At 43.0% G+C, this 60,667-nt stretch overlaps 1 protein-coding gene across 1 annotated transcript; it reads right to left on the bottom strand.

Moving 5' to 3' along the window:
• Window positions 1-14,216: 14,216 nt before the first annotated feature.
• GRAP2 (GRB2 related adaptor protein 2) lies at window positions 14,217-57,258 on the bottom strand. The gene is made up of 9 exons (XM_090041064.1): window positions 57,242-57,258; window positions 57,084-57,161; window positions 27,559-27,661; window positions 24,362-24,453; window positions 22,286-22,405; window positions 21,500-21,668; window positions 18,283-18,420; window positions 16,231-16,341; window positions 14,217-15,736 (listed from the first exon to the last, which is right to left on the bottom strand). Exons 3-9 carry the CDS (start codon window positions 27,634-27,636, stop codon window positions 15,557-15,559), a joined length of 888 nt encoding a protein of 295 aa, XP_089897190.1. The 5' UTR covers window positions 27,637-27,661; window positions 57,084-57,161; window positions 57,242-57,258; the 3' UTR covers window positions 14,217-15,556.
• Window positions 57,259-60,667: the final 3,409 nt, after the last annotated feature.

Here is a 60,667-nt window from a genome sequence, read left to right on the forward strand (position 1 = left end):
GATTAAAAACTTGGCTGATAAGCAGGAGGCTGATGTTGTTGCAAACAACAGAGAAAAAGGGAGAAGGGAGGGCTTGCTAGGAAAGGTAGGTGCTATTTTAGACAGATCGGGCTAATTTCAGCCCTGATGTAACTCCTTTTACGTCAATTTAAGTCAGTAGAGTTATTCAATGGATTAATTTAGGTCACTGAATTGAGGTGAAGGTGAGTCAGCTAGGAGGAGATTTTGGAGAGTAAAGTGATGTGGAATGGGCACAGAGTGAAAGGCAGAGGATGTGGGGGTAGATGTAAGGGTCATCAGCATTTAGAAACTACAAAAGCCGGCACCATCACTCAGAAGAGATGGTAAGAAGAAAAGTGACAGGAGTGGAAGCAGCCTCAGCAGAAATCAGGAGGGGGAAGCCCAAAAAGAAATGCTAAAAGCAAAATAAAAAATTAGAAAGAGTATCTCTGTTAGCCTCATTCTAGTAAAGAAAAAACAGCTTCCATCTGGCAATGTTGCTAAAGGCTATGGAAAAGCAGCCCTGAAGGACGAGGGGAGGAATGAATAATCAACAACAGTGTAAGAGACAGCAGCTATATCAGGGAGATCAGTGACAGTCCAGAGGCCCCTAGCCTGTACTGTCCAGGAAGAGATCGTAAGAGACTTCAGTGAGGGCACTCCGTGAAGTAGAGAAGTCAGACTGTGCGGAGCTGAAGAAAACAGAAAGAAACAAATTCAAGGTGAATAAATCTGGAGAACAAAGAGAGAGGGAAAATGTTAACAGAATGTTTTTAAGAACAGAGGATATAGGGCCTTGAGTGTGGGAAGATGGCCTGTAAGAAGAGAGACTGAGGATGTGGGGAAAGGTATGAAAGAATAAAGAGGGAAGAGAAAGCAGGAGCTTTCAGGCAAAAGGCTGGGGAGACACAGGAGAAGCTTTAGAGATGAGATAAAGGACAAAATGGTACAGGGGACAAAGAAAAGGAGGAAGAAGGGAGAGGGGTGGGAATGCAATGATGTTGCTGCCGGGTGGTAGATACAAATCTTCACTTGCCTGGAATGTGGCTATGCAAGCAGGGCCAGAACAACTCACAGACAGTTTGGGCCCAACACTGCAAAGTCAAATCATTATCCAGCACTTCACTCTTTCTGTGTAAACTCCTCTAGGCTGCTCACACAGACTATAGACTATATTTATTAGGTGAGTGGGAATCTAAGCCTTGATTTTTATTCTGGATATTTATTTATTCATAATGTGTTCTGGGTCCAATCTGAAACAGCTTTGGATCAGGCTTTTTTTGCACATTGGTTATTGCTGATTCTACTTAACAAGAATAATGGGCTTGAATCATTCCTGAAACAAGTCACTGAATATGACTTTGTCCCATTAACTTTCCAGAGTCATGTGAAGACCAAATAAAACCAGACAGGGCCTGGTGTCAGACTGACAGAAGCATCCATGCATAGCTCTTACGACCTTAACCAGGAAGCAGGAGACAATGTACAGAGGAAAATGTCTAAAATATCTGATATAATCTCTTCAAGGTATATGGAAATATGAAATAAAATAATTACTTGATCTCAGTCAGTAAGATGGGAAAAATGCAACCTAACCATGTCTCCTGTTTTTGCTCTCTTCCATTCTACTCCTTTTTCCTTTTCTTTCCATACAAATTCTTTTAAAAAGCTGTTTACTTTTGTTTGTAATTCAATTTACATAATTTTAAACTTAGGGTTTTGTCTTCTTTCTTTTTTAATTCACCCTACTGTTTTTGTTTCCTTTTCCAATTTATTTTTTTATTTTTTATACTTTTGGTCTTTCAGTTTTCAATCCTTATCAGACATTCTTATTTTAGTTTCTTTACTCTCTAGTTCTGCTCCTATTTCTACGTTCTCTTCCTCTTTGCTCCTATTCTGGATCAGTTTCAGTTAGGAATATTTGGAAGTCAGAAGGAAAGGTTACAAATTAAATGTTAACCCTCCATCTGTTTTGATGACATACTGCCTTCTTCCTAGCTACCACCCACCAAAACATTTCCCCAAACTTACATGCAAGCACAAAAATGAATTACCTACAAACCATGCATGGAGGCCAGATCCTAGGCACAAGCATCAAAATAACCACCTCTCTTTTACTACATTAAATAATTACATTTAGCCCCAATAGAACACATTTAATCTTTAAATGCCTGTGCAACCCTTCATTAATTTGTCCTCACAATATAATTAAATATTATTATCCCCATTTAACAGACAGGGAACATGAAACGAAGAGAAGTTATGTAACCCATAACAAATGCATGCATTCATGCTACCCACAAACTTAAACAAATTGACTCTTATCTCTGAGACACCTTCAACTCACACAGATACCAATCTGCAATCAGATTATTCGCTGTCCATTGTTCAACAGCTTGCTTTAAGTCAAGGAAGTTGCACAGTCATCTTCCCTCACTGGGCAGCTTTTCAGAAGATGAAAGGAGAGTAAACTGTAGAGACAATGAGCAGAAAACAAACACTAGCACACACAGTCGCATTCCAACACTGTCAGGTTGTTTGATAACTTTCTTTGCTTACTGATGATTGCAAATACAGGTTCTTCCTGGTTCTAGTACCTGTGGATCAGTACCTAGGTTATTACAAGGAAAATCACCTTGGACATGTGCATGGAAAGCATAATATCTTGGATGATTACAAAAGCTGGCATGATTGAAGGATATGCTAGAAGACGTGGAGGCTGTGAGAATGGGAAAGCAGGTAATAAATATGGATTATAGGGCCTGAGGGAAGGGAGTCAGAGATGTGTATGGCAGAGCTGTGGAGTCATGGGACAAAGATGGAGCAGAGAGAGTTACAGTGTAGGAAGAGAAGTGTCACAAAATGGTCCTTATTTTTCCTGCAGTACCTATGATTTTGCATTTGTAGCATTGTCGCAGGTGATCTCCCTTGCCAAGAAAGCTGGAAGAAATTCTATCACATGCACACAAAAGTGAAAAAACTGCTGACCTATTTTAATACTAATTACTTTTTAACTGTTCTGACTAGTTCTACTGGTACCAAAGTGTCACTAGGGGAGGATAATAGGCCTCTAGGACCTCAGGCAGTAGCATAAACAAAGCCATCAAAGAGCATGGCAAAAATATTAATGAGGAGGGAAAGGGAAGACATGGTAAACGCATGTCATCTAGAAAGTATGACCATTCCTTATGCAGAAAGCACTCACAAAGGGGATGGTAAGTTCTATTCTTCCTAGTCACAGTTTTCACCTAAGAACAAGTAGGAGATCAGCGTCCAAATGTGAGACTCTTTAAAGAGCTAGGCAGATTTTGCAGGGCAGGAGAAGCCCCATCAAGGCTTTCCTCCAGTAGTATTTAGATGCTTCAAGTGTATAAAGAAGTTGCTTTTTTGCCATTTAAAGCACTTTATTGTGGTAACTTAACAGCAGCGCATGTCTTTACAGCACTTTAAAAACAGGCACAGCGCTTTAAATTAACTTGTGTTAAACACAGTATTAAATTTTGAAGCACTGTATTTTGCAGCCTTTTAGCAACTTACAGTGTTTTAAATAACTTTTGTACTCCGGCAAACTTCTGACCAGTGAAGAAGCCCCAAGACGCTGCGGAGCATCACCTGCCTCCTAGCCAGGGAAGTGCTGAAAGGATCACAGCCCTGTCCCGGCCAGAAAAAAACACTCCACTTCTGTCATGTTTAAGAGTGCTGTAAATTTATAGTACAATAAAAAGTGCTCTAAATTAAGTCCTGTAAAACATGCATAGTGCATTTCTGTACACACCCTTAATTCCTGTATAGGTGCCTAAGCTCCAATTCAATCAGTGTCTAACTTCCTAAGGGAGCTAAATACCTTTGAAGTCTTTCAGCTTCCACAGTGCTTTCTGGCCCTCCAATGCCACCATGGTAACAAAGCTTTCAGCAAGAATCAAGCTTTCAAGAGTGTTCCCTATTTCCGACCTGGACCTGGACCTACCTCTTCCTCTCTCAGAAAAGGTAAGTTGACACTAACTAGGCTCCCATTGTTTTACTTTTTCTGGGGGTTCCTGCAAGCGAGGGCAAGGGCTGCAGGGCACTAAGCTTTCCCATCCCAGAATACTTTGTTCTCTTAATAACAAGAAGAAGACTGAGGGGGGATCTTGTGGCTGCCTACAACTTTATCAGGGGCCACCAGCAGGGACTCGGGAAAAGTCTGTTCACCAGGGCCCCCCTTGGGGTCACCAGGAACAATGGCCACAAGCTGAGGGAGGAGAAGTTCAGGTTAGATATTAGGAAGAACTACTTCATGGTAAGGGTGGCCAGAGCCTGGAATAGGCTGCCCAGAGAGGTGCTGCTCTCACCTCCCCTGGAAATCTTCAAGAGAAGACTGGATAGGCACCTGGCTGGGGTCTTATGACCCCCAGTGCTCCTTCCTGCCCATGGCAGGGGGTCGGACTAGATGATCTGTCTAGGTCCCTTCCCACTCATTGATTCTATGATTCTATGATAAAAGGTACAGATTAATGTGAGGCTTAACCTCTGCCAAACCTGCAGACTCTGGACACTCAAGCTCATAGAGGCTCCAACTCATGACAGTCATCATTAATTAATATTAATTCATTATATTAATATAGTGCCCAAAGGTTTCAGTCAGGATTGGAGCCTGATTTTGCTGGATGATGTACAAAGATTAAAGGACCAGCCTACAGTGTATGGACACTACTCTGGATGCTCGCATACTTTGCTGGCTGGGACACATGAAGTGCATGCCTGAAGGTTGTCTACTGAAGGCTGTGCTCTATGGCCAACTCAAGAACTGCCCATGATGTAGAGGAAGGCCAAAGCTTTGATACAGTGACATGGTCAAGCAGGGTCTCAAGAGATTCAGCATTCCCACGGTCAACTGGGAGAACCCTGCCCACAACAGCTGAGTCTGGAGAAGCCGGGTCAGGGCTGGTGCAGTCACCATAGAGAGCCATCAGAGAGCCCAGGCTGAGGCCTGCAGGTGAGCCAGGAAGCAGAGTGTGCTTCAATCTCCATCTGATGAGTGGCTCTGTAGCCACTGTGGGAAGGTTTGCCACTTGTGCATTGGGCCCTTCTCCCACACCACTGCCAAGCACCACTGACTGACTTTGTTGCATTTCCTTTCATCTGTCAAGATGTTGGATGGCCGTATATACAAAGATGAAAGCACAGTTCCTGCCACATATTCCAAAAGACACTAAAACAGACAAAGTGTGAGGCCAAGGAGTATAGATAGATAGGAATCATGAAAAGGCAGATGACTGGTATAGATTTGTTAGTTGTTTAGTTAGGGACTGGAAGTAGTATAGGGAAGGGGGGCAGGGGGAGTTAGGAAGAGTAAGGGTGTAAGGAAAGGAAGATAGAGGAGGGGCTTCTCATCTAGCCAGGCAAAACTGACATGGCTTTATAGGCACTGAAGCAGTTGGTGTGGCTTTGTAGGAACCGAAGCATGGGCAAAGTTTAAAGAGGAAGGATAAAGTTATGGCTTTATGTATTTGGGGAGGGCAGTGTAAACTTGACAAAGATGGGGCCATGGTACACTGATACTACTCCCTGTCATGCTGTCTTGTTGTTTCTAAATGCTCCCTTCGCTTTCTCATCATAGAGTTTAAGCAATTTGGGGCATGCAATTTGTTTTGTGTTTCTACAGCCCAAGCACACAATGGGGTCCTGGCCATGGACTAGGTTTTCTAAAGGCTATGGTGATACAATTACTAATAAATAATAGTACAACGAAGCACAGGCATGCTTAAGAGAGAAGCTAGGTGGGTGGTAATGGTAAAATAGTGCAAGTTAGAATTGTGATATGAGAGCTAACAGGCTAAAGACTACAATGGAATTAAGCTTCTGTGACCTGGGAGTCCAGAGTCTATACAAGAGGGCTAAATTGTGAAGAGATGTAAATACCTTGACTTTAGCATGAGATTCTCATTAAGAAGCTAAGGAAATACAGATGACAGGAGTACTGCCAGGTGGATACAAAATCAGTTGGATCATTGTGCTCAATGTTTAGTTGGGAGGAGGTATCAAGTGCAGTTGCCCAGGTGTCTGTCCTGGCCTCTGGTATTGCTTAGTATCTTCATTAATTATTTGGATGATGGGATTGAGTGCATGTTTAGCAAATTTATGGATGAAATGAAGTTGGGTGGAATTGCAGGCTCTCTGGTGGGTACAGCTAAAATCCAGAATAATTTGGATAATCTGGTGAAATGGTCTGCAATCAGTCAGATAAGATTCAACACTCTTATGCAGACTCACATCAGTGGATGAGAGAGGGTCATTATCATTTCAAATGAGATCAGCAAAGCACTGCACACACACCTGCTGCTCTGTACATGTAGATCTTACTAAAAAAACAATGATGTCTTTATGGAAGAATGATCTAGGTCCTCACATGGTATCAATTAGCTGAAGTGGAACTACCCAGAATTTCCCTAGCTTGGGATCTGACCCAAGCTCTCTTCAGGATATAAGGGCCACATTTCTCAAAGCTGGAGGTGCTTGCACCTGGACACTCAATGTCATGGTTAGGTACCTAAATGAAAGAGGAATGTTTGTTCAGAAATGACTTCAATCTACAGTTGCAGGTACTTGGCACTTCCGAGAACCAGTCTCCAGATATCTAAATGCATTACAGTAATGGCAATCTCCAGCATTAGTGTTTCATGCTGATAAACAGTATTTGACATCTTATTATTCAGATCTGCAATTCCTAGATCAGAAACGACAATCACGATCATATAGTCTGACCTTCTGTATACCACAAACTATTGTATTTCTCCTTGGGGTTCCTGCATCATACTCCGTAACTTGTAGTTGAATTAGAGCATATCATTTGGGAAGGCACCTGGTCAAGATTTAGCGATTCCAAGAGAGGGCAAAACCACTGCATTTCTTGGAGCCACTGGTTATACTGACCTTCTTTACCTTACCTACCTTGTCTGAGTCTTAGTACCAGTGTCTTTTTATTTCAGTCCTTAAATCAGGAAGAGATGTGGATGACTCATGTCAGCATAACTTTTCAGCTGTATGAAATTTCTGTTCCGTGAAACTTGCACCCATAGGTGACTGGTAGGGGGTGCACAGGAGTGCACATGCACCCCTGACGGCTGACATCGATACTGTCCGCAGGGCTGGTGCTCCCCCTGATAGGGCTGCCACTGTTGGTGGCTTCTGTGGATGCTCCCCCAGATTCAGGAGGCACCAGTGACTCATGCTTGCGCCCATTTCTCCGCATGAGAGATTCTAGCTATAATTTTGATTCCTGATGTTAACAATTGTGTTGTGTAAGCACTTGTGTGCTTCATTGCCTAATACATGTGAATGATAGCTGCACTCAGAAGCAGAATTAAAAGGATGAGCTATTAATTTAGTGGGGTTACAGGGCAGCAAGAAATCTTCAGCTAATTCATTCTTCTGAAAACTTTTGTGGTTCATGGATTCCCCTCCCAGGTGACTTTCCTGAATAATAACTTGATTAGGAAATGTAGAAGTCCAAACATGTCAGAAATATTTTGTTGTATATTAGTTTAAAATTAAATAAAAGACTAGATCTTTCATATTCTTCTGAACAAAAAGACTTTAACAAGAGCCACTGATGAGAGGTTGAGTGAATTTATTTTTTCAGTATTTATAGCAAATCCAAGATCTTCAGTTTAGGGTTTTGCCTAAAAAGAAGCCCACTGGACTTTCTAAATGTTATTATTTATTCATCCTAATGTTTTAAGGCATCCTCTCTATATTTTAGTAGCCTTCTTCATTTCTCTTAGTCACTTGTTAAATCATTTACACAGGCCTGTACTAATTGACCTTCTTCATCAATGACAGGAAAACAGCTGGTGTCAAAACACAGCTATGGTTGGCTGATATAAAACTACAGGAGCCTGATTCTCCATTACTATGAACCTCCTGTGGTCATTTATGTGAAAGCAGAGTGGACATAAAAAGCCATCTGATCAAAATGGCCAGAGGGTGCCCTTCCACCCACTTTACATTGTTAAAAATAATGGCATAAGGTACAGAGCCAGCAAGAATCAAAAAAGATGGAAAAGTTACAGCTTACATTTTTTAATCAAATTTTGCTGTGCACAGATGTTGAACCACGTTCTACTTCTCATGCATCACTTACATGCTGCAGCTCCTAGAACTATTTGATCATAGCAAAGTGCATTTTCAATTTCATTATTATTATTTCTTACTATTTATTGTTATTAATATTGGAGCACTGGCAACATAGGTATTTTATAGCAGAGAGGGAGACATGATCCTACCCCCAAGGAGCTTAATGCAAGTCAGACGTACTCAATGCAGTAAAAGCATAACTGATGTACTGTCTGAACGACTTTTAGACCTGAGGTAAAAATACTTTTATTTTCTTTATCTCAATTATCTCTGCTGGTTATCATTGAAGGGCTTCCCAGAAGTGTCTTTTAAATAGAGAACTGAACTTTCTCATGATTTCAGGAAGTTCTTGCAATTTTACAGCTTTTAGGATTCAAATGTGCAGTAAACTCATCTGTAGTGAATTGCTTTCCTGACAGAGTTATCCTAATTTTCATATGTAGTGGCCGAATTCACCACAGCCACATCCTCACAGGCTGTGATAACAAGCACTTGCTCCTGCTGATGATGAGAGTTTGGCCTACAGTTTCCAGTTAATACATATTTTGATATATTTTGGTCTGGCTTTTTACTTATCTTAATTGTCATCTTTTTCTGCATAAACTTCCTTCCTTTTTTCCTTCTCATTGTATTTGAGCTCGTTTTCTTTTTGCAAATCTTCTGCATTTTCTTACTAGCACATTTGCTTGCTAGCACACTCACCGTTAACTGAGTAGGCTTTATTTCCTCAAGGAAAACATTCAGAGTGCTTTGAATTTCTCTCCTACACTGAGGTCAATGAACACTTTTTACTCATCCACCTATTCTCTGCAATCTTGTACCAGAGGGTGAAGAGCCAGATCTCAAAATGGGTTTAGGTGCCTGAAAATGTAACTTATGTGGAATTTAGGTGCCTGTATCCAGGACTGCAATCTACACACGCCCCGCCACACTACTTTGGCACCTGAGCCTTCACCAGTAAAATTACTTGAGTATCTATAAAGTTCCCCACTCTGAGGCACTGACATCTTGAATGAACTAAGCATTTCAGCACCAGTCTTTTGCCTAGGCCCACTTGTGATTTACAAAGTAGCTGGTCTTTTTGCCTAAGTCCACCAAAGGCTCTGTCTGGGTAGACTTGCTCTGAAAACAAGTAAGCCTGCACCAGCAGCACTAGAATCAGTGCAAAACACAGTAGCTATAGCTGTTTTAATTCAAGAATATGGCTAGTGTTCAGCACTGCCACACCAAAGTCCCTTTGTAGATTCAGGCTAAATCTACAACTTTCCCCTCTGTCAGTTCTGCTTCTATAACAGACTTCTTTTGCATTTCGTGAAATTAAACCATCAGAAATCTGTCACAGTAAAGCAGCCACTAAAAACCTAGAGAAATTGGCAATGCTTTGCCCTTAAAGATTCACTTTCTGCTTCTACTGATGAAATGCAAACCCTTTAGCACTTAGAAGCGGCTTGGGTATCAGTTACTCTTTACTCAATACACATTTTTTCTGCAAATAAATGAAAGCTCTCAAATCATTTGGGAGCATTAACAGTTTAATCGGTCTCTATAGGGTTCCCTTTAAAAGCAATTTAACCACATACACCGAACAGATTGTGATGTCTGAGAAAAACAGAGGCGTGTTCCTCTGTTAGACTAGAGGCAAAATTGTGCCTTGCTGCTCTCAAGAGTGCTGGCGGACAGGAGGTGCTGAGTTGCAGCAGCTGAGAAGTACTGTGAGGCATTTTGGCTGTGCAGAGTAGGGAGAGGCAGCAGGCCACATACAGCACTGGAGGGAACACGCTGCAAGGGACTTCTGGTATGTGATTGGGAACAGTGTGCACACCCCAGCACATAGGGTAGCTAAACCCTGCACAAATGAAGCTGGATCCCGACAGGAGCCCTAGCCCAGCTTGTCACATGCCAAGGCACTGTCAGGTGTACTAGTTGTTTCTATGTAATGATCCCCCATGTTAACTGGCCAGGTTAATGAAATGCAATGCAAGACACCTGTCAACTCCCCACCCAAGCCTATCACTCCCTTTAACTTATCTCTTGGATTATTGCTGCTTTTGCTACTCACGTGCTGGCCCTGCTAACCTGGGTGGCATCAGTGCTGCTCTTCTGGGCCCTATTCTTATTGCTGTGGGGCCCTGAGTACCAATGTACAGCTTTCACTTTTGGCCTTTTCTGGAAGACCTTCCATGGCTGCTCTCTGCAGAAGCTGCTGCCAATGTCTTCCAAGGGCCTGCAACAACATCCTTTGCTGGGAAGAGGCAGAAAAGAGCAATCACTGAGCCTACAACAGAGCAGTTAGGTGCTCAGTTTTAATGGTCTAATATTCTTTGAACCACCATAGCTATACCACTGTGCTAACCCCAGATTTTTAAGGCAGATCACTGAAACACAAGACTGTTCTGGGAAACAGAAAGAGATCTGATTGTTTTACCTCATTGTACTTTCAGAGGTTACCTTGCATGGAGGTACTAAGAATAGCCCTATACACTCTTCTTAGGCAGCAGCCAGAATATAACCAGCCATATTCTAAATGTCTCCAAAACATAGACCCTGATACATGTTTATTTGCAGAGGGATAGTGGTTATGTGATGCAGAATGTTCAGTGAAAGCTTTTGTTAGAGAAGATTTTCACTTAGTGTTTTTACCCATCCTTATTAACCACTGAGATGTAAATAAAACATGGATTTTCACCATGCTGATGGCAAAAAGCTAATTCAGACAAAGTGAACCCAACTGAGCTGTGCTTAACAAACCCGTGCGGAGGTCCTGCAGGCTGCGTTGCTACCTCCGGGGCCCCGGAGCTAGAACCGGGTTGACCTGATGTCAGACGCGGGACTTAGAAAAATTTTGCCGCGCCGCGAGGTGGCGGTTGACCTGGGCCCCCCCAGGCACCGACCCTGGGGCCCCGCACGCCTGCCGGGGCCCTGGCAGCCGCCCCCCGCCTGCCCGGCTCTGGGGCAGGTCAGCGGGACGAAGCCGGAATCGTGCCCGGGCTTCGCAGTGGGACGAAGCCGGTTGTGATTGATGGCAGTCACTCATCATGGTGCCCTGTGACCAGTGGGGTCCCTCAAGGCTCTGTCCTGGGACCCATACTGTTCAACATCTTCATTAACGATGTGGACACTGGAGTCAGGAGTGGACTGGCCAAGTTCGCCGATGACACCAAACTTTGGGGCAAAGCATCCACGCCAGAAGATAGGCGGATGATCCAGGCTGACCTGGACAAGCTCAGCAAATGGGCAGACGAGAACCTCATGGTGTTTAACACCGAAAAATGCAAGGTTCTCCACCTTGGGAGGAAAAACCTGCAGCACCCTTATAGGCTCGGCAGTGCTACGTTGGTTAGCACTACAGAAGAAAAAGACTTGGGGGTCATCATTGACCACAAGATGAACATGAGCCTGCAATGCGATGCTGCGGCTAGTAAAGCGACCAAAATGCTGGCGTGCATCCATAGATGCTTCTCGAGCAAATCCCGGGACGTCATTCTCCCCTTGTACTCAGCCTTGGTGAGGCCGCAGCTGGAGTACTGCGTCCAGTTTTGGGCTTCACAATTCAAAAAGGATGTGGAGAAGCTTGAGAGAGTCCAGAGGAGAGCCACGTGCATGATCAGAGGTCAGGAAAACAGATCTTACGATGACAGGCTGAGAGCCATGGGACTCTTTAGCCTGGAAAAGCGCAGGCTCAGGTGGCTCTGATGGCCACCTATAAGTTTATCAGGGGTGACCACCAGGATCTGGGGGAACGTCTGTTCACCAGAGCGCCCCAAGGGATGACGAGGTCGAACGGTCACAAACTCCTGCAAGACCGTTTCAGGCTGGACATAAGGAAGAATTTCTTTACTGTCCGAGCCCCCAAGGTCTGGAACAGTCTGCCAGCGGAGGTGGTTCAAGCACCTACATTGAACACCTTCAAGAGTAAATTGGATGCTTATCTTGCTGGGATCCTATGACCCCAGCTGACTTCCTGCCCTTTGAGCAGGGGGCTGGACTCGATGATCTCCCGAGGTCCCTTCCAGCCCTAATGTCTATGAAATCTATGAAATCTATGAAACCGTGGTTCTACCTTCCCTCCACATGCACTCCAACTCCTATAGCATTTCCTTCAAAGAAAAGGTCTTTTCTTTCCAGGTACCCTCCTTGTTTTTGTCCCTGTTTGTAATCCCTTTTGTCATAGGCTGTCATTTTTGCTTATGACAAACATGAAGCAAAATACTTAACTGAGTGTCTCCCCCTCACCCCTGTCCCCACCTTTTTAGTGTCATAGTAGGATATCACCCAGACTGTATTCTTGGATTATTTCTTTATAAAATGTTGATGACCACGAGCAAGATGCAGCATATGACAGGCTAATTTTAAAGCCTTGAACCTATGACTAATTAAGCAGACACATAGATCCATTGATTTAACTGCCTCAGATATTAATTCTTGAAATGTTAATTTAAAAAATCATGTGGAAATCTACCCTTACCTCAAGAAACCATCACTTCACATTGGAGTTCTTGCAACTTACTGTCCAGTTTTAATTAAATATTTAATCCTTGCAAAGGAACTTTAAATATGCAAAGAGATAGCTGAACATTAAGCAGATTATCCTCAGTTAATGTTTTGCAACCACATCTTCATTACTGACTGGATCTCTAGAAACTCGGTAAAAGTAAAAGCAATTCTCAGTTTCAACTTATAAAATAAATTTAAACATACCAACAATTAATTGAAACATATTATAAGATGATGAGGGAAAATATGAAAGACTGTTTTGTCCTCTTTGGTCAGCTCCAAGTCTCAAATCGTCAACATTAATATTGCTTTTGTACTTCTGCTGGTCTTTGATTTTTTTTTCCTCTTCTATCTTCCTTTGCCTTGTTCTTCTCTTCCCCTTGATCTAAATTTCCCATCTTCCAAGTCTTGACCTGGTCTTTAAAAAGTTCCCCTTGAAGCTGTGGAATCACTTAGAGCAAGATTCTAATGCCAATCCATTCACTTCACTGGGACTACTCAGAGAACAAGACACTCATAAATACAGGGGTGTTGGAACAGGCCCATATCTAGCCTGTATATAACCAATCACATGCACACTCAGAAAAAACAGGAATAAACCCACTTCTACCACACCTAATTTGTCTCTCTAATGTCACATTCAACTGAATGTATAATTTCCATCTATTTTATGAAACTTATCCTTCTAAACTGGGATAAGCAAATAGATACATAGTTTTGCCTCTATAAACAATGACCAGCTTTATATGTAAAGCTTTTTTTTTTATATACTTTATTTATCAGTAGACTGCTCTTCTTCTAGTCCCCTTCAGCTCTCAACAAAAGCTCCTCCCTGCTCAATGAAACCAAATGTTGCACGTCTTGTGACAGTGGAACAATGTCATCTTCACTGGGCTAGACTCTGACATGAGGGTTTTAGTGTTTTTTTTCAGTTGAGACTACTAAAGGGCAGAAACAATGTTATTGATGCATCTGGTTTGCTTTTCACATACATTGTATTTTCCTTCTGTCCAAAGACCTACAAATCAGAATTTCCTTACTGACTCTGAGGTCCCAGATATGGTACAGTATTATTTATTGTGGCATTTTGTTGAATTTCAACTTGGATGAGCAGCAGTGATCAAGACGTTTCTGTCTTAGGGTTTTAACAAATGTTAATGTGCATTTACTATTTATTTGCATTTCAGTGTGTCATTTATTCATCACTTCCTCTCTCTCCCCTTTTTAAAATCTCAGTCTTGTTGCTACTGTGCTGTGCATTTATCTCATTTTGTCTAAAAAACCAGATATATAGAGGAGCCTGTTCCATGGATCAAACATTATTCACTGCACTCTCACAAGTAAAGTAGTAGCCCTATCTCAAATATAGCATCTCTAATGGACTAAAATATGACAGTGCTAGCAGGAGATTGCTTTTGGCATTGAGCATACAGTCGCATTTTTAACAAGAGATACTGAGAAGAGGCGGGAAAGACATTGGACCGGTGATTCTCAACCAATATGCCTCAGCATCCCAGGGTGCCATGCAATGTTAGCATTGTTACATGTGCAAACAAATTTCAAATGTGAATTCTCAGTATCAAAAACATTATAATATGTTGTAGACTTTCTGAGTTCTTTGCAACAAAAGAAGAATTGCTCTACTATTTTTTGTAGTAAAATAACACATGAAAATTAAGAGCTGGCATTTTTCAAGGGGGCCCTTGAGCCTAAAAAGGTTGAGAACAATTGGACTAGACACATGGAAACTAGAGGCCATAAAAGGCACAGGAAATCAGCTGGGTGAAAACTGTATGGTGGCACCCAATCCTGTATGTTTGTCGTATGCATGGTTTTGGGGGTTTTTTCTCTTTTTTTGGCCTTCTGTCATTCCCCACACTGTGGAATAATCTTATAGGATGGCATGTGCCTGACCACATGTATGGATTTACATAAACACATCCAGGAGGACAGTATATGACACCAAGAACTTATGTTTATAAACACAGGGATACCAGATTCCCTAAAATATATAGAAAGAATTTTGGGGCAGCAATAAACCAGTGAAAAAAGATATAGTCTAACAAAAAACAGCCAGCAGTATCTACTTTTCTCTCAGCTGCTGAATATTGGCTTGGCTGAAAAGCCAGGCCTGCTTATCAGCATGTTCAAGAGAAAGTGCAGGGTTTCTGTGGAAGGCAGCTAGTAAATGGACAAATTGCTATACAGCATGGGCAGGTCTGTTAGAAGCAGCAAAGCTCCTCTTTTTCCCACATATTGGTTCCACACGTGAACTTCTCTGTATAGCAGTTCATGTGGCTCCATCCCTCCCCTTGCTATGTCCCCAAAATGGGATGCCTTAGGAGAACACAAGAGGGATAACTCAGAAAGTGTCTTCTTTGAAAAGCCAGGTTTTCCCTGAATTCCCCTGTCAGAGTTCAAGATCCCTTTACTTTATCTCCCTTCCTCAAGTATACCCACAGACAGTTACTACCACCTGACTAAACCATGGTGCTCTCCCCATTGCTGTATTTGCCTTGAAGAAAAGGGGTAATAAAAGAGAGTTGAGCCCAGAGGGACTCATGCATGTGACAGGTTCCAAAAGGTGGAAGTGAAGTTTCCTACAAACTGACACCTGCCTTGTGAGAGGTTGATTCCTGGATGGCAGAGCTAATTATAGCATGGCCTGCCTAACTTATCAATATTTATCCAAAGAGATGTAGGGAGGACATAGTGAGACCCTATGGACAATCTGGTGTTCTTGCTGCATCCCACACCAGGATGTAAAATGAGGAAAAAAACCTACCCTTTTCCACAGGTCCCTTTAATATAAACTATTTAAAGGTTCAATTGCCAATAAATTACTATTATAATACAAATGCTCTATGTTCCAGGTGCCTGGGAGATGCTCTCTGCCTCCATTACTTTAGAGCAGCTCCATCACCATACGTCCCTGCATGTATTGAATTCATCGGCTGATAGGTGCAACATAGTTGGCAGGGAAGAGCCCAAGTTCACCACGCAGACGACCTTTCCACCAAGAGGGGTTGGAGCTGTCCAGGACTTCTACAATGTCTCCACTGCGGAAGCCAAGTTCATCATACTCCATTGCCTCAAAATCATACAGGGCACGGACCCACAGCGTTTGCTGAAGAGAAGGAGATAGGGACAGATCAACCCCAAAGCTTACAAACATCCCCCCATGACACTCACCCCAGAGAGTAAGAAATTCAACAGCAGAAAATAAAACTATGCTATCAGTATGGAAATCAATGGAACAACCATCAGGATACCAGCAAACCCCCCCGCCCAAACCTGAATAAAAGGGACACTTAGGACTGGGACTTGCATTAGCAGGAGTCCCTGGGATCCTTCTCAATATAGGGATAGTTCCTCCAAGCAGAACTGAAGTGGCTGGGGTGGAGCATGTATCACAAGAACATCCTTTTCAGGTGCTCCAGTCACATCACATCACATCACATCACATCACATCACATCAGATATAATACAAATGTGTGTGCCCCCCCCAGCCCCCAATGTGGGACCTCCATGCTGGTGGGTAAATAGGTTAACTCTTTACCTGTTTTCCTGAATGGAGATCTGGTAGAGGATAGAAAAGGGCATGCTATACACACCACCTACCTGGGGTTGCTGCTGCAGTGGATCTGTATGTCTCCGGTGCACAGATGGTGCACTTACTTGCCCATGGTCTCTTAGAGCATCCTTCCTATCCAGGCTCCCTCCATACCTCTCCTAGAAAGTTAAAGAGCAAAAGAAGAGCCATAAATATACTCAGTCGTGTCATGGGGATGGAGGATTTCAGAGTTACCGGGTGTCACAGTTTCAGGATCCAGCCAGGGTACCCATTTCTTACTTATACTTATCAGGGAGTTTTTTCCCCTGTGTTCACTGGATTCCAGGGCAATGCACCTAACAGGAGTGGGTTTTCCAGTGGGTGTCATTTTGGCTCAGAATCTCAAACTAGATAGGCTCCAGATACATTCCTTCTCTTCTCAGAGGTTGAAATCACTTCCCTAGATCAATCTGTATGAAAGATCCAGTCAACAGTCCACTTTCACAGCAACCATCCACATCCCCCTTTTTTCTGGCAAAGTCCCTGTGCTGAGAGTAGCACAGGATCTGGCTATGTTGGATCTGTACTGGCTAGGCACATGCTTATGCTGGGGAATATCCAGCTGCTTTTCTCTCCCTTGGTGCTGCTTCTCTCTGCAGAGGAAATGGAACAGGCCTTAGAAGCCACTGATCCAGTTAAAACAAGATCAGAGAAAGAAAAATATCAGATGAAAACCAGAGAAGTGGCACGAGAGTGCACTTAGTGTTACAGGCAGCACAGACAAGCCCAAGTAGGGAACACTTTCAGTTAGATGCAGCCAAGACCTACATGTTCAAACAACCCATTCGTCTTCCTCAGATATGATCCTTTTCTGATTTATCAAGTCTTTGGTGTCACATCTGACTTCAGGCCTATTCAGTCCATGACCCATTTTAATGGTAAAGGTGTGGCAGAGTTAGATCTTGTACCAGTCATGCTGGCCCAGGGTTCAGAAGCATTTCAGTGACGCAGTATTTGATCAGCTGTATCAGCTGGGAGTGGGGAGGAAGTGCAGCAGTTTTAGTTCTCTGTACATAGCTATTGGCCTCTATCTCTCCCTACTTGTCTTTGTCAGTACCTGACATTTCAAATGCCCATCTGGTCTTACCTGCAGTTTTGTCAGTCTAAAGGGTAGGCATGACCAGATCTCAGTTTGCATGTCTTGGCCTTCCTCTTGCCTATCCTTTTCCCCTGTTAGAAGCAGTGTTCTTCTTGGATGAGGCCAATATTATTGCAGCATTTCCAACTGCAGTCAAGAGCCAATCCCTTCTCCCTCTAAAGCTGTTTCCTATCCAAATCAATCAGGATGGGCTGCATTATTCATTCTCTCCCGAAAATCCTGAGATAAGAGTATTTTTTATATGCACGTAGAAAATCTGAAGAGGAAAGGACCCCATCGCTGAAGAGGGAATCAAGGATTCACCTCAGGAAAAGGGAGTCTGGGGCAGCACTGAAGGAAATCAAATTCTCTCAGTGTTAACAAACTCATGTCCCATCCTCAATATGCACTGTGATGCTGAATGCTATTAGCACCATAAAGCAAACAAAACTGGCTGCAGGGTTTGATTTGTTTTAGAGAACTGAGAGGAAATCCTAGGCATAGGGGTGGATGTGTGAGGGATATGTGTGTTTGTGAGTGTGTGCACATGTGTATGCCTGCATGCATGCATGTGTGTGTACACACGGTGTTATTTCGCACCTGTTTGAGATGATTTTTGGTCTTGACCCAAGCTCTACTGGACCATAACATTTCCCCATATTTCACCATTTGGTTCCCAGCTCTCCAGTGAGAATGGGTATTGCTGAGTTATGACTTCTGCAGGTATGCTCCATGACAGCTGATGCTCCCAGGACAATAACAAAGTCACATATTTATCTTAGGCCACAAGATGTCACCAGGCTAGCATCACACATTGTTGCTACATCACCCTCAGATACATAACTCTTTCTGTTTCATGAAAAGGAGTCAGGGTAAACCAATCACACAGGTAGATAACTGACAACCCAGCTCCTAGTAAGCAGAGAGTAATGTGTTCTGGAGCCTGGGTTCAGCTCAACCTTCCCCACTTTCCCAGTACTACCTGTTGCTGTTGCTGCTGCATCATGATTGAGGAGTGATCTAAATATCTCTTAGACATTGATGCTCGGACATCTGCAGCTGCTCCACTCAGACGTAACCCTTCTGGTGCTCCCCGTTCCAGGCTTCCACCATGCCTCTCCTGAAGACATATTAATAAGAAAGGTAAGATGAAGTGTAGTACCTTTTTGCTAGTACCCTTATAGTCAGTACCCCAAACTATTTGCTCCCTTGATATTACTCTCCCACTATTCCTCCAAGCCCTAAAGTCTGTGTAAAAGAGAATTCCTGCCCCAGTGAAAAAAGAACAAATTTGCAACCCTGTATTTTGCATCTTCATCACAGTCACTTTCCTTCATTCGGTGCATGTAAGAATTCAAGGCCTCAAGCCCATTTGAAAATACATGAGTGGGTTTTACCTTGCATCCATTCTACTCTGAATAGACAGGATGAGCCAATCCCCAGTGCTTCCTCTAAAAATAACCAAGGGTACTTGAAGTCCATCTCTCCCCTCTCTGAGTCCTTTATTTTTCCTGTGAATAAGGGTAGGTGTAGCCTCATGTGGTTGGCTATCTGACTGGACCCACACTTAGGGATATACTTTCAAGTCCTCAACATGCCCAACAAGCCAGATTTTCAAAAAGGTTTGGCATCTAGCATCCCATAGTGACAGTCCTCAGCAGGTGTTTTAGATGTCCCTGGATCAAAACCCTCCTATGCACTCAACATGTACTCAGTGGGTTGAGTTCTTTCGAAAATCTGAGCATGTGTTAAAACACCTAAATGAGAGAGAAGCTCTCTTGAAAACTCTGGTCTCAGGTTTCAAGCATCTCTGCCTCTGGATTTATGTATCATCATCATCATCATCATCATAACTGTTTACTATTGCAGCACTTAGGAGCAAGACCCAATGTATCAGGTGCTGTATGAGCCTTGACATACGCATCATCACAGCAACTAAGTGAAGTATAGGCCCCACCAACAGTCTTCCCTCCTCCGCCCAATTTTTTAATTTATCTGTTTACATCTTGGAGAAAATGTTATCCCCTCTCTCCTTTTCTTCTGCTCTCTGGAGGCCTTAGCAAATTGTTTTACAGATAAAGCATCTTCCTCTATACACACTTTCTTTCTCCTCCTCCAGACTGTGCTCTGCTATTAGCTGTAACCCTGGAAATGCACTGGAAAAAGCAGAGAAGTGGTCTTGAAGGGGTCAACAAATTGATGCCCCTTTATCAGATTGAAAAGTATATCCTTTCTGTTTTTTGAAGCCCAAAAGAATACCCACTATGTAGCTTATAAAACTTTACTGCCACAGACAGCAAGTCGCATATATTCTGCCTTGCCTCTACCCTGCTCATCCTGGTGATTTAACACCAGAATCTGTTTTCTAGTTAAGCACAGATTCAGGTACTGCAGCTACCACATGTTCCCTCTCTCTCAGCACTGCATTTGCAATGGCTGGCAGCTTCTGCTCTGTCATACCTTTATTCTCCAGGCTGTGAATCAAAAAGGTACTCAATGGACAAGGATTTATCTGTTTCACCAAACATTTTTACTGTATCTTCCTCACAAATCAGACTCATAGATTTCATAGATTTCATAGACATTAGGGCTGGAAGGGACCTCGGGAGATCATCGAGTCCAGCCCCCTGCCCAAAGGGCAGGAAGTCAGCTGGGGTCATAGGATCCCAGCAAGATAAGCATCCAATTTACTCTTGAAGGTGTTCAATGTAGGTGCTTGAATCACCTCCGCTGGCAGACTATTCCAGACCATGGGGGCTCGGACAGTAAAGAAATTCTTCCTTATGTCCAGCCTGAAACGGTCTTGCAGGAGTTTGTGACCGTTCGACCTCGTCATCCCTTGGGGCGCTCTGGTGAACAGACGTTCCCCCAGATCCTGGTGGTCACCCCTGATAAACTTATATCCTGAGCCTGCGCTTTTCCAGGCTAAAGAGTCCCATGGCTCTCAGCCTGTCATCGTAAGATCTGTTTTCCTGACCTCTGGTCATGCGCATGGCTCTCCTCTGGACTCTCTCAAGCTTCTCCACATCCTTTTTGAATTGCGGAGCCCAAAACTGGACACAGTACTCCAGCTGCGGCCTCACCAAGGCCGAGTACAAAGGGAGAACGACGTCCCGGGATTTGCTCGAGAAGCATCTATGGATGCAAGCCAGCGTTTTGGTCGCTTTACTAGCCACAGCATCGCATTGGAGGCTTATGTTCATCTTGTGGTCAATGATGACCCCCAAGTCTCTTTCTTCTGTAGTGCTATCCAATGTAGCACTGCCGAGCCTATAAGGAAGCTGCAGGTTTTTCTTCCCAAGGTGGAGAACCTTGCATTTTTCGGTGTTAAACACCATGAGGTTCTCATCTGCCCATTTGCTGAGCTTGTCCAGGTCAGCCTGGATCACCCGCCTGTCTTTTGGCGTGGATGCTTTGCCCCAAAGTTTGGTGTCATTGGCGAACTTGGCCAGTCCACTCCTGACTCCAATGTCCACATCATTAATGAAGATGTTGAACAGTATGGGTCCAAGGACAGAGCCTTGAGGGACCCCACTGGTCACAGGGCACCACGATGAGTGACTGCCATCAATTACAATTCAGAACTTCTGAATTCTCCTAGTAGGTACCATTCTGCCCCTTTCGCCTCTTCTCCTACATTCTGTCTCCTGTACCTCTATACCTCCCTGCTTTGTGTTGTAAATAAGGGATCAGTGATTCCTTGGTGAGAATTTTCAGCTAAAATGCACACAGTTTATATTCAAGGAGAGAAAGAAACTAAATTAATAGTCTTGTTTTCCCAAACTTGCCACTAGACTAAGTATTCCCCCTCTCTTTTTCTATTTCCCAGCAGTTTTCCTCAAACCTATTTCACAACTCCTCCTTTGGAAAACAAATCCTGCCTTCTCCTGTAACTATGCCAATGTACCTCAGTCCTCCCCTACAGCACTTCCTGCTATTCCAGCCTTGGGGCCCCCACATGGCTCTGCCAAAGCTCCTCAAATCCTGATTTGCTACATACTCTTTGCTGTCCTAAAAGGAGACAGAAAATTATTCTCAGTTACAAAATGTTTTTATGAAGCAATCAACAGGGCTGAGAGGCCCACCACCCTAGTGACCTCGCTGAGAGTCTAAGGAAGGTCTTCTGAAACAACATGCTAGGGCTAGATTCCTTTTCACATAGGATCCTATACGGATTGTTTTGGAAGTCCCAGGGATACCTTCTCTTCTCGGCTATCATCCCTCAGGAAGATCTGCTTCTGTCTGGAGATGGAGTTTGTCTTGTAGTACTCCACCAACTTGTTTAGAGATTGGAATTTCTCTGTCCACAAGTAGTAGTTGTTCTTTGCATCCCTCATCACTTTGAAGTGCTGAACATCATCTTCATGCCTGGGATCAATGGGAATAAAAATATCAGATGCTTACAACTTTGCCTTCCTCAAAACCCTTTTATCCAGAAGGATCTCAAGGCCCCTTGTGGGTTCTGGGCTCAAATTCAGACTTCCAGAAAGTGACATACGTGGAGATAAACCTGCATGTGCTGAATCTGAATGTGGCTTTGTAAAGGAATCAGTCAGCTAACTACAAAAATACAACATCAACAAGGGTCATGTTAATGGTGGAAATCACCTCCTAATTAATATTATGGGGTTCAGCAATCTCAGTCATTCTACAAAGCAAACACCTGGAAGGCACATGTTCTGTATTGGAGAAGCTGTCCCAAAGATGCTCTCCTTTTTGCTACATCAAGCAAAAGGAGGAGGACAGCTGGTGGTACAGCTGTGGCACTGGGCATGTGTTGTGTCACTCTGAAGGAGGAAGAAACAATTGGGAGGCAGATGCCTCATTTATTCCTATTTGACTACAAAGTAGATCTTCCAGTGACCAGTGACTGGCAACACACAAGCTTCCCAAAAGGCAGTGCCATGTTAGGGTTCCTGTCAAGAAGCAGATTGAGGATTGCACTGGCCAGGAAAAGATGGAAAGAAATTGCAAGTAGCAGGTACCTGACAGAGATAGAGAAGTCACCCTGGGAGTTCTGGCTTGCTCGGATGATGAAGGAGCCAATTTCTTTGTTTATGAGTAGGTTCTCTGCCTCATGGCGGGATATCCTCCCATTAAACCAGCTGTCAAATGGAACAGATCACATGAACATGAATAAGAAAGGTGAATTAGAGAAAAAAAAGAGGGAAGAGAAAGAGAATGAGTGAGCAGAGGCAGGGGAAGGAGTGAAGAAAGGGTTGAGAACACAGATGTAAAAAATATGGCCTGCTTTGCTCCTGGAGGGGCTGTGAGTTTGGGAACAGGGCTCACTGCCAAAATCTGGCATAGATATCTCCATTGGGAATATGTGGGTGAAAGCAGTGCATGTATTAATCTTCATGGATCAGGAACCAACAGCAATTGACACTACAAGCTGCAGGCCCTGATGCCAGAGGTGGATCCAGATCCAGCTGGTGAGGCTTCTTGTAGTCCAGATCCAGTGCAACAGGAGCCCTCCAGTCCGGATCCAGCCCAGGGGGCCAAAAGAGCTTGCTGCTCCTGGTCTATAGGATGCCACATGAACATCTCTACTAACAGGGCATGTCCGGAAAGCATAGTTTATAGGAGGGGAAAACTGCTCTTCATGAAAAGCAAATAACTTCCTTTCGTTATCTACTGACAATGTTCAGCCTGAACTTCTTAAAAAACATGGATTTCTTGCTGCTCTAAAAAGGAAAAGGAAATCAAACTGGAAAGGTTTAATTTAAGCTATTGTACGGGGCATGGGGGGGAGAGGAAGAGAGAGAGAGAGAGAGAGAGAGCTCATGAGAATGTAAGCACGCACATGTGCAGGGGAGGGAGGGAAATAGAAAGTGGCAGAAGACATAATTAGTATGTGATTCAAGTGTACCATGTGTGCGAGGAAGGCACTGCTGGTATAACTACCTGAAGCACAATCACCTCAGTCAACAGCTAGCAGTGCACATGAAGGACTGAAGAAGAGAACTCATCCCACTTGAACTGAATGAATACAAGCCTGTATTTGTAGAACTAAAAGTCCCTCAGTTCAGGCAGCAGGTGGAATTCATACACAAAAGGTCTGCTAAGGTCCATCCAACAGGGGGCAGTCACATATCAGCATTCACAGACAGTACAATCCCACTAGTACCTACAGCCTTTCTAACACCTACCCCAGGGTAATAATATGCAAAAAACAGTATTGGTTGGCAAATATACTTGGTATAGTAGGAAAAAGCCCCTGCATGCTTTTTTTCTGAAATACTGCAGCACTTTCAAAGCAGAAGGCATAAGCAGCTATAGCTTCATGGAAAATTTCTGCCAATCAAAAGAAAAGGTTTGCAAGTGCACTGTACAATAGCATTGTTGGGTCAGATAGCACAGTAGTTTATATGCATCTAAATTTGTAGAATCCTCCATAAAACTGCAATCCTGTTTGTCCTGCTCCTATTGAACTTGCTGCAGCATCACAGTGGGGAGCAATATGGGAAAGCCATGTGTCTGACTGCTCCATGTCCAGCTGCAAAATCAGGGCACTTCAAAGGAGGAGGCAGAGTTGAGGGCCTATGGGCTACATGCCTGTCATCTCTGACAACCCATGGACACCATTTCTCATGTAACATCACTCTGACCTCTAGTGTATCAAAGGAAACAGATATGCAGACAGGGGGCTTTGATTCATAAGGTCTACTAGGAGGGTTTTTACTTGTTCTGAGAGAGAAAAATCTCCTATTCTTTTTTTTCCACTAGGTTTTTTGTCACTAAGACTTCATATTATGGCAATTCCCCTTCTGTCAAAGGGAGAGCTAGAAACAGCTCCTGAAACATCCCTCTGAGTAGTAATAACAAAGGAGTCAATTGAGAGTGATATAGAAATTTGGGGGCCATCCAAGATTGCACTAGCAAGGGGGCTACAGGACAGGAATAAGATGAACTGGCAAAGCTGTGTGTGGAGCTTTGTCAGGGTCCCTTCCTATTCCAAACTGTACAATGCAATCAGTGCTTTCTCCAGCATGCGTGAACACACACTACAATTTTCTGAGAAGCCAAAGGGAAACACACATGCTCCCTGTCGTACTTACACAGGAATTTGAAAATTGATGAAATTCTTGGGGACATATCCCTCTTGACTTCTCAGCTCAGCCTTGTACCACTCTTCCTGGGAGCTTAAAATCTGCATCAGACAAAAAGAATAAATAAACCTCCTTGAGAAAGGCAAGGTAGTTAGATAGAAAAGTCACTGAAAAAAGGAAGAACATTTGGAATTCTGTGGAAAGATAAAAGCAGACTGCATCAGGTTTGCAGGTGCCGAGAACTTTGGCATCCCAATCTCATGACTCCTCGCACTTGCAACAGGGCTGGTAGCCAAAGGCTAGCTGAGTTGAAATAAAGCTATGAGGAAGGTAGAGTGGAATTAGAGATACTGCTTGTTAGTTTTATCCCTATTCTGGCAGGCTTTGCTGGATGGCTGAGGGATGCGGGCTGCACATCTCTAATGCCTCTGAGATGGAGTCCTGCTCTGAAAGACTTAGAGTGGGTTTAAGCAGTTCTTTGTGCTGTTTAATAGTTTGCAGTGGAGTGTCTCAATTTAGCAAAAGACGAAAAATCTCAAATACTGTTACTTAAGTGTATGTCTACATGTACGTGTTACTGTCACTGCATGTAATAAAATCAGTGGGCTGAGTTCCTAGTTGTGCTGAGCCTGCCCTAAGGCAAATACAGAGGAAAAGGCAAAGGTGATTCAAAGCCATTTTTTTTGTTTCCCTAGATCCTGGGGATACATTGGGGCAGCATACACTGCAAATTGGAGCTGCCTCCATACTGCTTTACTGATGCCAGCTGGAATAGCCCCCAGGAACTGTCCTGCTAAACAAGGATTGCCGGAGTGTGCTGCACTCTGGCTCAACCCCATCATGGTCCTGATGCAGCCTGAAGCTGGTGGGGAGGGAACAGGTGGCAAGTACCTAGCAGTGCTGTCTGCTGTCATGATTTTCCTACCAGTGTTGCAGTTTGTGGCTTCCTTTTAAAATTCCAGTTCCCGTAATACAGGAGAATCTCACTTTTCAGTTTATGAAAAAGCACCTATCTTTTCTGATTGTGAAAAAAAGCTTGAAGCCATAAGCCCTGAAGGCTCAGAAAACAGAAGACAGCAACCCCTCTTCCCCCCGCCCATATTTATTTATGTATTGATGTAAATCTCATGATTTTTAAGCCAATCTCATTAATGGGACAAAGAGGGTAACTCACACTCTTTGATTGCTCAGCATTGACAAGGAGTTATTATTTCTGGAACTGATTCTGTATTGATATACTCTTCATGTAGTCCTTTCACCTGTGCAAAAGGAGACTGGGTGGGGAAGGGCTGAGGATTTCCCTGCTGTTATGCCAGTTGATGCCCCTGTCCTCCTCCTCCCCCACACGACAGAAGGCAACGGTGTCTCTTGTCCTTCCCAGTAGGCAACATGGGATACAACTCCTTTCCTTTCTGGCGCTCGGTTCTAAAATAGGTGCAACTATGGCAGTAAGCCCTTCTCTCCTGCCTGGAGCCAGCTCTGTTAGCAGCAAGTTTTCTGGAACAAGCCACCTGCAAGGTCTTGGTACACAGAAGACGGGCCCTCTCAGTGTCATTCTCTCAGAGAATGGGGTTGGGGTGTGGATTTCCTCCTGTCTGTGCTGGTTCAGGGCCTCATGTTTCCTGTTTGTTTAATCTCCACATCAATACTGTTTGCCTTATCTGCTTCACAAATCAGATAAGATAAACCCCAGCAGGTTGTGCAGGCAGCAAAAGGGGGACAGGTAGGGGCTTTGCATACACATGTGTGCGCACATGCACATGTGTTTGTGAGAAAGAGACAGAAAGGGAAAGAGATATCCCCTCTGGTTTATTTACTGATGTGTCTTGGCTTTTAGGGAGTTATTTCAGTCACATCTGGGAGGAAGGGTGCAATGTCTGCATGTGTCTGGCTTTCTGCCTGCATATTCTCAGTGAAAATAAGCAACAGCCATAACAGCCAGTGGTTTTCTGGCATTTTTATTCAGCAGATCCCAAGGGGCTTTACAAAGGAGGCTGCTATTATTCTCAGCTTCAGGTGGAGAAAACCAAGGCACAGAGACATGATTTGCTTAGGGTTACCCAGTAGACCAGTGGCAAGGGCAAGAATAGAATTCAGGTTTCTTGACCAAACAGAGATAATACATTTAACCCAGGATGCCAAGGTACAGGCAACTGGGATATAAAGACCAGGTTTGGGCTGAGAAAGCATCAGAAGCACTTTAGAGGTCAAATTTTCAAAATCCTGTAGTGGAGGGTTAAAGGATATATCCTATCTCTCTTAATAGTTGACCTTCTGGATGGAGCCAACTTTCTCATAAGCCTCAAGAAATTATGGGAAAGTAAAATGAAAAGTGGTGGTTTTGACAGGGGCAAAACTGAGAGGGGAGCCTAGCATTGGATCAGCAAAGGGAGCTGCAGGGCAAGCTCAAGGTGCCCTGCAAAGGTTGAGTAGTTGGATCTCATTCCTCAACAACTTCCCTTTTGTCCAGTTAAGCGGGGGACTTGGTGAGTTTTAAAGGGAGTCATGTTTAGATGTCTTTGGCTGGAGTGGAATGAGTATGGAACAGGGTACTATGGGGTTAAAAGTCCATGGGCAATTATGTGAAGGCATGTGGGTTTATCCTTAGTCATCCTCTGGGGAAAACAAGAGACAAACAGTTACAAACAGAGAATAAATGAATAAAGACTAAATAGGAAGTTTCACGTGCTTGCTCTACATTGCTGATACTCGTCCTTCACTACTTCCCACTCTTTTCCTACCAACTCTCTCTTCTTTCCTGAAAGCATCATAATATGCTAGCCTAGAGTCTCTCAAACTTTTTTCACAGTATATGTACCACCTTTTAATACAGAGATTATTTTGTGGATAATTCCTTTGCCACTTTCCTTTGCATAAAATCCTTGCTGCAACTACAGCAATTATTTACAGGAAAAAGTAATATCATGGAAGTTATTTGCTATAGGATAGCCATCTTTTATAACAATGGAACAATTGGAAATAAGGCTGTAAGCAGTGTGTTATGAGAAAGCTTTCTATGGACCTGCATGGGACACCAGTAGCATATGAACCATTGTTTCAAGACATCCTATGTTTCATAGTAGCTAGGGTCAGGAGGGATCTGAACAGATCATCTAGCCTGACCCCCTGCCACAGGCAGGAATGACTGCTGGATGGACAGGTTGATACAGTTAAATCTGACCGGGTTCATATAATCATTTACTTACCCTTAGACTATCACCAGCCCGGAAACTCAGTTCATCTTCTCCAGAAGCATTGAAATCAAACTTGGCAATGGCCTCCATACTGCGTTCTGGTGACAGGAAAAAGCTGAAAGAGATTAAAGTTTATCATTGCCTGTGGGACTCTGGGTCCTCTGAGTCTGGCTTGTAGAAGAGGTTGTATTTTCCTGTTCTGGAGACTATGAACTGGTGTGCTGATGCTGTGATCTCTACTTGCTCAGGGTGCCAATGGCACTGGAATCAGACTTTTGGGTTCTCTTTGACAGAGCCTAGGTGGGAACATTTGCTAAAACCTAACTCATAATAGTGGTTTGCTTTTCATCAAGAAGGCTCAGAACAAACCAAAGCACTTGCCCTTTCCTATGAACTATTCTTTCCACCCAGCAGTCTTATAATGGAGGTCTGCATACTGCATCCAACTATATTGATAGTAATTCTGACTTGGTTTTCAGTAAACAGAGTGCAGTTAAATTACTAGTCCCTCATCCAGCAGAAGGATGCATTTGTTCTCTGCACTGGCCTACTCATTATCACAGACAGATGCAAATGATGGATAAAAGGGGCATCCTACAATAAAAAACATTCTTTCTTGCACAGTGACCATAATATTGAATAAAGAAATATTGACCATTTCCTAGAAAGTCCTGGCATGCATAAACTTTGATTTCCAATGATAGAAAGATATTTGTGCAGAAATTTTGTATTCTCTGTTTTGATGTTTATAGAATACTAAATTGCAAATGATGCCATTCAAGAACTTTGCCTCATTGTCCAACAGTTAAGATTTCAGGAGCCTGAGTTCACATTTCATACAGTTTACTAATTATGAAAGGTACAAGACCAGGGGTTGGCAACGTTGTTGGGCAAAATGCCAAAAACACTCATAACCTCGACTTGTAAGATGTTGCGCGCCAGGGGCGGATGTAGGGGAGCTGCAGTATGCCCAATCTTTGCTGTCGCAGTGCAGCCCCAGCTCCTACCCTGCTGTCTGCCCCCAGGCGCACATGCAACGAGCTGGGCTGGGGATCTGCAGACCCAGATGCAGCCACTTGCAGCCTCCCAGCTCTCTGCCACACCCGGCCTGGGTTCTGGGCAGGCCCCTGATTCCCGCCACGGAGCCTGGGCTACTTGCAGCAGGTGGTGGGGAGGCTGCAAGCAGCTGCACCAGGGTCCACAGAGCCTCAGCCTAGTTTGTTGCTAGCAGTGGGTGCACGCACACATTGGGACAGAGAGTAGGAAAGGGTTTGGGGTTATACTGCCACAACAAGGATCAGGCCCCTCATAGCTCCCCTGCCATCCTGCCCTGAGAGGTGTGTGCCAAGCAAAATGCCTTTGCATGCCATGTTCTGGCACACATACTGAAGGTTGCCTACCTCTGTATCAGACCAAGAGCCCTGAAAACCAAAGTCTCCTTTTAATCAACACAGCAGATGTAGGATGGGAAGTAGCAGTATGAACTTCACTTATTCACCATTTCCTGCTAAGGTAAGTCAGATGTGCCATAAAAGAACCATCTTTATGATCAAAAGCTCTTTGCTTCTCCTGGCCTACAGAATTTATGGACTGTCAGCAGAGGCTGCCAATAGCAAAGCAGGAAGTAGCTCAGTGTCAGTTGTACTGGTATTTTTTGTGATGTAGGTAAATGTCCTTCTAGGACCCAGTCCGAGGTCTGGTCAGCAATACAAAGGAGGCTCAGTTGGCAAAACTTCCCTTTTGGAGGCAGCTGTGCCATCAGAGGAGATATTTTGCCAGATTCACTTCTGCCATTCGGAGAGGTGGTGCAGCAAAGGCAACAGAAAAATCTCTTCTGCTCCCATATGTTGTGTCTACAATGGAGCTCTGCTGTCATGGCTGTACCTGCACAGCTATGGTGGCAGCAGCTCCATAATACAGATAAGCCCTGACATGCTCTTTGTAGTTAAATTCATAAAGTCACCCAACAGCTCTCACATGGGAATAATTTTTAATCTTAACTAACCTGGCTGGACGGACGCAGTGACCTAGAAGTCAAAGGATTCATATATCCTATCTACCCTCCCTCCCAAAACATCCATTCTCCAACCAGGAAGATCTCTAACTTGCCCTAGCTGAAGAACTCTTATCCAGAGGATGCTGGAGAGAAACCTCACTGACAGCTTGTCTACACAGAACGTTGTTTCTCAAGTTGACTGTCATACCAGGATTGAGACAGATCAAAAAGCAAAAAGTGCTGGCACCAAACAAGACTCAGAATTAGGCAAGCAAAATGTTAAGTTTTTCAAACTGATGAGGCACTGGAGATTGATTCTGAGAATTATTTTCTCATTCCCAAATATAAAAGGTTTTCACACACTTTCTTCTGGATTCTTTCAGCACTTTTGTTTTTGCTGCTTATTTTAAGTGGATCTGTATTCATGTGACTGAACATAAGCCAGGCCGAACTGAAACAAGGTTGTTGGCAGTCTGCACACAGCTCTGCCAGCTCAACATGCTCCTGTCTTACAGAGATATGTGTTATTTAAGTCCTGGGACCTCCCATACAGCTCTACAAATGTAGCTCAATCCTGATCTAAAGCAGTCATGCTATTCTAGACTGCAGAGTTTTGTGAATTTATCTTAGTATTAATAAAACTGTAAAGTGGTACAATTCAATGTGCTTCAATTGCAGCTTGCAGCTTCCCAGCTTTCCAGTCCTGTTTGTCTTCTTTTCTCCCACCCAACTGATGCCTGAAAGCTTGCTAACAGCTCTCCCAACTATACAGTTGGTCCAATAAAAGGTAATAAAAAAATCCTCGCCTCTTGGGTGTTTCCCGGACTGTCACAACAAAACTTCAACCCTATAACTCCGCTTATTGATGTATCTTAATGTTAACGTTTGACACTATTTGTTAAGCTAGTCATGGGTCCTCACATAGATCAGCAAATGCACCTCAGTTGTCAGTCACAACTGCCTGAACTATTCCAGTTCCTGACATAACTCTGTTGATAAAACGTGACCTGTAGGCATCCTCAGTTATTCTGGCATTGGGAGTTCCACAGCCTTCAACCTGTGACACCAAACAATTGCTTGTGATAGTAATGATTATGATACAAATGGAGGATTAGGATTTTAAATGGAGGAATGGGTTAACCTTTGGGTGAACTACAAAATCAAGTATTCTGTTTTTCATGCAAAGGTTTATTAGTAATAGAGAATGACAGAGAAACTAAAGAAAATAACTGAGACCAAAGAAAAATTGCTTTAATATGGGCTGTTTTTCAGCATTTTATCTTGAGGCACTGAACTGTTGTGTAAGGGTCACAGCCAGCAATAGAAATACATCTCAGAACTCTTAAGTATAAAGCATTAATCACAGCTTGAGTAAAACCAGTTAAAACCCATAAACTCTGTTTGAATACAAATCCATTCTTTGATTTCTTCCCCTTAGTGGAATTATCTCGGGGATTCTTTTGGGTGGGAGGGGCAGAGCTAGTTTCATTTTTCAATTTCCACACAGTTAAGGTGATGCTTTAGACATGACCCCAGGAAGGGAGCAGCATTTGGGAAATGGTTAAAAACTCCTTTCTCACCTATTTTCAATTTCAGCAGTCCCAACCTCAGGGATAGACCGAGAGACAGACACCTCTTCAAACAATCTAACAGATGGATTAAATGTGCTTTTCATTGCCAAAGGCTGGATTTAGAAATGACTCAAATACCATACACAGTGTTGGTTGTGTTGATAAATCAGCACTGCAGTAATACCATGGCCCTAAGCTCTTCTCCACCAAATACTAAAGTACCACTGGCCAATAATCCTGTCTTTGAACTCCAGCATGGCACTTTTCATCGCCTGAACTTCAGACCAGCCCTGAATTTTTGATCTTTTCCTTCCTCTATTTGTCTCTCTAGATTCCTTATACTGCTTAGGTCAGTTCTAGGTCTTTATAAAAGTTTTCCTAATAGGGGATCATCCACCTTCTCTCCATCAGCATGTACCTGATGTAATGACAAAAAAAAGAAAAAAAAATCAACTCCCTGCTGTTTATATTTCTAAGCACTTTTTATCCCAATGGCTATCAAAGCATTTGGCAGACTATGAGCCAGATTCTATGTTCCCCATTAACTTTACACTAACTAAGAAGAATTTAGTCCTGTATACGTTGTGTAAAGTGAAAATCACCCCCATACAGAGGGTTAACAAAAAACTTATGCAGCACCGAAGTCAGGCTTACACCCTATTTTGAGGTCTGAATGTGAAGTTCCAAGCACAAAGGGATTGTGATGGTTCTTTACAGAGATATGAATTTTCTCGGTGAGGAGCAACCCTTCATAACTGAAACGCAGAGGCAAACAGGAGGAAATGCAGCTGCCCTTCTATGTTATCAATACTACATGAGAGTCATAAGAGGGAAACTGGAAAGAATCTTTATCATTTGAAACTACAGAGGAGGTACTTAAGGGCAGAAGGTTAAATTCCCGGAGGTGGAATTTAGCCAGAACGCTGAGGCTCAGCCTCCCATGTTTATAAAAAGGATCTGGGACTATTTAATGACAACTACAAATCAGGTGTTGAACCTCCTCTGAAAGGTAGCACCCCTAATCATACAGCATTCCCTCCAACACCATGCTGGGGTGCAAGTGCAATAGAAATGACTCAAAGGAAAGAGAACCACCCACTGAGCTGCCAACACCGCTTACTGTATGCCTGGGGTTTTATCTGGGAGCCTATCATACAATTATTGTCCAAGCTCAGGTTTGTTTAGCCTGAAGTGATAAGATCACAGCAAGGGGGCATGGTTGCAAGCAGAGGCCTATTCAAAGGTGACAACCTTAACAAGCACTTGATTTTTAAGCCTGTGGCTGGTATATGTAAGGCTCACAGCTTCATTGCAGTGGGGGCTCATCAAGGGATGATCGTAAGTGGAATGTGCTGTTGTGTCTTTTGGCTGCCTTCAGTAGCAACCTGTTGGTCTGATGGTAAGTGGGCAACAGTCCAGTGTTGAACATCTATATCAGTACTACAGGTTGATAGTCCAACCAAAGTATCTGAATAGGGAGCCAGGGATCTGGAATGAGCTGTGATATTTTATATATAAGAAGTATTGTTGTTGTCAGCTAACCCATATTCAAGAGGTACTGGGAAATATTCTGCTCCAAAAATGCAAACCTTTGTTTCCCAAGTTAATGGAATTGCTCTGTTAACCATTAGTAGCAATTGGGCTTGATTCAAAAGCAGGACTTAAGCACGGCAACCCATAACTCTACAAATAAACAAATGGAGAAATTCACAGCACCAAGGTACAGGCATGTATCTGGTAGCTATGTTGGTCTGAGACAAAAATAAATGCAAAAATCTAGAATTCTTGGTTCAGAAATGGTGCTTCTTATTAGACCAACTCAGAAATCGTAAAAAAGTTATCTTTTCTGCAAGCTTCTGGGCTCTCACATTCTTCATCAGGCTCAGGGAAAATTAAAGATGATTTTAAAATTAAAATTAACACTGCCAACAAAATGTCCCCATAGGTAGGATATAAACTTCATTTTGGATTTTAAATTTCATTGCTGAACAACAAGAAAGATTTCTATAGCTCCCTGCTTGCCATCTGACACCTCTAGGGAAAGAATCCTGCTTGATCTGCACAACAAAGCGAAACTCAAAGACACTCTTATGGACTCAGAGGGATAGACTTCCATCTTCAGCTTCCTCTGTGCAAAAATGAAGTTTATTTCCTACCTATAGGGACTTTTTACCATCTTTAATTTTTCCTGAACCTGATGAAGGGCGTGTGAGCTCGAAAGCTTGGAGAAAAAGATTATTTTTTTGTGATTTCTTAGTTGGTCTTATAAAAGGTATCCATCTCTGAACCAAGAGTTCTAGATTTTTGCAGCACCAAGTTAGGCACTCAGGTGGCCCTATACAATATGTCAGTAGTTCTACCTGTCTAAGAATTAGATCCAGAGAAGTCAGCATGTTGTATGGGGAGCCACCAAAGCAAATGCTGACAGGAAGTGTGGTTAGGCATAAACTGGTTTATGAATCTAGGCCAGTGGTGTCAAACTGATCTGGCTCTGTGGGTCAGATGAGTGGTGCAGGGCCAGTCAGTTGTCTGGATCAGGGCCATTGGACCCCCTCTCCTCCCTTCTCTCCTCCAGCATACAAGATCTGGCAGCCACTTCAGAAATGGTCTCGGATGATCCTGGAGTGGCTGGGACGGGTGCTGTGTGTCACACAGTCCAGCTGAGAGTGTGTAGGGTGGATCCCAGACAGTCAGAGCAGGTACCACACTGCACCGCATGCAGTGTCTGCTCTGGGCATGCCATTGTCCACAGTACCTGCTCCAACCAGTTTGGGACCTGTGCTGCACTTGGCGCTTGCCAGGTGCAACATGTAGCACAGGTCCCAGACTGGCGGCAACAGACACCATGTGCAGTATGCATACCAGAGTGGGTGTCACATGTGGTGCAGGCCAGCTGAGGCAGGCACCGTATGTAGCACAGTTTTTGCTCTGGCCAGTCTGCCATTCATACTACGTGCTCCTGGTGTAGTCCCAGAGTGGTGAAAGCAGGCATCGCATGTGGCATGCATCCACAGGCCTGTCTGTGGGGCTTGTCCAGCATGTGCTGTATGGGTCTGCTCAGACCCAGGGGCAGCACTGGGGGCTTGACACCCCCCCCCCCCATATCTAGGCTATAGGGCAGGAGTGGGCAATTATTTCAGCTGGAGGGCCACTTAATGAGTTTTGGTGAGCTGTTGAGAACTGCACACATACAATCTTTTAGAAGATACATTTTTAACAAATTATAGAACAAAAAAATCAAATCATATACTAAAAATCAAACATCTACTAAAATATTTTAATTTTATTTCAAAAAATTATTTTTGTCCTGGTTTATGTATTTTTGAGTAGTGTATATAGAAGCGACTGCAAAATAAAGTCTTACTCTTGTATGTTGTGGGGGGGAGGTGTGGGAGGGTATGTGTGGAGTGTGTGTGAGGTTGTGTAGGGGGGTGGGATGTGGTTGTGTGTGGGGGAGGGTGTGTGCATGTGTGGGGGCTGCCTGCATGCTAGGTGCCGGAAGTTGGTGGGGGGAAGGGGGGGGCAGGAGGCATGAGGTCACCGAGGTGATGCAGGTGCAAGTGCAATTCATGACCCCCCATCTGGCCCACAGTTGCCCCTGCGGAACTCCGCATGGGGCTGAGCCCTGCTTATAGCTGCCTGGGGCAGCCCATGCTATGCTCTCATCCCCACCCCACCCCCACTTGCCCCTGGCCCCAGCCCGACCAGCATGCACAGCTTTCTGGTGGGGCTGCTTGTGGTCCAGCTGCAGCCACACAGTACTGCTCAACACCACACTCCCAGCCAGGTGGGGGGCATGCTGTAGCCAGGCAGCTCCTGCCCCAGTGTGCAGGCCTCCAGTCCCCAGCTTCAGCTCCAGCTCTGGCTGTCTTCTACCCACTTGGTCACCCACAAGTGGCTGCACATTGCAGCAGGGAAGTGGAGTGGGTAGAAGGAGGCCAGGAACTGGAGCCCTGCATGCTGGGGCAGGAGTCACCCAGCTGCAGCTCCTCAACCCCTGCCTGGATGGGCATGTGGTGCCCAGCACGTGTCCCCATGGACACTACTGCTTCCCTGTGCTACCTGCTGCCCAGATCAGCACAGCAGGAGCAGGAGAAGAAGCCGCTGGAGGCAGGTGGGGCAAGCTGAGCAGTACCCAGGCAGTTGCAACCATACTAGGAGCAGCCCCACCAGGAAGTTGTGTGTGTTGGTTGGAGTTGGGGCTGGGGATAGGTGGGAGCATGGTGCGGGCTGCCTTGGGAGGGACTCGGCCCCATACGAAGTCCTGGGGGCACCCTCAGGCTGGATATAGTCAATTGGTAGGCTTCCACCCATGGGCCAAATCCAATCAGTTGGTGGGTCAGATCTGGCCTGTGGGCTGTATTTTGCCCAGCCCTGCTATAGGGGCTCCAAATACTACAGGCCTGGTTTGTTATAAATTGACAAATAATGTGCTGATCTAACCTGTTCAGTACAGCAGCAGAAAGTGGCCATACATAATGTACCAGTTGATCCCTCTCTCTCTTTCTCTCTCTCACTCATGCACACGTACCAGCCTTCAGGGCTGGTCCAGTGTCTGTCCTCACCATCTTTACAGTTTTAAGGTACATTAACTTTCATGCCTTACAAATGCTTGGGACATTATGTTGCAGAATTGGAGGGAGCTGTTTTCTTTATGTTTACCACTATAGGATCTAATGAGCACCCCAGCGAGAGGCTTGCTGTGAGCCGTCGCTCAGCCCAGCCGTCTGGTAATGTAAAAAATTGGCTGCTTTCCTGTGAGCCAGTCAAAAGCACTTCATGAAAATGCCCTGGTTTTAGATGTCTTTATTGTCAAGCCATAAAACAAAATGGCTTTTCTACTCATAAATAACAATGAAAAATCCGATGATGACAAACCCCCAGTGAGGAGAGATGGGAGCTGATTTTATCACTTCCCCTCACCAGTGCCATAGGGCCCCTTCAAGGATTTACTACTCTGTTCCTGACAGGTTACCCCTTTCACCATGTGCACTACATTCTCATCACAGCTGTCCCTGCCTGAATTCGACTGATAGGTAAATATTCACAAAGATCTCTGCAGTAACCTTAATTAACAATGACAAAAAATTTGGAAGGGATATAAAACCTCATGCTTCACTGTTTAAGCCCATCTCTAACTGCTAGAGGCTATGATAGGATTTAAAATGGCAGGGGTCAGACTATCCCTCCTCTTCCTGCTTCACGGTTCTTACACTTTCCTTTAAAGCATCTGGTCGCTGTTGGGGATGGGATACCAGACTAGACAGACCTCAAGGTTTGTGTAGTCTTGTGACTCCTGCATTCAAAATGTGCAGTTTGGAAGCATTTGTATTTGTTTGGGTTCTTATCTGAATGAGCCAAAGTAACAGAATTTAATGAAACAGGCCTGGAAATCTCATAAGAACAAGCTTCCTCACCACATTTTCATAATCTCTTGCTTCTGGATGTGTTGGAAATGTCAAGGGAAAAAGCTGTTTTGAGGCTGTTTTAGCCCTTCCATTTCCTCACCTAGGAATGCAGAAACAGCCATCATCATGAAATAATTTTTGGAGGACAATAAAAATACAGCAAATATGTTGCAAATCCAACAGTTTTGATTGATGCTTTGAGGAAGGTTAGTGGTTTCGATTTTGTTCTTTGTCAATCCAAACTGACTCACCCTAATCTTAAATTAGTTTCTCTCATGGAAGTAAGACTGTCAAGAACTAAAGAAGTGGAGTGCAAGTGGGAACTTGGAACTGAGGGGGATTCTCAACTGCTTTGCTTTGTAGTGAATAATAATTCATTGGCAGTGGAGGCAGGAGCGTCTGGCCGTAAATCCAGAGGAAACTGAATGTTATGAATGGGAGCTGTCCGGCCCCTACTGATCTCCCATCTATCCCTGTCCTACCCTCAGATGTGTTCCATGCACAGCAATTCATCCTTCCTCACAACTTTGCTTTCCAAGGACAGATGCCTCAGCTGTCTACAGTGACAAGTCATTAGTAGGCAGTTATTTTTTCAGTAAGGAATCAAGTGCACAAAGCAGGAGGTGTTATGCATGCTTCTCTGCAGAGCTCCACCAGTATACCTCAGTGCAGATTAGCTGACCTCCTGCTAATATAGATTCTGTCTTTTGTACCAAAAGCCCTGCATCTGGTACTCTACCTCCATTCTTTCTATTTGTTCCGCCCTAGGATTCTCAAACAGCTCAGTCAGTGTAATACAAGCTTTAAGCGCAAACATCCTCTAGTATTTTAATTCTGGACCTCTCACCATCACCCTCAAAATCCATGTTCAGCTCTATTGATGTGACAAGGCCTAGTTTAACCACAGACTTTGAAATAGTTATGCTAAGAGGGGTACAAAAGTCCCTTCTATTACCAAAATAAATTGTAATTGTAATTCTACAAGCACCTTTATACCAGTAAAACCATCTCTACCAGGGGAAGTACAGCTTTAAACCTATAACTAAACCTATAACGATATGGTTTAAATGGTACACTTTGCATGTCAACATGGCCTTAATCCTGACTGGCAGTGCAATTTGCCATTCAAATTAGGCAGTCCTTCCCCACAGCTCTGCTAATTCATCTCAAAAGATACCCCCTGCCATTTCAACTGAAGAATCTCTCTGAACTTGTGAAGGATTTTTGTTTTGAAATAATATGTTGCAATGATCCTTTAATTTAATTTTTTAAGGAGCTAGTGACAAACTTGACAAGAAAAACTATTTTCTCCCAGTCCTTTTGAACCTGCCAACTTCTCTTTTGTGTTACTGTTCCCATCACTCCTGTTTACTGAATTATTAGTGCCTCACTAGTACCTTCTTCCACTCTAAAGGGTTATGTCCTGGGCATCCTGCATTTGTTGGGTAGTTACACTGAGTGGCACTCATGACATCACAGCTTATCACCTTGGCAGCAACTGTGAGATCAGAGGAAATGAACTAGGACAGAACTGAAGGGATCAGCTCAGCCGAAGATAGAGGATTACAAGGGAGAAAGTGATGGTTTGACCCATTTTCTCTGTATCATTTAGTATCCAGCCAGTCTTCTTCATTTCTGTTATGCCTCATATTTTGAGCATATCCAGATGAAATATGCTTCCTTTGCCATGCAGGGGTTTAGAAAGTTTTGGAATAGGAGCTTAGTTAATTAGAGCTTAGTTGTAAGCACGACCCACTTCCAACCCAGCACCAGTCAGTCACTGCTCCCCTCACTGCATCGCTGCTTCCTCCCACCTTCTGGCCACCACAAAGTCGAAGTATCTTGCCATCGCCAACAGGACCGGATACAGGCATGGGTGAACCAGGTGGCTGCCTGGAGCCTAGACAGAAAGGGGGCCCGAAAATGGCTATTATTATTATCATCTCTGGTGAAGGGGGGCCCAATACTAAAAGTTTGCCTGGGGCCACCAGGAGTCTAGGTACCGTGCTGACTGTCAAAGTCCTCTGCTGCCAAAATGCTGCAGAAGCCCCCTGGATCCACGGGTTGGATTCTGCCTGTGGGCCATAGGTTGCTGACTGTTACACAAGGTGAATGATGCATGGATCCACCACATCACCACAGTTCCAGGGTTGTCTAAATAGTAAGCTGGTTATGGCCCAGCATCAGTGCAGGACAGGTCAAATGGAGGACCTGTGGCTTCCAGAATGTGATTTCTGCTCAGTAAACCCTGATTATTCTTTTCTGGTTAAGACCAATTAAAAATTACTACTGCTTTGGGTCATTCCTTCAACTAGCATAAATTGGTGTAGCTCCATTAATGTCTCTGAGATGAGTTATACCAAGTAAAGAGCTGGGCTCACAGTTTAAAATGCACAGGACCAATTCTTTCTTATAACACGCAAACTATGAAAAGTACCTGCAGCAGATGGGGTTTCGGTGGAGAGGAAGAAGGTAAGGATGACCCTTCCCTTTCCAGACCTCTTTGTTCTTGCCTCCTAACACTAACAACAAGAAAAGCCCCCACATTTATAATGAGAGATAAATATGGTCCACTCCTAATACCAAAGCCAGACTTAGAAACCAGAGCAATAAGGATGACAACTGATTTTGTCACTGCAGTATTCCCTGATATTAATTTGAACTGCAGGTAAGCTAAGCGGGGGCGACATGGCCATCAGGATAAAATTAAAATGTGCTGCACGGGCGGCTGATTTTCTCCCCTGCCATCTGTAGAAGTGGGGGGGGGCAGGGGGGACGACAGACAAAGAGCTCAGAACCCAAGCCTGGAGCACTCAGCCAAACAGACCCTTGCAGGATTTAAATTATCCCTTTGATGAGCACCCTCTGATTCACTGTTTTTTTTCAAGGCTCTGTATGAAGCATGGGTAGGGTGATCTCTCTCTCCCTTTTCCCTCCCCTCCCCCTTCTCCTCCTGTGCTGTACCCCTTTAATCATGATAAATATATTTTAACTCGCTTGATTAAGTCAGCCAGACAATGTGCCCCTAATCTGCAGTGATCAGAGCTCTGGAATTGCAAAGGCAAACCTGCTGTCTCTCTATCAGACAGAGCAATAAGGGGTCACTAATACAGCCCCCATTAACTACTTTCTGCAGAATGAATTTTCCCTAACTGCTCCTAAAGAGTAGGCACTTGAGGAACTCTGCCTGATGTGAACCTGTTCAGAATGGTCTCTCTTGCAGAACACGCAAGCTTCCCCTACCACCCTCCATACAAATACACAAAACATGAAACATAGCCACTTCCTTCTACACAGAAGGTTTTCTTTTTTTCTCTCTCTCATAACCGCTTATCTAGCTAACAACCTCTCAATTTTTCTTATGTTATTTGTAACATACTGGCTGGCAACTCAATGTTATCAGAATAGCGATCATGTGCTTCAGTGTGTGCACATCTACGCAAACTTATTTGCTAGACAGAGCATATGTGCTTCACAGTCATAGAATTTAAGGTCAGAAGGGACGGTTAGATTACACTTGTACAGTGTGAATTTAGCATACGTGTGTGTGTGTTGAAATATATCCTGCAGTCATTTGAAAATATAACGTAAGTACAAATGCACATCTCCAAGTTTGCTTCACACATGCAGTATAGATTATGTATATAAATAAACATATGCATCTGTGTGCATACATGTATTTGTATACATGCCTATGTGCATATGCATCTGATGCTTGCTTGCAGCAACACCTGATAAGCACAACCACCTCTTATCAGCAACATTTCCCTTGGGAATATTTTCCATACTATGTATTCAGAGGACAGCCAGTTTAGGAACAACATAGCACCAGGGCACTGATATGTTTCTACTCCCAGACACTGGCTGTATTCTAGGAACCTGTTCTCTGCTGTGGCCTATCTGGGACACAAGTCTGAAGTCCAGGGAGCAAAGGCAGCACCAGGCGACCCCTGCAGCCTGGAGAATCTAGGGGTTACATAGCACAAGCCAAGTTGCCAGTGTACACATAAGCAGCTTCAGAGCTGGACTGAATTACGCTAACTGCTTGAAGCTCCTGTGAGCCACTCTGGCAGGAGCAACCAGCTAGATACAGAAGTATTCTTCCCATGCACCTTGTTTCAGAGGCTTGGATGATACAAGTGATGCTACACCCCCTAAGTAGTCCTCTACTCAGAGAGAACTCTCTAGGGGCTAGTTGCTGGGCTTGTGCAACTCAGCCAGAGTGAAAAAAGGATCTGGCTCTATGAGGCACATTTCAAAAGGAGTTCAACATCTAATACTAGGTCATAATTTTCAAAGGAACCTAGAGCCTATTAAAGCACCTAATAGGGGCTACATTTTCAAAAGCACTCAGCACTTAGTTGCTCCCATTTTGACACTTTTGGTCGGATTTACAAAAGCACACAGCACCCAATATGCTTTTCTGAAAATATAACCACTTATACTGATGTCTAACTAAGAGCTGAGTTCTTTGGAAGATTTGAGTACATGTATTTGCTGAAGCTTGATCCTGGACATCTTCCAGAAGCACCTTTTGGGCGGGGGGGAGGGAAAGGATGGGGGCGGCATTTAGCAAGCAAGATTAAGTTGTGGTATTGTTTAGGGAATTGTTATATACACATATAACTCATTTACTACTTTATCTGCTTTTATAATTTTTTTTTTTTACTGTAAGCCACCATGAGCTTTTTGGGAAAAGCGAAATATAAAAATACATAAATATCTGTTCCTGTGTGTACACTGTATGTGTAAAGGAGCTACATTCATATATATCTTCATATATTTCATAACAAAAAGTAAACCCGTAATTACATATGCTAAAACAGGGAAAATGGTATTTCGTGCTTTCAGGATCAAAGGTGAGGAAAAATTCCCTTCATTAGGTTCAACTGGCCAGATGAAGAATGGAAGGTTTTCATTCTTCTCTGAACCAAAGGGTATCAGACAACAAAGAAGATAAGAGTACTAGGTATACTAAGCCAAATCTAGTAAGGCACATTCAATATTCCTGTACAGTAAAGATGTCAGACTTATGGCTTATGTCCTGTGGAGCCATGCCATGGGGCTTGTAAGGAGTCTGAGAACTTGGGAGTGGGGCAAGTGGAGACTGGACTTGCTACTGAAATTGAAATTCAGGCCACAGAGTCCCACTGGCACTGTATGTGAACAGCAGAGGGTGAACAGTAGCTGTGTTAACCTCTACTGCTGTCCCCACTGTTTGCCTCTCCCCACTTTCTGGATCTGGCCTAGGAGGGTGGGGGCCCAGGATAAGTTACATACTCCTGTCTTAGAGGAACAAACGCATATTAGCACATGTAGATATAGCATGTGCAAACATGGTAAAAAAACCTACTAGGATAGACTGCTAGGTACATACTATCACATTTCAAGTTAGCAACTACACGTTTCACCATCTATGCCAGCAGATACTACTTTGTGTAAAATGGAAAACAGCAATATCATAAAGGAAAGTGCTATTTGTCTCATTGTGTAAGAGTCACTCTAGTAACAGAGACAGTTGTGCAAAACCTGGAACTCTGCAACTACAATTACAGTGTGTGCCAGCAGATATAATTTTGCAGAAAAGTAGAAGCACAGTTAACACATTAAGAAAAAGTGACATTGCTTTACCTATGAACAGTAAGACTGTTTCTGCACAAAAATGCATCTTCCTGCACAGCTTGTGGTTTATCATTGCAAAAAATTTTTTTCCTTTCACTTCTTTTTCTTTATTTTCTCTTTCTTCTTGAATAACAATTCAACTAAGATTAAACATCATAGCTTAATTCAATAGAAATTTAAGAACATAAGTACAAATGTGGGAAATCCCACAATGAGGGTTTTCATGGTGTTCCTAACTTGGCCATGTTGTAAATACTGGGTTCATTTTTACTGTTAGTTATAGTTCTTCTGGGAAGGCTAGTCTCATGTTAATTATTAAGGAGCGCATTGAAAGAGAAATGATCTATCTATCTATCTCTAGATACAGAGATATGTGCCATGTGGTAGAATTAATGCCATTGTAGTAACCTTGATTAATGAATGTTCCTACTTACGTATTTACATCCTCAACTTCAATGTTTAATTTTTGTCTCAGATAGACTTCATGGAGCCAGTTCTCAGAGTTGTAGCAAGCAACTTCTGCACCCTGGAGGTAGTAGTGGCTAAGGTGGTGACAGAAGCAGCTGTTGTCCTTGCGCCCCTCAAAATTGGTGCCTGGGGCTGGTGCCCCAGTCACTGAACTATGATTATCTTACAGCTAATTCTTATTTAAACATAAAAACAGGGCCTCTTTACAATGGATGTGTAAAAAAGCCTTGGCGTAAATGAAAGGAAGCTGGTCTATGTGGGTGCCAAGTCCTTCTATCAGGGGTTTACAAGCAATTAATTAAAATAATTCCTTTGGAATTAAAGTAGCCACTCCAAGAGTTGATGCAATTCCTTTTCAGATTAGAAGGTAAATCTGGATGTTTTCTTTTTACTATTTGGGGGGTTTGTGTATGAACAGAAGTTGAACAAATTCAGCTAAAGGAACAGCATTAATTTAGGGCTGGTCTATGCTTTTTTTAGTTAATTGGCATAAAAGCAGGTTGTAAATTTCAAGTGCAGTAGCTGCTCCTGACTCACTCCATGTGTGGATACTTATTGTGGACTTAAGAGTGCTTAGCTCCTGTTTATCATAATTCAAAAGTGGATTAAACTAAATCAGAACAAGGCTCTTTTAATCCAGAATAAGTATGCCCATACATGGAGCCATTCAGGAATATTAATGACAGAATAATTCTGTGTGTAGGCAAACTCTTAATTAAACCTGTGCAGCTTCTATGTACAGAGCAAGCCTTGGAAATTCCATGATTCCCTCCCTGACAGTGCAAGCAATGATGTTGCAACCATCACAGCAGTCAAATTAACTGAAGTCTTATTGTGCAACCCCTGCATAATATGCAAAAGACAATCACTAATCTGCTCCATTTGTGAGAAGGTGATCAATTTGCTTTGCTAAGCAGGGAACCACAAGATCTCCAGACCTATTCAACAGACTACATGTGGCAAAAGGGAACTCTTTGCAAAGGTTGTGAATGAGTCATTCGACATTTCAGGTTGACTGAAGTTGTTCTGCTACATTTATTTCTAATCTTGATGTGTTATCCACTTTTACTCATTGAACAGGATGGGAAGAAAGAGATTGAAATGCTTTGTTACAATATACATATGCAAGACAGATAAAGCATTAATCTGTGTACATGATGCATGTATTTGCATGTCCATCTATTCATGTGAGTGCCAGGATGCAAACTCAGATTTTCTCATTGTGTGTGTAAACAAGGGTGACCATATTGCCCGGTTTAGCTGGGACAGTCTTGGATTTCAAAGGTTCGTTCTGACTGGCTGTTGAGAATTATAATGGACATCCTGGAAACACAGAGGTGCAGGGCACAGTCTGGCCAGAAGTTGAAGTGTCACAGAGTGCCTTGCAGGCAGGCAGGTAGACAGGCAGGCAGGCTGGCATCACTGCCTGCCCAGCACACAGCTGATTAGTAAAAGCATGGTGGGGGGAGGGAGGGGCACTGTCCCAGATTTCCCAGATGATGTCCTGGATTTCTGGGATTTACATATGGTCAGCCTAGTGTAAGCAGATGTTCTGCTTGCATGTCTGAGGACAAGCACATCTAAGCGTGAATGAATGTTTGTGAAATTGCTTATAAGTGAACTGTATTCATGTGAAGGGATACACACTTCACACCTCCGAGGAACATGGGTGCTGGGGGTGATGAATGCTTTCTGTTCAGATAGGTAAGAAAAAAATCTGAGTGTCTATGTAGAAGTTGCCTCAGTGTATATAGGTGCACTATGTGTATACACATGGATTCATGCATGTGCATATTAGCTTGAGATGGAATACAGACATTCACTAAACATTCAGCAAGAATTAAGCATACATCTAGGGAGTCCCAAGGAAAGGACACAGATCAAAAAAATCAAATGCAACCTGACCTAAGTTTAGGTTCTTACATTCCTGATTAGAATCCTAAATAAAAAGTGGCAAGATTTCAAAGACTTTGATCATTTGCACCTCACATTGAAGACAGTTTGAGCTGGGGGTGGTCAACAGACTGGGAATGAAGTCTTTTTTCAGCTGGGTGCCTAAATATGGACTTGGGGGCCTAAGTTTATAGATACACAGGTTTAAAATTCTAGACAAACACATTTGCACTGATTTTACAAAGCAATAGGATATGATGGTGACAAAAGCTTTTTGAAAAATAACATTGGAAAGAATTTCAAAGGGAGGGCAGGGGACTTGAGTGGCTAATTAAGGCTGGGTTACAAGATATAAAGAAGGGTTTACACAGAATATAGAACATATGCTTGCTGATGAACTCTCTTTCTAAATCAGTGGTTCTCAATTTTTTTCATACCAGGACTCATTTGTAAACTTCAATGGCCAGTTCCGACCCAGTGCCCCTCACTCCCAACCTGCTGCCCCCAGGCCCCTGCTCCACAGGGTGTGAGGCAGAGGGTGTGTGTGTGGGCGAGGGGTGTGTGTGGGGCAGAGATGGCCCCAAGCAGCCTCTTGCAGGCTGGAACTCTGCCAGTCTGCAAGGGAAAAGCCATGGCTTCCCATTTTTTCTCCTTTAAAGGAGAATCCATTTTTAAAGTTTGTTGATCCATTTTTAAAGTTTGTTCGTGACCATTTCATATATTCTTGTGACCTACTTTTGGGTTGTGACCCACAGGTTGAGAAATGCTGTTCTAGAGGACAACTAGCACATGGGTAGGGCAAAGAGAGCACTGCTGGCTAAAAATAACATTAATATTTTATACTAAGCATAGAATGAATTTGTGTTTATAGCAGTAGATATACAACATGCTGTCCAAGTAAAGGGCACTGGCAAGTTCTACATTATTATTAGGGATTTAAATGTCTTTGTTGCTAATATCACAGACCATTAAGGTTCAACTGTTGGTAAGTGTTATTGAATTTTTCATCAATTCTGCCATTTATCTATAGTGCACTTAGCCTGGTTAATGAACTGGTCAGCTTCATTCTATGTTTAGTCATTTGTTCCCAGTGCTGCTGTTTTGAAACAAGAGGCTTCAGGAGGATGTTTAAATCTAAATACAAAATTATTTTAACTGAAATTAAAGTATATATTCATGACATTTGTATTCAGGTTGTTCTATACATTTCATCTTCTCCAAACCTAAACATTGGGCCTATTAAATAAAGCTTATGAGAGAGAACATTCTATTCTCTCTCAAAACATTTAAAATATATTTTGTTATTTATTTTAATGACAGCAAGAAATGTATTATTTTGTTTTTAATTTTGACCTGATAATAAGACCATGCTTGTACTGGCTTTGTATACCACAGAAGGTGATATAAGATATAGGTCCAATTCCAGATTATTACAATTAGAGAAATACATAGTTCATTTTATCCATTCCTATTCTAAATCTGCTTATTTGGATACATAAGGGTCTTTAAAGTGGTGGGAACTCTGGATGTCCACTGAACTGGTGATTAAGCAGGGGAAACTCCATATAGGCAGTAGATGAAAACTCACAGGCAGCACAGAGGAGGCCAATAGGGTTGTGCAAAACACCATCATTTTGTTTTGACATTCATTTCGACATTTTAAAGGGACAGTGTTTTGTTTTGTCATTTTGTCTTGTTTTGAAGCACTGTCCCATTTTGTTTCATCAAGACTGTTTCACTATTTCAACTCACTTCAACGTTTCGCCCATAGGCTATAATAGGGAATCATAAAAATGCCTAAAACGTTGTAATGTGTTGCCTGATTCAGGTGCAAATTGCAGGGATGGTAGCCCCTTCTGAGGACATGAAGCCTGTCAAGTTTCAAGGAGATAGGTGCAGAGGTTTTTCAGAAACTGCACCTCAAAGTCTTGAAAGCAAAATTTACTGGCAGCGTCAGCGTCCTGTCATTTGGTGCAGATCTGGGGGCTGGCACCCCCAGAGGGCTGTGCTGAACTCTTCCTGGGGATGCAGTCCCTGGATCTGTGCCAGATGACAGGAGGCTGCTGCTGCTGCCTGGGACCAGTGCTAGACAAAGCCCGTGTCCAGGTCCGCTCCATGGAGCTCAGCCCAGCAATGGGAGGTGGAGTGTAGCTCTGGCTCTGCCTGCCTCTCACCACTGGACTGCACTCAGATTGGCTCTGCTAGTCCCAGGGAGCTTAGCCTGGTGGTGGGAGGCGGGCAGAGCCAGCGCTGTACTAGAGATAACATTGGATAACATCTTCTGCAACTGTTTAGCATTCTCTATGCAGGGCAGACTCACCAGCAAGCAAGCCCTACCAAACCAAACCAGACCAAAAATTGTGGAACTAGCATGACTTTTGCAATTATCATGCTGTTCATCCTGCTTTCATGTTATATCTCCTTCCCCCAACTCCTTACTTGTCTACTTAGATTGCAAACTTTTGGGAGCAGGGACCATCAAATTCTCTACGAGATAGACAATTAGCTGGTATATTTTGTCAGAGATCAATGCAATTATGACAGTTCATACCAGTTGTGGATTTGCCCTCCATCTTTGTACAGTGCTGAGAACATTGGTGCCTCAGTCCATTGGCACTAATATAATAAAAGCAACCCTTTAAAAAAACCCCACAGACACCCTGAAAATCATTTACCTACAAGATATGAAATAAATGAGACAAGTGTTCTAGTCACTGTGTGGCTTATGAGATACACTGTACAAGGCTCTAAGCAAAATAGCATGGTATTGTATATAATTGAATACTAACCTTCAATATCAGGATTATGTATTCTCTTAATGCACACAAACAAAGCCATAGCTTTATGGTTGTTATATCCTGATTTCTGACTTCTTAACAGTCTAATCATATAATTTATTATCATTGTTATTAAATCTGTAAATTTCTTTTGAAAGAAAGAGGAAATGCCAGCATGGAAAACTATTTGACTGGACTAGTGCAAGATGATCCGTTACCACATACCTCACCAGCTCTTGCAAGGAGCTCTTCCTCTACAAAGCTTAAAAAGTCTGCAGAAGAAAAACCTCAAGAGCTGCAAACTTTAGGAACTGAGCAGCTTCTACCTTTCAAGATGCATGGAGAAGGTGGGTAGAAGCATGACAGCTAGCAGTTCTCTGAACAAACAGTGAGCCTCAGACTTTTGGAAATGTTCTAACGGTGAAGTCTGCCCTCATGTAGAGGACTAAGAGAAGGCCCAAGCACTTTTTAAGTGACATTTAAATCTGTACGAGAGGGCTTTGTGGTACTTAAATGGTTAACAGGACTTGCACTGGCCTTCTGCCCAAGGATGAATTTCATTTGGAATCAATACATCCAGAAACATCATTCATATTGTACTGCTTCTTTCTAGATGAAAATAAATATAATGTACACTTGCCACATTCTGTTGTGTGTTCCATTTTCCATCACTATTTCTTCTAGACCTACCTTATTTAATTTGCTACAAGATTTGACATTTTAATGTTCAGTTTAATCGTCATTATACAATACACTACAAGTTATTACAGTTTATTAACTTTTGTGTATTTTTATTTAAATTTTCAGTTTTTTTCAATTTAAGTTCTATAAAGTAACGTGCACAAGAGACATAAAATTCAAAATGTCCCCTAGCGGTCTTGGTTTGGTGTACCTCATTCCTGAGTTGCTCAGCTTGGACTTTGCACAAATATTAAATATTCATCACTTCAGCTGGTTAGTAGTGTTTAAGCTGGTTAGTGGTGTTTAGCACCAACAGAAATCAGACCAAAGATGTCTAATCTGGGTATTCAAACCTGGCCTAAGGCTAAAAACACAAAACAAAAAAAATCTCATTGTAAATCAAATTACAGAGGAACCAGAATGGGTTGTTATAGGAGGAATGAACAATAGCAGCAGCTCAATTTCCCACAGGAGATTCCTAAGCACTTTACAAACTAGGGATCAAATTCAGCCCCAAGATATTTTTGTGGCACTGAAAGGCTTCATGATGAGGTACCAGTGTGGGCTCTATTTCTGCCATAGCTTCATCCAGAGTAGCACCTTCTCCATCACTTCTTATTTATAATTGTTCCTACCATAAGTAAATTGATGTAAGGCAGCCGTCAGTGTACATGCTACAACATGCTGACCATATATTCTGACACCAACTCCATCTTGAATGCCCTTCCTGAAGTTCTGTACATGACCACCTCTTTCCCCATCTATGCATTTATCATTCCATCCAACAATGAAGTTTACCCTTCTCTGGCGTGGGATGCAGCAGCTCTTTAGCAGTGCATGACAGCATTGCCCGGAAGTATAACAAATGTCCGATTACCGTATTTACTTAAATATAAGACAACCCCACAATAATTATATTATATATACATGGACATTTTGTAAATTTATTATAATTCTCCAGGTACAGAATCACATTACTGGAGCCTTCCCTTGAATGTATCTCCCTCCCACTGCTACAGCAGGAAAAATAAACCAGGGTGTGGTGTTAGGTAACCTCCTTGCTCTCTGCCCCCCTTCAAACTTTTTCCCCCTGCAGCTCCTTCCCATTAGTCCCTGTTCTCCCCAGACCACATGGAAATGAAGGGCAAATTTTGAAAACACTGACTTTGAAATAAACATGCCTGTAGTAATTTGCATATTACTAGATAGATATCATTGATAGACTTAGTTCATGCAGAATTGATGCATTTTACCTTTTCTGAAGCTGCTGCAAGTTTTAGCACAGGTGTTCCATAAACACACTTTTAAGCAGCACTTTTGTATCTACTTATATATAGTACAAACTTTTTTAAAAATTTTGTTTCAAGGGCCAAATGCATTCCAAATTCTGTTGGGCAAAGCCCAATAGTCAAGTTTCAAATTTTGGCTGAGCAGATCTCAATCATTCAAGTTTGAGTGTGTGGTGGCTCTACCACTGGGCAAGTATCCTCCCTCCCAGACCCATCAGACTCCCCAGATTCATGGCAGGCATCCTATGTGCAAGCCCCAAGCCCAGAGGCCACTTGTTCCTAGCCAAAAGGATGAGGAACAATCAGTGGAGGAAGCATGAATGTAGTCCCTCATTGCCACAACATAGTGCAGTTGAGCTTCCTGCATTCAGCTGAGCATCCCGAGTCAGCTTGCTGGGAGTGCAATAGATATGTCTCACCCTGGAAGAAACACCTTGGGGAAATTGCAGGGGTCAGCTTGCCCAGAGTGCAAGGGACAGACCTCAACCTGGAAAAAACACCTTGTTGATCACGGTATCTTTCCTGTCTGGCTTCTGTAAAAAGTTGTTAATATATGCTCAAAAGATCCAAGATAGAGGGCCATGCCCCTGCTACAGAGGAAGGCAAAAAACCCCGCCCCCCCATACTATACTATAGCAGGGGACGAGATGAAGCTTGGGACCCTTGGAACACTTTCAAAATGACATAAATTAAACCAGAAAAAGGCACTCTAATTCTGGTATAAAAGTGCTCAAATGAGGAGATGTACTAGTATAAAAGCAGCGGTATAATTATACAGATATAATTATGATGGCAAATTTCCCTACGTAAACAAGCCTTTAACCTGTCTATACCACAGTTCCTAGTCTATAGAAGGAACATAAAAAGCCTTCCTTCTTCCTGCTCTTTGTCTGCTGTGTTTTTAGATTGAAAGCTCTGTGGGTCAGGGACTTGTTCTCACTGTTTTTACTGAAAAAATATGCATGTTCTTATATCAAGATAGTTATCTCTGTGTAAAATCTGAATGGAGTACTTACCTTGATGTAGCTACTTGAGGGAAACTCTAAGTGCGGGGTACTCAGTTGACTCTTCACTAGCCATGTGAAGGTAATGCTATCTGTGCTTCATCTCCACTAGACTGTGCATTCAGGGCGCTTCTATGCATGCCATTAATGTGCAGTAATAAACTCCACAGCTTCTTGTTTCAGAGTTTATTGCTCCCAGGAAGCTCCCAGGCATGTCATTTTCATGTACACCCAGAGTGCAGCATATGGAGCTGGGTTGGAGTAAACCCTGGCTGGCAGGGGACCTGGGGAGTTAGCCTGCCAGCCCACGGCTGCTCTGACCAGGCTCAATGTGCCGTTGAAGGGCTGGCTGAGGCACAGAAGTGCCTCAGCACAGGGCTAGCCAGCAGGGAACTCCCACATTGAAACATCCTTGCCCCAGCCAGCTGGGTCAGTGTCTACATGTGCGCTGCTGTGCACAAAAGAACTCCACAGCAGGGTACTATTGTATATTTACAAGTACTGCAGCACGGTAGTACTTACTTATATTTACAACTTACATTTACAAGTACTACCCTACTCCAAAGTTTATTAGTTTTCTGCACCCTAACAGGGGTGTACATGTAGATGCAGAGACTTTTCCTGCTGAGCTAATTAGTCATCTCTGCAGTCTTGCGCCCACTGATAGCCATCTTGAATTAGCCACTTTGTGGCTAAGTATGAGAAAATGTACATATTTTACAGTGAAGATAGTCTCTAGCGTGTGTATAGTATCAAGTCACAAATTCTGTTAGGGTAAGGGATTTCGAACTTCTTAAACAAGTGTACCCCTTCTGGTGGCGGTGGCTGGATAGATGGGGTGGGGTTCCATGCAGTGGCTTCCACCACCACCCCGCACCGCTGCATTGCCACACCCCACTTTCCCATGGCTGGTTGCATATGCAGCCCTGTGGGCTGCTGACAGGCCTCATGCCTGGCCAATTGCACACTGCCCATCAGCAGCCTGTGGAGCTGCATGTCCAACTGGTCATGGGAAAGTGGTACATGGAGGCGGCAGCGCAGGGCAGTGGGCTGCACAGGACAGTGGGTGGTGAGCCCTCCCACCCCATGTCCATCCACAGAGGGGTGCCTCCTTGCCGTCAGCTCTTGGCCAAGAGTAGTGGCCCAGTGGCCAATCAGGAGAGCAAGCTGGGGTGAGGGGCGGGGAGGTGTCGCGGTGTGCCATGTGGGGCTGGTGGTACTTAGTGAACCCATCCCTTTCCCCCAGGTAAAAGGTGAAGTGTGGGAACGTACTGTGGGAAACATCACCGCCATGACCTGGTGCGCTCCATCCCTGCCCACCCACATGTACCCCCTACAACCTTTCCAAGTACCCCTGGGGGTACACATACCCTTGGTTGACAACCCCTGTGTTAGGATATCCAGGTGCTGCTGTACTACTAATAATTAATAAGAATCCAATATCTTTGGATGCTTCATGAACTGAGTTGACTCTGAGAACCTTCTGAGGTTTGCCCACTGAAAACTGAGAATAATGTCTTTCTAACCCACATGACCACTGCTGTTAATCACAGATGACTAACCTTCCCAGATATTACCTTGCAGTAATTACAACCACATTACATTGACCCCAAGTGACAAGAGAAGCAAATTTGAACAAAGTCATAAAATGCTTTTGTGCCATAACCAAATTGACATTATGGAGGCACTAGTCATGACTGTGTAGTGACAGCTGAGTTTTGCATTTAAAGCAAATGTGAAAAATAGAGTCTTTTTCCAAATTACTGAAAATAATGTTTGAGCATAGAATTAATTTTATGACAGTTTATAAGGAAAACTGTTAAATAATTTGAGATACAATTTATTTTAAATACAGGCTCTTTAAGGAACTGAGCACTCTGTGTCTGATATTTTGCTTGTCTAAATGTTTTTTATAATGGAACATCACAAGCTCTTCATTATAGTTAATACTGACTGAAATATTGTGCAAAGTCTTTAAACAATTTCAAATGTAGCCCAATAGTTTTTCTAGTGCATTCTTTAAAAGCTACTTCTTCAAGAGAAGCCAACATGTAAGCTTTTCCTTTATAAAGCTTCACAAAAAGACCAAAGGCTGCCACAGTTAGAATGCCCCTCTCAAAATTACTACTGACTCCCACTGTGATTCTCCATGGGACTAATGCCACAGGTTGCTCTTGATAACTACTCTCTTCATTCACTTTCTCCTCATGGTGCTGCTTTGTACCTCCTGACAGCAGAAGGGGGCAACCATTTTTCATGAGGCAAACTTGGCGCGACTCCAGTTAGAGAGGCCATTTTGAAGGATGATATCTTAACTGTGAGAAACCTGTGGTCTCAGTTCCACTGAAGACTTCCCTGTAGTGATTCTAGGAAGGAAAGGAAAAAAAAAAAACCCTTCAAATCCTCAAATCTAACATGCTTAAAAAAAAATTATCAGTGATTTGGTACCACAAACACTGAACTGCCTTGATCATAATCACCTGGTTATTGCATAATGTCATTACAAGCAAAGGAGAGGACTCTGTTAAATCAATTAGTCTTGCTGTGTTGATTTAACTACTTTGAACAGATACAATGGTAATGCACTCTATTGGAAATCAATAGGTAGGTAGACAGGCAAAATAAAAGGAAATACCATACAAAGTCTGTTCATTTAGGTAGCAGTTGCACATGGTCACTGCTCAACACTATTAAACAATGAGGTGCTTATACAAAGCCTGGGTAATCTTAAATAATATATAATACCTTGCATTTCTGTAGCCTCTTTCTACTAAGAATTGTGAAGTACTTGACAGCATTAATGAATTGTGACTTGTGACAACTCTTTGAGGCAGAAAAGTAGGACAGGGCCAGATTAAAATATCATTAACAGCAAGGGGAATCAGTAGCCTCTACACTGACTTTGATGGAATTACACTGGCATAATCTATATAAAACCCTTTCTTTCTGCCAGTCCTTCCACAGCATCTGATGAAGAGGTTGTTGTTGCCCACGCAAGTTCATGCCTCTCTGAACCAGTTAGTCTCTAGCAGGGTGCCACCCTGCCATCTTCCTGCTTGACATAGTGGCAATCATAATATTGACTGGCTGCCGTTGGTTGTACATATACGGAGAAACCAAAGCAGAGTGGTCACATCGTGTTTATATTTATACACATTTGAACATATGCTAGCATAAGGGCAATAAAATACCACACTTGGGGGTGTATAATGACCACTTTCTCAGGTGAGGAAGAATTTGTTCTACTCTTCTGAACAACACTATACTATTGTCTGACAGCAGGATGTGTCACTTTCCTCAGAAACATCAGTCATTGGCTACTACTGGAAGTAGCACACTGGACTTTACAAAACAATAGACTGATCTGGCATAGCAAATCTCATGTTCAAACACACAGATAGAGAGCCTCCAATTCCTTATCTTTAACTCCCACACTCATCTGGATTACAAATAATTACTAAAGCACACTTATGCACCAGGCAATTAAAAGTGTCCATCAGCATCTCAGGTAATCCCTTTTAAAATCTTGGGGTTGTAGAATGTTTCTCCTGGGATAGGACTCACTGAATTTTACAACATGACGGCCTGGAAACATATTTAATTTGATTTAGTTATTTATTTATGTAGCTAGATTTTTTCAAAAAATCGAAAAGGAAGGAGGAAGCTTTGTGCATTTTGAGGGTTACGCAGTGGATGCATCCTGATCGGATAACGAAGAACTGTAGGGAAGGGGGCAGGGGGCAGAGGTTGAAGGGAACATGAAGAAAATGCAAGCCATCCAATACTTCAAGGAAAAGAATTGTTATCAATTAGTGTTGTATGGTGCTTTGAAAAGATAAAGTGCTATTTAACACTACAGGTTATTCAGAAGAACATGTCTGTGTGGCCCCAAGAGAAGTGAAACAAGATTTTCAAATTCTACTGGAGCTTGGGCATTCTAGTAATTTCCTCTCATTTCATAATATTTCTTAATGCTGACCTTTGATCTCCACACCATGATAATTTGGGCATTCTTAACAAGCCTATTCCACAAAGCTTAGCCTCCTCTAGTTAGGCAGTATTTAAATGGTGCTCAGCATGGGTCTCTGATCCACAGAATAATTTTAAAAATTAAGGTTTCAAAAGAACTCGGAGCCTTTCATGATCGTTCTCTCTTGTCCTCATTTATTTTTAACATCTTTTTAGAAGCAGCATTTGCCATGGCTGTGCTTCAGAAACAAGGAGCTGGGCTAGTGCCACAGAAAAAAGATGCCCCCACTCCCAAATGAAACTTAGAAAATGCTGTAGTAGAACAGACCATTAGTCTATCTAGCCCTGAACACAATCCCCATGGGTAGGTGATATCAACATTTAAATAAGGCACCAACCCCGTAGAATGTTCTTTTGCCTATATAGTGAGCATCAGTTTATGCCCCATAAGAAAGAAGGCTAATAGAAGAAGAAAATATTTAAAGAAATCCCAATTAAAAAAATATACACTGTTTAACATAAAAATAAAAGCTATAGCAGTATTGTCCACTTTTTAAAGAATGAATCAAAGGTATTCATTTAATTGCTAGCTTGGTTACTGATTTCTGTGCCTTAGTTTCCTTTTCTGTAAAATAGGGGTATTAATATTTACCCATCATTATAAAGCACTTAAATATTTTAAGATTAGAAAGCATACATGATGAGTGCAAAATGTTATAATGCAGTCTCAGCTGGGATTAATGGGTACCAGTAGCAGAAATGCAAAATTAATAAAACTAAGCGAAAAAAAATTAAGTCAAATGAGCAAAGAAGTCTCTTTTCTCAGCTCTCCTGAGGGCTGCAAAATTAAAGATTTAGAAAGACAGAAAGGGATTTATGGGGCCACATATGAGTGGACTGGAATATGTTTGCGGCCACTACAGCCCTCCAATCAAGCAAATGATTATCATTATAAGCTACATACTGTTCTAAGGAGCTGAAAGTAGGATGCAAAACTACATCTCTTCTATAGCCAAGCACCAGAGACAGGGAAGAATGGGAGAAGAGGACCCACTTAAAATGTTGGAAGACTGATTCTGATTAATCGATAAGCTTTGTGAATGTCAATACATTGGCCACATGGCCAACTTCTGTTTTTTACATATATCACGGACTGAATTTGGGGGTCAAAGTGAAAAAAACTAAGAGTTTGGCTGTGAATCTCATGCCACTAAACCAGAAAGGAAATTGCAAGGATGGGAGCACTGTCAAGGGAAAAATGGAGTTAGGGGACAGAAATGATCTTTATACTGACAAGAAATAACAATAAAGCCAAAAGAGATTGCTAACAGTTAAAAGTAGGACAAATATGAGACAAAGCAGTTGAGGAAAAGGAAATACTGTCTGAATGGAGAAGATAAGACAGTAAGACATACAACCAAGATGAATACATGAGGCCCTGGATACTGAGAGATGCTCAAAACTTTGAATAGCAGAAAGGCAAATGTCATTTTGCGATGTAGCTTTTCTTCAGATTGAACTATTTCCAGAGATAGAAGACATTTAGATTAAACAAAACAAAACCAAGAACAGCTTCTACCAATCCTGAAGCTCATCTATTCCAAGTCCTTCCTGTTTTGTTGCCTAAATAAATGGGAACAACACATAATGGCTAGTACTAGACACAAAAAGATCTATTCTGGACCAAACCCACTTTGTGGGATTACCAAGGCTGGATTTAAGAAAGCTGAAAATGCAAATAAAAGTAGCTGTAAAAGGAAATTTCAAGGATTGCTTTAGAAGGAAGAGATCAACTTCTTATTAGGGGCAGCATGTTAATAAAGGATAATGATAATGTGCTTTCTTCACACCTTGCCCCTGATCTGTTTCACATGCACCACACGGTACCCATTTACCTGTCCTTAGGAATGCCCCACTCTTCTTAGAAAGTTTCATTTGCAGACACATGTAAATAGTAAAATCGTTGCCCCCAATAGCACCTAGAGATTTTTTTATCTAATGAAGTTTCTACCGATGAAGAGTGCTCAATTAAGTTCTGAAGACTGAATTCCTCACACTGCTCCCAGTTTGGGTACAACATGGCTGAAGCAGTAAGAATCTTTGAAAGCAATCTTCACGCTGCCACTCTGCCTCAGACCTGCCTTATAGGAACTCCAGTGCAAAATGATACGGTATGTAGCACTCATAGCATTTCAAATCTTCAAAGCATTTAACAAACGAAGCAATTATGAGCTAAAAGTGGGCTTTAGTTTTGATAGCCCATTCATGCCTTACCTTCTTAACTGGCATAGCCATTTCTGGCAATGGTAATGAGGGTTCTGTGATAAAGGAACTCAACCAGAACTCCATACACACTTCACATGTATCAACAGTAGCTCTATTGTCAAACCCAGTTTAAAAGACAATGCCAAACTTATGGCTGAAGACATCTAGCCTACTGAAGAACCCTACCCCGCTGGGATGCACTTCAGTCTGTTGTGAAGCCTGGGAAACTTTGTGCTGACCAACCTCTCTCAGGATAACTTTAATTACTCCAGGATTTTGGACATCTTCCTTCTATCAAAGCCTTGCCTGAAGGAAAGTGCAAGTTTTATTTTCAATTAACAAGAAATCTGATGCCAGTATTTTTTGTAATACTCTCCACAAATACTTGTGCACTTGGCACATTTCCATCCCACAGGCAGCAGAGATGGGAGTTCGATATAGTGATGACAAAAAAGAACACACAATGAATCTTGGGCTCTGCAACTGGGATCTAATTTATGTAACTGTGCGGAGGGCTTCAGGCTGATTTGAACCCATACAGTCAATGATTAAAGGAATCTTGCTAAAGGTACAAGTATTGAATCCATCACATACCTCTGAGAACAGGCAAGTCTGAGAAAGTGTCTCTGCTTTGCTTCTGGTTGTAATAGTCCACACTTTTCAGAATCTAGGCTGAAACAAAATGATATTGAGAAACCTGTGTTTCATATAAATACAACCATTCTGTTCCTGCCCTCAGCTTAAGCACTTACCAAGGGTAGAAGCTTGAAGAGCCATTCAGGATTATACAAACCCTTCACCACAGCACCCTCGCTGCTCCCTTGTGAAGTTCAGCCAATCATGCACTCAGGATACAAACCACAAACCACGCAGGAACTAGCAGACACAGCAGCTCAGAGAGTTGGGCGTAGGGCTTAGTTAGCACAGCATGGTTTTGCTTTGCTCACTGCCAAGGTTAAACCCACATTCAGAATAGGTTCTGCAGTTCTGTGCTCTAGTTGCACTGAACAAGGTCCCATGTATACCCCATGACACGCTCATTCTTCTGGCTCTGACCACGTCCTACCTGTTGTAGAGACCATATGCTGCGCAACATACACAATCATTCAGTTTGACATATAGGAATGAGATCCCAAGTGTCCATCTTGAAACTCTGTGCTTTTCATAATACAAGGCATCAAAATGGCAATGCATTGCTGATGTGCTAATTTGCAGGGATGTCTCCTGCCAAAATTCTCCTGCAGTTTGGAATAGTCTATGCCCAGGCCTGACCCAAGTACAATACATGTGAGCGTCTGTGTAAGTCTCTGCAAGAGAGAGCATGCAACCGCTCTGCGCTAGGGGTGGATGAGACAAGAATCAGCCCCACAAAGCAAGGATTTTAGTAGACTCTGAAATGAGCACAGCTTGCCGATGGGTCTGTAAATCACATGGTAATAGGGTGCAAAGAGCTCACTTCCTGTAAGCCACAGTCTAATTGGGGAACATATTCATTCATTGATGCATCCAGTTCAGGCACTGGGGGGTCGGGGCGTAGCCTTGTCCTGGAGGCCTGGATGAGGGGACAGAGGGAAAGGAGGTGGTGCTGGAGACTGACAGTGGTCAAGGCTGGTTCTGTGGTCGCTTGTCACTACTGAATTTCTCTTTTCCTCAGGTTGTGAAATAATGATGGATAGTAAAAAACAAAAAACAAAAAGCCCCATGCAAATAAAAGGAAAACCATAAAAGCAGAGGCCTCTTTGCCTCTTGTTTGACTGAGATCGAAACACCTGCCAGAGCCCAGCATCAGTCCCTCCCCATGAGAATGAACACAACAGGGCTCCACCTGCCCCTGGCAGCAGGGCTTCTGTGGTTGGCAAGGTACAGGAGGGCTAGAACTCTGACTGGCTGAAAAGAGAAAAGGGGTGGGTCTGGGCAATTGTTTGACAGAAGCTTTCAGGGTGCAAGGCTTCACTGTGTAGCCAGGCCTTCTCAGTCAGGAGGTGAAGGCGGGACTTGCACAGATGACTGACAACTAATTTGAATGGGGGGGGGAACTGATAGAGAGCAAGCATTCTGATTGGCTGAGGAGACAGAGTGGGGTGGGCCTTTGCAGCTGATTGATGGCAGTTTGAATTTTAGGTGGGAAAATGATGCCCAACGGTCGTGGCAACTCCAGTTCCCTCAGGTAAAGGGAGTTGAGCCTGGCAGCAAGGGCCCCAGCCTGAGGTGCTGCATGGGCCTGAGAGTATGGGCAGGTGACCCCCCTCCGCCCACAGCTGGCCAGTGCCCAGGGAGCAGCATGAAGCACAGATACCCTGCCCAGAGCCCTTGCTGTTATGTGCATGGAGGCGGCAAGCAAGGATTGCCCACCTTGCCACCCCTCATCCTGCTGCTGGGACCAGCCATCAACTGCTACCAAGGACTGGCGGGTCCAGTCCTTCCCTTCCCGCTCACCTCCCTTCCCCTCCCCGGGAGTGGTGTCATGCTCTGTACAGCAAGGTCCTGCCCTTTTACCACTCAGAGAAGCTTATCACCCTCTGCCGCTGTTGCCTTTCCCTTTCCAACCCCTTTCCCTGTAGCACGGTGATGGCTACCCCAATCATCACGTGGTGAAAGTTTGACAAAAATCAGAAATATCAAAATTTCTCAGCCAGGGATCCTCAGATCTCTGGATTTCTTGTCATCCTGCTTCACTCGTGCTTCAGGGCTGTTTTCTTGATGGGGCTTCCTTGACATGGCTTATTACATTTCAGGGCTCATCAACCATTTGAAACTCGGCCACACACAGCCCTACCTTCTAGCTGGGAGGGGTAAATCTGCTCTTCTTCCTACCCTTCCAGTTGTTGCCAACATTAAGGCACAAGGCTGCAACCTGGAGGGACCAGCTCTATTTGTCCATCTCACAAAGTAGTACAGATATGGTGCCAAAAAAGACAGGCAGATTATTCAGCTGAAACATTTTGTGCCAAAAAAGAGTTGCCCATTTGAGGCAAATTTGCCAGATTATTTCAATCAAAAAACACCCCTGAAGATTCCATACAGTGGAAACATTTCATTTTAATGTCTTTTTAAAAAAAAAATAAAAAAAACTTTTATTTTTTACATTTGCTTTGATTTTATTTTGAGAAGTTTAAAACCAGCTAAAAAACTCTTCAAAATTAAACTGCTTTTAAAATTTCAGGTAAACATTTTTTTGTTTGACAAAAAGTAAGCCATTTCAACTCATTGGTTTGCCAAAAAGTCACAATATTTTGTTTGGAGCTAAATTAAATGCATTTCTTCCCAATACTGTAAGTAAAAGAAAACAACCCCCTCCCACTGCCCACCCCCAGTTATTTGCACAGCTGTACTAACACTAACCACAGAGATAGCTGGCTTAGGGAATGAGAAGCAGAATGTGAGAATCAAATATTGATTTCTTGCTTAGTAAAACAATAGGCTAAATACAAACCACAACTTCACTTACGTGACATTATATTTATGATATCACCTAACAAAACAAAAGACAGGAAATTCACAGCTACATCCAATTTTAGGTACTCAGCTATGAATTCTCCAGCTTTATGGTTCAGCTTAACATGAACTGTGTTAATGTACATCATTGCTTTTGTTTTTTGGGAGAAATAACTTTGGCAAAGAGGACATTTTAAGTTAATGATCTGCATTTAAATTACAAATCATTAAGTGTTACATCATTTTCATTAGGTATGCTACTCTTTCAGAGATGGACCCAGAGTACTAAATAAATAAGCTAGTCCAAGTATTTTCAAAAATTGCACTGTAGAAATGTATGGCTAAGAGGGACTTCAAAAGAACTCTTGGTCCAACTCCCTGTATTGAGGCAGACTCAAGTACACCTACATCATCATATAGATCCAACCATCCTATATACCGTTGCCCCAAATTAATCCCTCCGGAAATCCATGACATTGCATTGTAATGATTTTGCACAACGAAAATATTTGGGGGCATTTAAAGGTAGGGGGAGGTCTGTGCTGATACTGCCTATGCTGTGCCTGTAAATATGTATGTGCCTGCTAGGCATAGAGGCAACACAAAGCTGGAACTTCTGTACATTTCAACATCAGTACATTACCCTTTTAAAAAAAAATGTACTGAATGCCTTTCTTGCTTGTCATGGATACCAAAATCAAAGTTTTAGTTCTAAGAAATTCAGGATGAATAAGGGAGGATCC

The sequence above is a fragment of the Crocodylus siamensis genome, chromosome 4 (genome assembly GCF_052110815.1).
Source record: "Crocodylus siamensis isolate JL-2025a chromosome 4, ASM5211081v1, whole genome shotgun sequence".
NCBI classification, from domain to species: domain Eukaryota; kingdom Metazoa; phylum Chordata; order Crocodylia; family Crocodylidae; genus Crocodylus; species Crocodylus siamensis.

Coding starts and splice junctions, on each gene's coding strand:
- GRAP2 (XM_090041064.1), bottom strand. CDS start 27,636: ATGGAGGCCATTGCCAAGTTTGATTTCAATGCTTCTGGAGAAGATGAA. Junction 22,406..24,361: donor ATCAATTTTCAAATTCCTGT/GTAAGTACGACA, acceptor TCCATTTGACAG/CTGGTTTAATGGGAGGATAT. Junction 16,342..18,282: donor TGCAGCAGCAACAGCAACAG/GTAGTACTGGGA, acceptor TTAACTTTCTAG/GAGAGGTATGGAGGGAGCCT.